Source organism: Plecotus auritus (genome assembly GCF_963455305.1).
Source record: "Plecotus auritus genome assembly, chromosome: 1".
Classification (NCBI taxonomy): domain Eukaryota; kingdom Metazoa; phylum Chordata; class Mammalia; order Chiroptera; family Vespertilionidae; genus Plecotus; species Plecotus auritus.
Window position 1 is genome coordinate 234,916,472 of NC_137770.1, and position 72,089 is coordinate 234,988,560.

The following is a 72,089-nucleotide window of genomic DNA, read 5'->3' on the forward strand; positions in this document are numbered from 1 at the left end:
TTCATCTCATGGCCCATGTAGACTAATTACTAAAATTCTGGGGCACACCTATAAAAATGTTATTGTTTTTTTTTTGCTGAATTTATGAAAACAGGTATAATTTTGAATCAGTCACACTGGACGGCTATTGTTGTGTTGGCTGTTGTCATTTTTTTAATTTGACTGTCTAAGGAAAAAAAGAGGTCAGTGCCCCTGACTAAATATTCAGGTTAACATGTTGTAAAAATTCACCAGTGTGTCTCTTCTGGCACTGCAGTTGAAAATCACTGGTCTATCTTATGGGGATATGTTAGACATGTTTTGGAGCCCACCTAATCTCCCATTTCAAGGGAAGTCCCAGGATGCACTTCAGAGCATTCTTGACCTCTTTTTATTACTATAAAAACTTGTTTCTTATACTATGTATTTCAAGGCCAGGATCTTCCTTGAGAACCCCCTAAAAGTTTTCAACCTTTTTAAAAATGAAGCTTATCAGAGAAGAGGGTGAACAAGAAGACTTTAGGTCCTGGTATGTGTTAATTATTTTTAAAGGAGAATAGATTATCATATTTTAAAACTAAAATCATAATTTTCCTTCATCTTACTTCTCTGATTGTCTGCATATATTACTAAAGAACCCGCAGTCTAAGTTCTTAGAGCCTCGTTCCTAGTTTCCTAGTCTTCACAAGAAAGCCGACTTACACAAGTACCTGCCTGGCATTTGACAATTCCCAAAGGGGTTACTTTCAAAATATGGCATTTGCATTAATTTCCTCATCTCTCAATTTACCTCAGACAGCTGTCTTCACATGGGTGCGAGTCTGTGTGTACAGATTTCATATTTAACAGTACATTGGAGCACAGGTTGAAAGCATTAATGAGCAACTAGCCTAAAATGGCATATACACCCACCTAATGCTTAGAAAATGACTTCTTTCTTCTCTACCTCCAACAACAGCTCTTCCTAGACAAATCACCTTTGTTGGTGATCTCTGACAACAGGCCTTTGTAAGTCTGACTTTGCCATTTACTTGGTAGACATGTTGACTGCAGCAAACAATCCCCTATCTTCAAGTTTTCCAGATGTTCACACAGCGGGTTCAGTGTTTTTAAACTATCTAAATGATGGTCCCAAATGACAAATGTTCATTTTCAAAATTAAAGCTTATTACGAATTACCTGCCAAGTACAATGTGTCAGGAGACATGGAATGAATTAGAAATTTTGTCCATTGAGAATGAATGAATAAGAAAAAAAAACATAAATGAGGCAAGCTATTACACATCCTGGATGTACATAGAAAAAATGTAAATAAAAGTCACTTGCTAAAAGCTGTGCATTAATATTTAAGATTTACTTTTAGCAGTCCCACCCCTCCCTATTTCCATGAGTCAGGCTTCAAGTTTGTTAATGAAAAAGAATAATGGCTATGAAAGATGAGGATAATTTCTAATATAAACCTGTTTTTTATCTTTTTAATGATAATTTACACAGGCTCAGGTGTGATATACTGGGAAGAAAAATCTATGGCCTGCTATTGTGATTAAAAGACTTAACTCAGTTCCTTCCTTGCTGCCTTCTAGCTGTGTGGTCTACTTCTTGTCACTAATACTTAAACCCCAGTTTCCTCCACTGAACTGTGGGGTAATAATACTTCCACAGGTTGTTGTGAAAATTAAATATATCAAAAATGATTTCTCAATGTGCTTTGCAAACTGTGAAGTGCCATGAATATATACTGATTTCGAAATACTGTTAACTTCCATATTTACGATGTACCAGATACTATGTAAGGTTTCACATATAATATCATATTCAACTTTTACAATAGTTTAAGGTAGGTAATATCATCTCCACTTTCTAGATGAAAATACTGAGCTTTGTATAGAGATTAAGCAACTGGCCTCAGTAACTGCTAACTTGTGTTGAACGGAATTGGAACCAGAATGTCTGACTTCAAAAGCATTCCCTCAACCTTTATGATGTGACATTGACCTTCAGTCATTAAAGCCTAGTGCTCAGTGCTGCTACTTTAGCTCAAAACATTTTGGAACTGCCATTCAAAATTGCCTGGAGATCTAAACTTATTGAGGCACACAAAAGCAAATAGCCTGATGACTCAGTAGGTAACTTTTCTTTTTGACCCCAAAGACTATCATCCAGTCAGATGATAGTTCATCCAGATGGTGATGCACATACACAGCCACAAATCCTATGTTAGAAGACTACGAGATTGAAACTCCTTGTCAAGATGGATGTGGTCCTTTCTTCACACCCCTAAAATGCTGGGTATATCATCAATTATAACTCTAACCACCTACTATTTTAACTGTTTATTTGCATATACAACTTTCTACTAGCCAGAAGTTTTAATAACTCTCTCCCAGAGCTAAGAATAAAAGTTTCATACTAGTGTTTGAAGAAATGAATGATGCACATTTTTTTTCATTTCTGCCCAGGAACACTTTTGGACCCAGACAGAGAAATAGGAAAACAGACTGACCACAGAGCTTCATAGGACAAAATAGAACATCTAGATTTTCCATCTTTAAAATTATAATCAGCAGCGGGAAGTAAAGCAATACCACTGTCCCTGTTATAGGAATCTAAAGGCTTTTTATAGAATGCACAGCAGCAAATGTTATCGCTACGCTTGAGAAAACCATTTTCATTATCAGTTGCCTTTTTTTCCCAATTGATTATGACTTTTCCTTTAAAAAATGCATTTAGGCAAAAATTTTCTATGCTTGATTTAACCCAAGGGAAAATTCTTTTGGAGGGTAAGGAGGGGGTGAGTAGTCTGAACTGAATTCCTCTGCTGCTTTAAGCTATGCACACATGGACAAAATATATCGCATTCTACTGACATTTTTTAAAATTCCTATTACTTAGAAAGAGCTTAACAATGAAAATAACCAGCTTTGTTGTGCAACAGTTCTTATTGTGTAAGACAATAAAAAGATACAAGGTTAAGATTTTTTTTTTAAGTTAAGAAGGTTTGAGTGGCAGGAGAAAGGATGCTTTTAAAGTCATTTCTTCTTGGTTTAAAGAGGTTGTGTTGGACTGACGCCTCTTAAAGATACTAAAGATGTGCCCATTGATGTTAAAAACCTCCAAGGTGCACACCATCTCTAAGTTAATGTTGGCATTTAGTTAAGACAAACTGAATTAATGGGGCTCACTCAAGGTGAACTAGGAATGTATTTATATGTCTGGTTCAGCCTCAGGCTTCTCTAACCATGGAGGGAGGGCTAGAGATGGGGATTTTTTTTTTTTGTAGCTGATCAAAGCTTTTTAGATTCTTCAGAAAAAATTACATAGATGAGGAATCTGAGGCTACCCCCTTTATGCTGAACAAACAGGTAGCATTCCCTCTGAGCAAAGCAGGCATGTCTCAGCAAAGCAGGCAATTTAGAAGTCTAGGACAAAACAGGCTTCCCATTCCATAGAAAAGACAAATAATTTTAGAATAACATTTGATTTAGTAGCTGTAAGGGGCCTCTGGATTTAAATTTCAATGTATAAATCCCAATTTTGCCATGTAAAATTAATAATGGATTTCTCTAAAGCCAAACCCTCTTCAACCTGCACTGTAATTCTCTTAAGAAAGCATTAAATGAAAGCATTTCACTTTAGTTGAAAATCAATGGCACTTCAGTGAAGCATGCATCTCCCAAGTATTATGGAGTTGAGAATCATACAGTTCTGTTAGTAAGACATAGAGTCCTGGCTTTGGTGGTAATAACTTTATACAACATAGAAGACTGAAAAAAATTAATACAAAATGAAACGATTGAAAATCCATTGTGAATGTGCTCAACTTCTTTTTGAAATGTCAACCCAAATATATCATAATATAATTAATGGTGATGATATGGTAATAATAGGAATAAAGATACTATTAAGCAGAAATAATATTTAATTACTACTTACTATAGAACAGACACTTGCTAAATACTTCACAGGCATCATCTCATTTGATTCTCTCAAGAATTTTGTGACTTGGTATTATTAGTTTTATTTTCAGAGTAGGCTTGAAGAAGGAATATCTACCTGGGAAGATACAACAAATTTTAGATAGATTAAAATAGTTCTTTATAAGGTAATCTATGACCACTTTGACAATTAATCAAAAGGTATAAATTCCATCTACTTAGAAAATTCTTTCTCCTTTTGCATACTGATAATATTGTATTCATCTTTCACTGTGGCAATTATAAAGATGAATAAGACAGACTCTGCCCTTCAGGGACTCACAGTTTGAGAAAGAAATGAAACATGCATTGAAAATCCCAATATAATTCATGGGGGTTTGTGGTAAACTCTGTAACACTAGTGTGTTGCAAGCTATGTGTTGTAATAAGAAGAATAAACAACAACTCTTAGAGCTGGGGGATGAGTTAGAGGAGAGAAGAGTCAGGAAAGTCTCCTTATAGACAGAAGCAGTTCATTTGGGTTTGGAAGGTGGGTAGAGTTTCAACAGACAGTACAGGGTCCAGAGAAATATTGATGTGCAATGCCTTCAAGCATAGGGTATAGTCAGAATTCCAATGTTGCTGGAATTTTTGACATATGAATGAGCAATAATAATGGTAAGGATCAGATTATAGAAGACCTTTACTGACCCTCATTTATAACATTTTGTTATTTTGTTTATGAATAATTATTGTCTTATTTTCATATGCTAGGACCTATGCTAGATAATCCTATGTAATAAAAGCCTAATATGCAAATTGACTGAACGGTAGAATGACCAGCAGAATGATGGGTTGCTATGATGTTCACTGATCACCAGGGAACAGATGCTCAATGCAGGAGCTGCCCCCAGCTCACAGGCCCCGACTGGTAGTGGCGGAGGCAGGGGGGTGGGGCCAGTGAGCAGGTGGCGCCAGGCCAGCCAAGGCAGGTGCCAGCAGGGGGCCCCCCTGGATCATCCTACTGGTCACCCCGCAGATTGACCCTGATTGCTGGCCAGGCCTAGGGACCCTACCTATGCATGAATTTTGTGCACTGGGCCTCTAGTAGAGATATAATCATGAATATGACTCACTATCTGCTTTCATAGAAATGATAATAAAAAAATTTAAACATAACAGAATTATTTCATCAATACTACAAGAGGGAAAGTATAGACAAACTGATAGCTATCTCTTTCTCTAGCATTGGGATAATAAGAAAAACTTCCTGTAGAAAGTGGCTTTGAATTGTATGCATGATGTGTGTGTGTAGACATGTGTAGGTTTATTGGATAAGAGAGTTAGTCTATGAAAAGGCTAACTTTTGGGGGGTAACTTGATGTAGGGTTATTTGCTTCCCAACCACATAGATTCTTAATAACCTCAATTATGTGCACAGAATTCTTGGCTATTTCATCCTACAGAGAGGGGCTGACCATCAGTCAACTTCTGGAAGAACCAATCAAGCATTATGAACAAGGACCTTATGAAAGCAAATTCTGGAGAATTGAATTGGCTCTCTTCATAGACCTTGAAATTATTGGGTCTGACTTTTTTAAAAAAATAACTACCAAATATGAATAATTCAGTGAAGCTTGAAATCAGCACCTTGATTGAGTGTGACTTTTAGTGTGCATTCAGTCACTCAGTTATTCAGAATGTATTTATTGTTTATCAGCACATTGGGACCCACTGCACTAAGCACTTGCCATATCTAATCCTTTAGTCATAATTAATCATTTTCTCAAAACACTTATCCTCATTTTTGTGTTCTTAATTATAACACTTTTTATAGTTTGATTCTGTCACTGTCAGGTGTGTATATGAGTGTCCTCAAGTAGACTGTAGCACTATGAAGGAATTGTATCTTTATCCCTGCCTTCCATTAGGCCAATGACACAGATGCAATGGAGGTTCTGTAAATCTTTGTTGGATGCATCACCCCCAGTAAATGAATGGATGGAAACAGACATGAATAAGACATTTTTTTCTGTCCTCATGAATTTATACTGTAAAGCTGATCAAGCATGCACAGTTAAATCAATATAGTTTTCACTACACAAGCCATGATGTTTTCTCTTTTCAATTTATGTTTCTGTTGTAGTGCCACAAACTTAGCATGATCCTAAAAAGACTATGAAAAAAACTCTCCCTAGGATGATTTGAGTTTGAAATTGTTCTCTTTTCTATGTTAGCAAAACCTTAATATTTAAGTATTTGAAAATAATGATTCCTCTGTTTTCTCTTTTAACTCAAAAAAGCAGCCCTCAATCCCCCATAAAACCATTTTAATATGCTGTTCCTTTCCCTCCAGTTAGGAGAAATTGAGGTGGGCAAAAACATAATCAGAACTTTAGAAAAGGTCTGCAGTCATCATTAATCCGAGAACAGAAGTATGACTTTGCCTTTGCACATAAAAGAAATAACATCATTCCCAACTCCTTCATTCAGTGTTCCTATTTTATTGTCATTTCCCCTAAAGTATTGCCATGTATTTGTCTTTTCATTCAGTCAGTCCATCTACTACTCCATGCAATAGACATTGGTTTGGTCTTTGAGGCATAAAGATTCCAACAAAACTTCAATAGGATTATCTATGTGACTTTTGTTGATCATCGACTTATTTTTGAGAAATATTAAGATTTTTCCTATTTTTGCATGCATTATTGTAGAACAATATATTTATATTTCATTAGAGTAAAATTGTTCAAACGCACAAAAGTATTTCTCCCCCTTAAAATCAAGAGATGTTAACTATGTAACACACTCTAGAAGTTAGGAAATTGCATGATATAACATGAAGGAGATGACAAAGATCAAAATTATTGTTAGAGATACTCAAGTCTGAATCCAAGATATCCCACTACTCTATTTAATCTGCGAATAATTTATTAATCTTAATAAGCTTCAAATTCATTTTTTTTGCAAATAGTAATAACATAACAATATTGTTAAGATGCCATGGTGAGAATTTTAAAAAATACGATAAATTCCAAAAATAGCAGGCATTATTCTAAGGATGTGGCAAACTGTCATTTATTGGTAATTATTTTGTAGAGATAGTATGCTAAGCCCTCTATCTGCATTTTCTTATTTATTATTTCCTGAAAATCTGTGAAGCAGATCCTGCTTTAATCATTATTTTTAAATGAGGAACTTATGCATGGCAGACCCCTTATTCAAACCCCAGTTGTTGGTGGGGTGTGGTTATTAACAGGTAATGTTGAACTTTCTGGGTCAGCCTTTTTGTGTCTTCCTTCTGCCAAATAAAAATAAATCCAGACCTAGAAAGGAGATAGTTTATTTGAACTGGGGTGGGTAAGAAAGGACTATTACAGTAAGGAAAATGCTCTGATCATAAAATCAGCAAGTGTCTCAGAGGTTAGGTAAAGAGCATTTTTCTTTTGTGTTGAGAAGGTAACAAGGTGAGAACAAATTAGTGTGAGATACAAGGGTTGTGTGATTCAATAGTAGATCAGAGAATGTTTTACTCTGAGGCCAGCCTATTCTCAGGAGGAAACTGTATGTTGTCTTAGGCTGAAGGTGGGTCAAAATTCAAGGGTCTGGAGGTAGCGGAGAAACTCAGTCAAAGTTTGATTACCACATATTTTGTCCCAATTGATCACTGGGAATAAGTACTTCAGCTAATTATTTATGAGGCAAAGAATAGGAATTTGGAGTCTATGTCAAGCCGTGTATCCATGTGGCTCGTCTATGTCATATCAGGAAGGATGATTCTTTGCAATAAGCCATTTCCCAGGACATAAAAGTTTAGGGATATTTCTTAACTTTTGCTGTTTTTTTTAGGATTACAGGACTCAGGTGAAATTCAACATTGTCACTTCCCACTGGCTAGATATGACAGAGATGTGATAGGCTTGAGAGCCCAATGTTGAGGGTGACAAGATTACTGGATGAGGTTGTGACGTCCCTGTCCTTGGAGTTTTAATTGACTCAGTATGTTTGGGGGAACTTTTGTCACACAAGCTTAGCCAGTACCCTAAATAGTAAAGTGCTCAATTTAAAAATCCATGCCCATTTTGATTTGAATTATTATTTCAACTCATGAAGCTTAGTTGCCTTATCTGCTAAATGATGGAGTTGAACTAGACAAATCCGTGTAGTGTCTCATAGCTCTCAACTTCAAAAATGTATGAAGGCATAACGATTTGTTCAAGTGCCCTGTGGTGGTTTAATGTGTGAGATTAAAGGCTGAACCACTCTTTAGTGTTCCTCCCAATACTCCGGCAGCATCACTATAAGAGCCACTTAGGAATGCTCTGGCTTTGGACCCCAGCAGTGGCTGCTTACAGCTCTTTCATCAACAATGTGGAATAATACTTTCAAGGTTGCTTTTGTTTTCCATTCTGCCAATTAATCATTTGTTCTTCCTAAACCTGTAGTACTCCCTTTGCATTACCTTGCATAAATGGTTTGATTTCTTGTCTTTCCTAGCCTTTCATATTTTCAACATTTTTCTTCCACAGGATCTCTGACGTTTTCTGTGCCATGCAAACTCAGTTTGAGTGTTGTTTCATGCCTTCCCAATGCCAGGGTCACTTTCCTATTTAATATTCTAATAGCAGTATTGAAGCTCATCTTTTCTAGAAAAAGCCCATGAAACTCACCAGTGCTCAGTGGATGCCTTATTTCCAGCTTTAGTGTTTCCATGCACTCAGATTCTTAGTCTTAAATTAGTTGAAGAAGGACGATGTGGTTCTTATTTATCATCCAGTGCCCTGGGCATAGTATTGTAATAGATGTAAAAAACTACCTAGTTTACAAATCTCTAGGAATACTTAGATTTTAAAATGTATAAGGCTACTAATAAGTGTACTTTGTATTATTAATATGGATGACAGCCTAAAGTGACTTTCAATGAAAATAAAGGTAAATTATAACTTTAATTGAGCATAGCACCCAAACATCACTATTGGTTTTGTCCAAATTGGAAAGCATTTAGTACAATTGTGGTAGAAAGTGGACAGTGACAAGGAGAGTCAAGGAGACACAGAAGGCATCTTAAAGCATTTAGGTAGAACAGGGAGGAAAAGAACTACATCCAAAGTCCTATACGTGACTTACTGCCTGTACAATCTTAAAGACGTTATTTTATCTCTCTCATCTTAGTTTTCTCAATTGTAAAGAAAGAACAATAGTAATTATCTAAAAGAACTGAATGAATGAAATAATGTGTCTCAAATACTTTTTTGTTCTGTAGGCATATGGTAGACATTCATTAATGTTGGAGTTGTTATTAATGTCATCTAGTTAATTAACATTGACTTACTCAGCTAAACTTATAAGAATCCCTGGTCAGCACTGTTGCTTATGATCCCAAAAGATAGGGGATGGAATCTTTGAGCTCTGAATGTGGACCACACTGTGGCTTTAAAAGAGAAATGTTTCCCTCTGTAGGAAGTGAAACATAGAAATATGAGCAGTAATGCTTACAACTTTCATGTTAGGCTGGTTAAAATAATCCTTGTCTTTTCACCACAGTCAATATCAACCTTTTATTTCTTTTCTTATTACCTGTCCTACTCATATCACCAAATCCTTGTCTATTCCTTGCCTCCTATTTCCCACTTACTAGACTCTCTGAAGACTGCAACATTTGGGTCATGTTTTCAGATGGAAATTCTCCTCCTTTATCTTGCTGGAGCTCTGTGGGGAGACAAAAATAAACACAGGGAAATCAAAGCCCAAAGGAGAGGAAAAATATATAGAAATAGATACAAAAAGCAAGGTTAGGGATGAAATTTGAACATATGGACTAGTTTAGTATGACAAAGAGAAAGGGAGACTGACTTTTGCTGGTTCATTTGGTCAAAGAAGATGATTTGGGTGGTTGAGTTACATGGTTTAGAGTTATACAGAGCACATATTTATTGGGTAAAAGAAATTTCTCCCCCTTACTTTGAGTTAATAGATTCAGTCCCTAAAGCTCAGTGCTGTCAAATGCTAGAGTTATATAATCAAAAGGAGAAATAATAATCTCAGGGAAAAATGATTCATTAAACAAAGTAAAAACTTTGTCCTTAGAAAGTTCTTAAGTGTACTTGGCTGGTCATTGATTATTATATGGAAACTTTCTGCATATTGGGGGCAGTAATGGGACAGAAATGAATCATTTGGGGCCAGTTTTAAGCAATGGCTTCAACCCCTAAGTGGTTTGCCAAGTTTCTGTTAAACATCTCACATTATTGAAGATACAAGTCAAAATTACGTATCAGCAGTTCTTCCAAATAGCAAGGAGCATATATTAAAGAGGCAATGAAGGAATTCCTAATGAGAAAAAAATGATCTTACTTTTTGAGAAATTAACTGCTCCAATAAATTGAAAGGATAAAGTAGAAAAAGTTATCACAATAATGTCTATTGTAATAAAACTAAACTGTACAGTTGATAACAGTTAAAATGCCAGAAGGTGAGTTAATGAAGTACCATGCTTCTAAAAGCCCCTTTGGTCCTTACTCTGAAATATAATGCTGACACTCACATATAAAGGATATGGTGGAAGCTACATGGCTACTGTATATGAACATGTTCTACAGATTCACTGCTTATGAACTTTTGAATATATATAAAGTTTAAAAAAGAAGAGTATATTAAATGAAACTTTTGGGAAGGTGAAATAAAATAATCCTAGGACCTAAAATCGATTCTTAAAGTGCAAAAGAGATGAACGTCTGTGGAGAGATAAGTCAGTCTGAATTGCTAGCTGGCATTGGAAAACTTCCCCAGCTGTAATTAATTCACCTTGGTGAAGCTGAACCAGAAACCCTGGGATCACTTCCCATCATTATCCATTGTATAACCAATAAAACAAACTGCTTTCCAAAAAAAAAAAAAAAGTCATAGGACTGTCCCTGGTCAGTTTTGCTCAGTGGTTAAAGCAGTGGCCCTTGGACCTAAGGGTCAAGAGTTTGATTCCTGATCCAGGGCACATACCACAGTTTCAAGTTCCCCAGCCCAAATAAGGGCATGTGCTAGAGGCAACCAATCCATGTGTCTCTCTCACATCACTGTTTCTCTCCCCCTCCTCTGTCCCTTCCACTCTCTCAATGGAAAAAAATATATATATCCTTGGGTGAGAATTTAAAAAAAAAAGTCATGGAAACAGGGCTAAGAGTCACTGACATCTCCCTGACACCTTCTGTGGACTCATGAAGGGAAGGGAGGCCCGAAGCTTCTGTTATGATTTTCTGCAGTCCAATTTCTAGGCAAGTTAAATATGGTAGCAATGCAGAGGAATTCATATGAATAATGAGAGAGCAGAAAAGAAAACAAGCATAAATAGCACAAATAGAAATTGGAAAGTAATCTTAAGTAGGAGAGTTTGGGGCTAATAGTTTTACTGTTCATTATTAAACTTCTCTCATACATAGTAATGATCAAAATGCCCTGAATGGGGGGAAAAAGTGTGTGTGTGTGTGTGTGTGTGTGTGTGTGTGTGTGTGTGTGTGTGTGTGTAGCAAGAGAAGGAGGAAAGAGAGAATGAAAAGGAAGGGAAGGGGAGGGAAGAGGAAGATAAAAAGAATTGGAGGGGGGGGGTAGGCTGGGAGGAAACTATCAAAGTTGGAAAAGGATTAAAAATACTGTATGTGTACATGCTCAGACATCATGCTGAAAAACTCATGACCAGCTCTTGACACTTGGTGAAAGCCGAATGGTCCAGTGCATCTTTCAAACAAACAGCAGAAGGGAAATAAACTGGGACATCGCCACTTACCATGAGTTCAATGAGAACCAGGCAAGTGCCCTATCCACATAACCACATTCTGACTAATTAAGTAAAAACAACCACAAAAGCAGTGAAACAATTGTAAAAGAAATAAAGGAAATTGAAACCCGCCAAACCCTTCTAGGAAAAGGCATGAGGAAATAGTGAGAACCCTGACAGAGACAAACCTCTCTGCTCTGAGCCATCTGTGCCACCCATCAGCTGGCAATAATGCGACTCAGAGCAGCAATAGAAATAATCAAAGGAAGAGCTTTAAGAAGGCATGGCAACACTAATAGGTTCTTTTCTGGGTTTCTGGTCTTTGTTTATGGATAATTATAATTTGGCAAAGTGTTCAGAGGCCCATCATATAAATGTGTCCCTGGTGTTTTATTTAAGCAACGGCTCACAAAGGACTTGATGCAGTTTCCCACCATGCCAACTAAATGCTGATAGAAGTAGAAAACCTCCAAATGATGTGTGAATTTACAATTATGAGTTGGTTTAATGCATGACAGCAAATCTCCAAACAGAGTTTTAGAGTTTTAGTTAAGTGCATTTAATAGTTTACCTGTCCAGTAAAGGTAATAGTAGTTATCTGACATATTTGAAAGAAATCTTTCTTTTAAGCTGTGGCCACTTATTCTCATTCTATTTTAGAGTTTGTTTTTGTATATTCCCAAAAACATCCTTACGAATCCTTGTATTTGTTGAATTCTCAAAGAAATGCAAAGTGAACAGGCATGACTTTGATGTACATAAGAACAGCCTATTCTGAGAATAAACAGGCATTTCATGGAAGGGATATGGAAAATAAGCTGGTTAAACTACTCTCATTTCTAGCAAGTCAGGTCTACCTTCAAATATGGCTTACCCTTTTGTTGGAAATGATTTCTCAGAATATCAATGTATCAATTTGCATTCTTTAGTTGCGTGTGTCAGGAACAAATTCTGGTTAATTTGACAAAAAACAGAAACTTATTAGGAAGAATATAGAATTGCTCAGTGATTCAAAGGGAGGGTTGAAGATGGGGCAGATGAGGCAGTTCCAGAAATCTAGGCAACAAAAATTAATGAGCAGTTTCTTTAAAGTGAAACCCTTAGGATGAATGAAATCTGACAATTTCAGTCACTGTGTTGCTCAGCTCAATATTCAAATTCCTTGAAGAGAACTTAGTTATGGCCTAGCTGGAATCATTTACCTACCCCTTGCCAATGGGAAGGCTGAGCTGCATGGTTGGTCAGTTTATCAAGACTAGACAATGAGGAAAATCAAGCTCCTATTACCAGAAGAAAAGGGAATAGATGCTGGGAAGTCATAAAGCAATTCTGGGCTTAAATATATTTATGATCATTGATTAATATATAAAACTAGAGGCCCGATGCATGAAATCCGTGCATGGGTAGGGTCTCTAGGCCTGGTTGACAATCAGGGCCAATCTGTGGGTGACCAGCGGGGTGATTGGGGCCCCCCACTGGCACCCAGCTTGGCTGGCCTGGGGCCTGCATGCTGGGGGCAGCTTCTGCGTTGAGCGTCTTCCCCCTGGTGGTCAGTGCACATCATAGCGACCAGTCGTTGCACAGGTGGTTCTGCTCTTCGGTTGATTTGCATATTAGGCTTTTATTATATAGGATATTATCAAAGACTCAACATGATAAACAGGTTCCAGGGTAGTTTATTCTCTAAATTTTAATTTGTAACTGATCCATTAAAAATAATGAAGAACGTGATGTTAAGTACATTCATATTGAGCCAATTTTTATTAAGGATCTACTGTGTTCGGTATGATGCTGAGAAGTTTTACATGTATTATCTCATTAAATTATCACCTGAAATTCCTGTTAGGTTTAATATCTCTATTTTGTGCTTATAAAATCTAAAGATCAGAAAGTTTTATTGAGTTATTTATTATCACTCCATAAGTAGTTGTGGTCTGTCTTTTATTTTTCTATTATTTTTCTCCTTATTTAAGTTATATTTCTATTATTTGTGCAGAGTAACTTCATTGAATAAATGGTTTCAAAGTACTAACATTGTGTCACTGCAGTAAATAAATAAGACCTGGGTAATAATGCATAAAAGACAGAACACTGTCTTTGGGTAGCCATCAGTGTTGCAACTACATCTATAAATTTAGAATCTTATCTATAGCATGATGAATTCAGCTATACATAGCAGATTGAACACACACTTACCACCACTGCTTCCCAAAATGTCACTAAAATGAGAATAAAGTAAGGGTATAAAACCACCAGGGAACCTCCAGTAAACCAGAGAGGACAATAAATTTTTGGAACATAGTAAGCATAAGAGTAGTTAAGAAGACAGAGAAAGTAGAAAACTAATATATTTTCTGAATTGAAGATGACATATATTATAAGATGCACCATTAGTTTGTTTCATTAAGAAAGAAAAATCACTGCTAAATCTAACTGTAGATTTATCATTGTACATGTCCAGTCATTTATTGTTGCATAACAAACCATCTCAAACTTAGTAGCCTAAATCAACAATAATAATTTTATTATTATCTCTCACAGTTCTGGGGGTTGACTGGGCCTGACTGGGTCCAGATCTCTCATGCAGTTGTGATTAGATATTGGCTGGGGCTAGAGCCATATCAGAACTTCTTCTGCTTCTTCTCTATTTTTCTGTTGAAAGTGTTTCAGATGTCTCCCTATTTCCCCCCTTGACCCCTTCTAGACGATCTCCTCTACTGGGCCCTCACCACATTATTGTCTGTGTCCATGGATTATGCATATATGCATATAAATTCTTTGATTAATCTCTTCCCACCCACAAACCCACATTCTCTCTGAGATTCATCAGTCTGTTCCATGCTTCTATGTCACTGAATGTGTTTTGTTTATCAGTATATTTTGCTCATTAGATTCCACATATGAGTGAGATCATGTGATACTTGTCTTTCTCTGACTGGCTTATTTCACTTTCAGAGCTTTTTTATTCAACTGGAAATTCAAGTGGGCTTACTGGCTGAAATATTTACATGTACCTATTCAGGTAGCCTGGGCTTCCTCATAGCATGGTATCTGTGTTATGAGAGCAAAGATCCCATGAGAGATAGCTGGGCAAGACATGTAACTCTTTATGACCTATAATCTCATTCACACAGCCTCACTCTCACACCACACTGTTGGTTGAGGCATTCACAGAGGTTCAATCAAGTTCAGTGACAGAATATATTCCATGTCTTGATGCAAGAATGACAAAGTCATAGGGAGAAAAGAGCACATGGGATGAGAGATATCATTACAATCATATTTGGAAAAAACAATCTTCTAGCAATTGACTGGAGTATGGTTCCAAACATTAAAAATGTTCAAATAATATAAACATTTATCTTAGAAACAATAAACATCTTAATTGTTACAGTTGAGGATATATCAAATGAGAAGCAAGCCAGTTCATGTTGCAGAATCTTAGAAAGCTTATTCAACAAAGTTTGAATAAAAAGCATTAAAATACATAGAACTCTATCTTCATCCTGTATAGCTGGGCTACTGCCCCTATCACTCTTGGCAAGAGAAAGCTTGCTATGTGAAGAAATTAATCCACATTTCCCCAGCTCTTGCAGATAAGAAGCACAGTATTGAAAATAGAGATAGTGAGAAAAGTCTACATAGTGAACATTAAGATTCTCATCCTTCTCCTTTTTAGCTCTAAGAACTTTGTCATGGAGGTTTATTCTTATCCTTTCCTCTCTACAATAGGCAGTAGATTGTAAGATCCTTCATCAGAAATATGAGGATGACCACTGAGCAAGTAATATGTCCAGAAAGTACACAGAAAGATGTGCAGAAATAGACATTTAGGTGCACTGGGGCTGAGTGCTATGATCCCAACCCAATCACTCTAAAGTGAAGCCTTATCAGATGGTTCTAATCATCTCTTTTATGCTCTAATTTTAAATATGAGTGACTAGTCAGGAATCATCAGACACGTATAGAAAGTCTCAGCATGACAGAGATATATTGAATTAAATAATAGAGAAAACTTTGCATAAACAGGTACAAACATAAAGTAGAATAGTCTTAAACAAACAAATCACCATAAAATTTTAACCTTGGAGAGGGAAGAGAAGATATTGCATTCTTAAAATAATAACAGAGTTACACTAAAAGGAAATGATTAGAGAACAAATGACTTGACAAAAGGATGTCAATTAAAAATTCAACACAAATCCTTTGCAATTATTGTAAGAATATTTAACATAAACTCTATCCTCTTGATAGATTTTAAATGTACAAAACAGCATTGTTCTCTATAGATACAGCAGATCTCTAGAACGTAGTCATAATGTAAAACTGAAATTCTATAAAGATTGATCAGCAACTCCCAGTTTCTCTCTCCCTCCACTCCCTGGTTACCACCATTCTATTCTTTGATTCTATGAGTTTGACTGTTTTAGATAACTCATAAAGTAGAGCTGTCCTTCTGCAATTGGATTATTTATTTCACTTAGCATTAATATCCTTGAGGACATCCATGCTGTTTTATATTGTAGAATTTCCTTCTTTTATAGGGCTAAGTAATAGGCCACTATATGTATATATTACATTTTTTAATCCATTCATCTATTGATAGACATTTAGTTTGTTTTCATAGCTTTATTGTGACTAGCACTAATATGGACTGGGAGTGCTAGTATGTCTTTGATATCCTGATTTTAATTATTTTGGGTAAATACTCAGAAGTGGGTTTTCTAAAGTACATGGTAGGTCCATTTTCAATTTTTTAATAAAACTTTCTTTCCATTAGTGGCTGTATCACTTTGTGTTCCCAATAACATATTTCAATAGTTCTAATTTACCCAATATTTGTTGTTTTTTTTTTTTTTAAATAATCATCCTAAAAGTGTGAGGTGATATCTCATTGTGTCTTTGACTTGCATTCCCCTGATTTACTATTGTTGAGCATCTTTCATATACCTGTTGGCCTCACCAGAAATTGTTAAGAAAGTAGAATCAAAGGGACAATATTTTTAAAGTAGATAACAAATATTTTTATCAGTGATAACCCTGGAGTTTCATTATCTAACTAAACCAAACTTCAGCAAAAAAGAACAAAAAAAATTGAAAAAAATTACCAGAAATATAAGAAAATTTCTCAGAATTAAAGATCCACTGGTGTGCAGATTAATGAGGGGAAAAAGAAAAAGGAAAACTAGAATGCCCACACTAAGGCATATCATCATAAAATTTCTGAAAATGAAATAATTTAAGATTCAAATATTCCCATGCAGAAAAAAACAACATGTCATATATTAAAGAATGAGAACCAGAATGACAATTGAGATCTTAAGTAAAACTATAAACTGAACAAAAAAGGAGTAATGCTTTCAAAATCCTGAACATATTTTTTTTATTTCAACAGAGAATTCTATAGCTAGCCAATTTGGTATCGGTCAAACATGAGGGTAGAAAAAAACAGTTTGGGATGGGTAAGCTTTCAAACTATTTATTACCAGGCAATTTTCTTAGGCAACTATATCCTAGCATTTCAGATTGTGTTCCATCAAAATATGGATGTAATTAAAAAATAAGACTTGGAGTTCAGGAAAGAGTGGGTCCACCAAGAGGGGAAGAGAAAGGTAGTCTATAATGAGAGTAGCTCCACAGTCCTGAAACACAAGATGAAAATGAAGTAGGATAATAGGAACCTTCAGGATTATGCCTCCAGGGAGAATGAAGAAACAAGCAGATAGTTCAATGTGTCTGACCATGCAAAATAGGAGGCTTTGAAAGTGGTTAGATATTTTTAAAAGAGTTTATGAAAAATTAATGATAGGGACACAGAAAGTTAAGCAAAAATTAATTCAAAAAATATTGCACAGGAAAGGTATTTGAAATAAAGTGCTTGACTTGGCTTAGGATTGAAAAATAATTACGAAGCAACCATAATCTAAACATTGAAAACTGCTTTATCTGAACAATTTTGATATAACTATATTGGGAGAATGAAAGAATGCAAAGTAGATTGGGTTTGTCTTTTACATTTTTAAATACTTTTAATTATTATTTTCTTAATTCTTTATTGTTTAAAGTATTACATATCTCCCTGTTCCCCCATTGACCTCTCCCTGGCCACACCCACCTCCCAGCACATGCCCTCACCCCCCTACTATCTGTGTCCATTTATTATGCTCGTATGCATGCATAAAAGTCCTTTGGTTGATCTCTCACCCCCTCACCCCTTGCCTTCCCTCGAGGTTGGACAGTCTTTTTGATGCTTCTGTGACTCTAGTTCTATTTTGCTCATTAGTTTATGTTGTTCATTATATTCCACAAATGAGTGTGATAATGTGATATTTGTATTTCTCTGACTGACTTATTTCACTTAGCATAATGCTCTCCAGTTCCATCCATAATGTTTGTTTTGTACTATTACTTATCTTTTACAAATGATGCACAGGTGTTATGTTGATAAAAATAATTTTTAGAAAGATAAGAGTAAAGACTTTCAAGTTAGAGAAATAGAGTCTGAATCCCCCTCTTCTACTTATGACATTTGTCTGAGACAAAATATTTTTCCTCTATAGCCTCAGTTTGGGGTACATGAAAGAAGAAAATAACAGCAGTTACTATGCATAACACTTGGACTTGGTAGACGCTTGGATACATGAATTCATTTACTCATCACGAAGTGCCCATAACTTGTCAAGCTCTTATTATCCCCATCTTACATATGGGGTAAATGAAGCACAGAAAGCTTAAATAATCTGTCCAACTTGATGCTGTAAATAAATGATGAAAATGAAATTTCAACTCAGGTAGCAAAATATATCAGAAATATCCCCGGCTCCTGCCATTACTAAGTAAATATGGAATGTAAACAAGAGCAACTAGCAATGTGCTTGGTAGAGTAAATGCACAATAAATATTTGTAAATGGATGAGTAAGTGTTCATTTAGCAACTTCATTAAATACTTAAAACACGTATTATGATCCATGTTGTAAAGCTGATGTATTTAACTTACACAATAGCTTACCATGCATTCCCAGAGTTTTAGTGCATAATTTAGACACTAGCTGAAATGTATAACCATACAGCCACCAAAGTGTCTGCAATATAACTAATTATACTATAATGGTAGTTTACTATTAATTTATACTGCTGCTTAGTCAGAAAAAGTTTGCAGATTGTGAGGGATATTTTTTATAATGAAACCTCGAGCAGGGGGAAAAAAATCCTACTGTTAATTACTACTGAGGAATTATGTTTTCAAGTCTGTGTTTCAAGTAGGAAATCCTCCACTGTCAGTTGTTCCTTCTTGTCTTTGTATCAGATCAATTTCCCTATTGATTATGCTAATGTGCATCGCATCAGACTTGCCACCCAGAAGTGGGGATGTCTAGAATTGAAAGTCTGTTAAGGGGTATGAATGGATTTCTTATCACTCTGGTTAGGATGGGCTTTTTACAATATTTTCATCAATCATTGAAGGAGAATGTTATCAAAGCCAGTTCATATCTCATTTCAGTCAACAGTTCATTATTATGTAACCACAAAAGTTGTGTCACCAGGTCTTTAAAATCTTAAATGCCTCAAAGAGATTTTAAAGAATGGCAAATCAATCAATCAATAGTTTTTAAAGATGTAAAAGCCTATGAGGAATAATTTGTTAGCCACATATAGAATTTAGAGCTCAAGAAATTTGGCTTTTTAAAAATATTTTAAAAGAAGTGCTGAGAGGCATTCTTTACTGCTGGCCATATTTAGGAAGTACAATTTGAAACAGAAAACTCTTTATTCTAAGTTCCTTTTTTTTTTCTTCTATGGCATATTGCCAGCTATTAAAAAAGACCCAGTGAATAATATTAATTGTAGAATCAAATTATTAAAGATTACTTAACTTGAATATTAAATAAAAAATAACCATCGGCTACTCTCTATGTCCCCATGATACCTTGTTCAAAAATCCCAGGAGTTTGAATCAGCAGTCTCACTTTTAACAAGGTTTTCATTACCAGAAATGCAAAATAATTTCAAATTACTGTTCATGACTACTAGACTCTGAGAAATGATTTTGTTTTCATCTGATTATTAAATGAATTAGTTTTAAATAAAGAAATCTAAATTAAAATAAATAGCCTTGATTTTTAAAGGATGGCTATTAAAAAAAAGATGGCTATTAGGAAAGCTTACTTTATTTATTTTACTGTGGGAATTACCACATGGGCTGAAATTTCTTTGGAACATATCTTGGCATTTTTTCATAAGGTTCATATTTTATTTTATTTTTTAAACATATTTATTGATTTCAGAGAGGAAAGGAGAGGGAGAGATAGAAACATCAATGATGAGAGAGAATCATTGATTGGCTGCCTCCTGCACATCCCCTACTGGGGATCCAGCCCACAACCCAAGCATGTACCCTTGACCGGAATCAAACCTAGGACCCTTCAGTCCACACGCCAACGCTCTATCCACTGAGCCAAACCAGCTAGGGCATAAGATTCATATTTTAGTGTATACTCATTCTCACCTCTCTTAGGCAAAATAAATAAAATTCTGAATTTCTGCATAATACCTTAGGGATACTGTACTTGAAGTAGTTTTTGGTTTACTTCTTGCTGGTTGCAAATGGCAACTGGATGTTAATTTAAAAAGTGGCTTATCACTCAGCAACTTTCAGATATATATCATAGGTCATTTTTTAATATATTCAACCTTTTTCCCACCCTTAGTAATGAAAATATTACCAATTATTATAAACCACCTCTAAGCAATTATTGATATTTCTTTTTAAAATATATTTTATTGATTTCAGAGAGGACGGGTGAGAGAGAGATAGAACCATCAATGATGAGAAAGAATCATTGATAGGCTGCCTTCTGCACACCCCTACTGGGTATTGAGCCCACAACCTGGGCATGTGCCCTTGACCTGAATCAAACCCGGGACCCTTTCAGACCACAGGCCAATATTCTATCCACTGATCCAAACCAGCTAGGATGTCATTGATCTTTCTATCGCTCTATCCATCTCCCAAGTTCTCTGAAATAAAAAGAAAAAAAAATAAAAAGTGTATGTGGGATGAACACCTTATTGGGATCTTATGATTAGAACATGTTCCATCACCTTGAATGACTTCAGAAAATGAACATTAATGTCTAAGCAAATGATTCTTTAGGCCAGGATCTGAGGAAAGTCCAAAAGAATGTACTTGAATTTGGTTCTGAACTCATTTAAATGTTACCATTGCTATTGGTTGAGAATATCTCCTAATGGGAGAATTCATTGATCTAATAAGTGATAGATTTAAAGTACTATTCCAACACGGAGCAGATTGCTTAGGGACTTAGCCTGTGGATTGGATTGTAGCTTATCAGCTGAGGAGACTGTTCCTCTGAGAGAGATGCTCAGATGCAGAAGCAGCCCAGAGCAGCAGGAGGATGGCATCATGGCGCTGTATAATCTGTATACAAGTTGGTGGAAGAGCACTAGATCAAGAAAACTTAATTTTGACAGGTCTGATGTATAGTCTATTTTGGTTAACCAAAAGGAACACACAGATTAGAGAAATTTCCATTATTTTTCTCTCAGCCATGAAAATCGATTTTGATGTGATTACACTCAGAGGCTGCTTGATGTGCCTCTGACAGGACAAAATGGAAAGATAGTGGGTGGTGTACAATGTGGCAAACCATGGGTAACCTGGACTCTGTGACAAACTGAAAATAGTAGGTTTCAAATGCCAATTTGGATAATTTGCATGAAAATGACATAATATAAAATAACCTTGACTAAGCTGTATTTAAATGCTAAGGGAAATATTTCAATACATCCAGTAACCAAAGGGTTTTATTATTCATTTTTGTAAGCTTTATTTAGAGAAGCACAAGGGTATCACTAATTTTAACCAATGAATATTATATTTATCTCATTAATAAAAATATTGAGACTTTATTATATGCAAAGCATTTAAGAAATCTTTGTTGCGGTTTAGAGTTGATCAAGAAAAAAGTGAGAATTAGAGACTGTGGTAGGACTAAAACTTTCACTTCTGTTCCTTTTCAAAACTCCTCTCTTATTATTTATAAAACTATCCCTGCTTTCATTAATTCAATAAATATATTTTGAGCATCCATAGGCAATGCATTTGGCTAGGTATCTGGAACACAAGAATAAACAGAGTAGACAGTATGTATTCTCATGGGATGTGTAGTGTAGTTGGGAATGCAAACAAGTAAAGAGAAATTCCAATTCAGTGTGGTAAGTGCTGTAATAAAAGACTAACTGGAACTATGAAGGGTAACGATAATTTATTCAGGAGAAGTTATCCAGCAATGGTGTCAGGGGTGAGATAGGGATAGGAATCTGTGAAGAGGGAAGATGTCTGAAAGAGGAAATAGCATTCTCAGATGTCAAGAGGGGAGAAAGTACATGGCAAGGGGAAAGCAGATGAAGTGTTGATATTGCTGGGAGTGTAGAAAGTGAGGTGAGGTGTGTGGTTATGAAAGAAGAATATCAGAGTGCATGCAGTGGTCATACATACCACAGGAGAAAACCATCACAAGAGCCATGAACTTTTGCCTGACAGAAAGAGAGGCTGTTAGATGGTATACATATATGAACTTTAGTAAGATAACTGTAATGGCAACAGAAAAAAAATGGATTGGATATAAGCCAGATTGGAAACAGAAGAAAGTTAGGGGGCTTTTCAAGCATTTCAGGCAGGAGATGGTAGTAATACTTACAGGAATATTGGCAGTGAGTGTGGTAGATGCTAAAGACTTTGGCTTTTATTTTTTTGTTTGTTTATTTCTTTGGAGGCTGAGTGGATATGAATATGTGTTGATTGGATCTGGGGCTTAAGGAAGAGTCAAAATGACTGCAGAAAAAACAACTAAAGCCTGTAATGAATATACTATTTGAAGCATCACTAGCTTTATAAGACGTAAGGATAATTCCTAAGAGCTCCATTTTTATTTATTAAAAATAAAATTGAAAGAAAGAGAGGAATCAAGGAAGGAAGGAAGGAAGGAAGGAAGGAAGGAAGGAAGGAAGGAAGGAAGGAAGGAAAGAAGGAAGGAAGGAAGGGAGGGAGGAAGAGGGGAGGGAGGAAGGAAGAAGAAAGGGGAAGTGTAAGGAAGGAAGAAGAAAGATCAGTTTATATATATTTTTTATCTTTCTTCTTCCTTCCTTCCTTCCACTTTCCCTTCCTTCTTTCTGAAGACACAATGCTAAGGCTGTAAAGCCAGGGAGAAACCAGACTTGCTGGATGGTATATGATTGTGGTCCCCTGGTGAGTCAGCAATAGCAATAAATACCATCAGGAAACTATAAAAGCATAGGAAGGGTGCCTGAATCTCTAGTGCTGAGCCTCAGAAAGAGTTGAAATGTCCCAGGTTTCTGGAATCCATTGGCTATTAGCACAAAAACTTTCCAAGCTCTTAATTTACTTTCATAGCACTGTCACTGATTAAATTCAAGCAATCAACACATAATTCAACAGAAGAAAGCAAACCCTTATGTCTGAGTATCAGTAGAAAGAAAAAATAACAAGAAATTAAACCACAAATCCTTCCAGTTGATGAAAATGTCAGACACAGAATACAGAAGTACATGTACTTGAGGCATGAGATAGAAACCACAGTATTAAAGGTCCATAATTAAGAAGTACTAATTGGTATTACAAAACAGTCATAGGGATATAAACGACAGCATAGAAAATATAGTCAATAATATTACAATAGCTATATATGGTGCCAGGTGGGTTCTAGACTTATTGGGGAAGGGCTGGTCACATCAGAAAGTACATAAATGTTTAACAATTATGCTGTACGCTGAAACAAATATAAAATATTATTGAATGCCAACTATAATTAACAAATAAAAATAAATAAAGACCTCCTATTAAAAGTTTATTAGAAAAGAATAGTACATTTTAAACTACATAACTTCTTAACCTAAATATATAGTGGTTGAAATAAAAATTCAATTGACTATATTAAATAGCAGAATGGTTATAACTGAAGAGAGGATTAGTGAACTAGAATATATTTCCCAAAGCAATTAATGGGAATCAGAGAAAAAAAGATGCAAGATATAAATGGTAATATAAATAGTTTTAGCGTATGTATCTTAGTCCTAGATGGAGAGAATAGTGAGGCAATATTTAAAGAGGAAATAGATTTTTAGTATTAATGAAAATATAGATCCATAAATTCAGGGAATCTTCCTGTTCTTCAAGCAGGATAAGTATAAAGAAATTAAAACTGAACAATATTGTAGTGAAATTGCAGTAGAATTAAGACAATGAGGAACCTTTAAAAGCAGTCTAAGAAAAATGGTAAATGTTCAATAGTGTTAGTTGAACCTTGGCAACTGTAGTAGCCCATGGGCAGTTCACAACTGGCAACCCAAGTTAAAGGAAAATAAGTACAGTTTTCTGAAGTCGGCAATTCTCTTGGTCAGTTCTCTGAACTAGGCACTGAGTTCATTGTTTCTACATGCTGTCTAATTCAGTCCTCTTAGCAACCCTCTGAGGTTGGTATTGCAGAGGGTGACAATAGGACTTTTGGATATTTTATGATATGTGCAAAGTCATCTAAGAGGTAACATAGCAGGGACATAACTCTTGGACTTCTGTCTCCAGACCCACTTTCTACTCAACATTGTCCCTGTAGTGACACATATTTTATTCCTTATTCTAGTCAGTACTATATTAGAATATCTTCCAGTTAAAAAGTAGAATATAGTTGTCTTATAATTCTAAAATGAAAATAATATAAATAATTAAAAAGCAGCCAAAGATAAAGAAGAGATGACCAACAAATGAATAAAAGAGAGCATCATTGGAAGGAAGAAGTTAGTTGTAAGATATTTTCAAAATGCCCAGAAAAATAATTGCTAACTAAAATGGTGTAACCAGCAAAATCTAACTTTGGAAAAAAGTGTAAAAAAAAATTAAAAGAAAGCTATGTGAACATGAACAAAACTGATAAGTTACCACAAAGAAAACTTAACCAAAGAAAATTCTAAATGTATTTAAGGAACTGGGAAAGACAAACTACAAAATGACATACAGCCCTATGGGAGGCAACCGCTCGATGTTTCTCTCTCACATAAATATTTCTCTCTCTCTCCCTTTCTCTCTCTCTAAGATGAATAAAAAACATTTTAAAATAATACTACTAAAAACATGGCATACATATATTATGCAAGTCAGGAGGAGAATGAGCAAATTTAAAGGGTTTCATGATTCTTAAATTGTTATGAAAGTGTACTAAGACAAATATATTTTTAATTTTGGACTTTCTAAAACTAAATTCACATGAAAAATTTCAATGTCTATTAAAATATAGAATGAGAAATAAATGTGAACTGAAATAGTAAGAAGCATGGTAAAAAGAAGACAAATCACATTTTTACAAAATATGATAGAAATAGGCCTAATATATCATAATTATATAAATGAATAAAAGTATTATACTTATCAAGATACAGAAATGATAAAATTAAATTTTAAAGTACAGCTATATGCTGTTTATAGAGACATGGCTAAAATTAAAGACATGAAAAGTTTTAGAGTAAAAAGCTGGAAAAATATATAAAACAAATACTAATAGAAAAAAGCTGACATAACTACTTTAGTAGGGGAAAGTAAGATCAAAAGCATTTCTAGGGATATAAATTGGTATCACATAATGATAAAAGACTAAATATAGGATTCTGTAATTATTCTATGCTCCTAATAAAAGTGTCTCAAGATAAATAAATAAAACTGTTGATAAAGCTACAGAGAAAAGTTAACATCCCTTTTTCCTTGTGGAAAAATTAAAATATTTTTCTCAATTCATGACAGATTAGGCTGGAAAAGTTAATAAGTAAAAATCCATAAAATTTGAACAAATTATGCATCTAGAGTTAATAGATTTATTAACTGCACCCAAAACAAAGAGAATGTGAATTCTTCCCAAATGTCTGTAATATTAACCAAAATCATGTTCTGGGTCAATATAAAGATCATCTTTTCTGACCACAAGGCCACTAATAGCAAAAAGACATTATATACAACACACACACACACACACACACATACTTCTAAATCACTTGTGTATTATTTTAAACTTATTATAACAAAATTACTACATATGAAAACTTTTAGTTAAAAGAAAATTTTCTAAGTGCTAATATTTATAAAAAAACTAAATATTTAAGAGTTAGTTATGCAATTAAGTAAGATGAGACAAAAAAAAAACAACTGGTGTGAAAAAGGACATAATTAACCTAAGGGAAGAATCATAAAATATTCTTAAAACACCTATAAGCCACTAATAAATGGACAAATCTGTGAATGGATTGAACAAAGAAAAAAAGGAGAAGCAAATATAAACAATACTAGAGGCCCAGTGCACAAAATTTGTGCACGGGGGGTGGGGGGGAGGGTCCCCTCAGCCCAGCTTGTACCCTCTCACAATCTAGGACCACTGGGTCCTAACTGCTCACCTGCCTGCCTGATCGTCCCTAAATGCCCCTCCTCAGCCTGGTCACCCTGAACTGCCCCCCCCGCTGGCCTAGTTGCCCCCAACTGGCAACCCCCCACTGGCCTGATCACCCCTAACTGCCCCCCCTGCCGGCCTGGGCACCCCAAACTGCCCTCCCACTAGCCTGGTCGCCCCTTACTGCCCCCCATGCTGGCCTGGTTGCCCCCTTTGCCAGCCTGGTCAACCCTCACTGACCCCCCTGCTGGCCTGGTCACCCCACGCAGCCTGCTGCTTGGTCATTTGGTCGCCCCTCACTGACCACCCTGCCGGCCTGGTTGCCCCACGCAGCCTGCTGTTTGGTTGTTTGGTCACCCCTCGCTAACCCCCCTGCCAGCCTAGTCACCCCACGCAGCCTGTTTGGTCGTTTGTTCGGTTGCAATGGTCGCTTAGGCTTTTATATATATAGATTAGAAATGGAAAGGTTGATATAATTACCAGTGCACAGAAATTAAAAAGATATTAAATAAGAGGGAAGGGTTGCAAATGAAGTTTTAATAGGTAACTATGCCCCTCAATGAGTTAGGAAGCACATGAAGAGAAGGAAGCTTGGATATGCAGACACTGAATTTAAGGACTGTATAGGTCAAATGGTGGAGTCATATAGCTAATCATCATACAGGCTTATAGAAGATCTATAGGTAGAGGTAATCAGCAGTAGATAAAAAATATTAAATATTGTTTATAAGTCACCACTTCTCTTAAGCAATATATAAATATTTTCTTAATTAGTATATAAAACAAATTATTTTCATTACAAAATAATCATGAGGGTACAAAGTACAGCATAGGGAATATAGTCAATAATATAGTAATAACTATGGTGTCAGGTGGTTACTATACGTATCAGGGGGATCACTGATAATTTATACAACTGTCTAACCACTATGCTATAGACTTGAAACTAATATAATACTGAATGTCAATTGTAATAAAAATTATTTAAAAACAAATTATTCTCAACATTATTTTATAAATAACTGATCAAAAGATTAGACAAGTAATTTCTCTATCACATACCTAGTAACTGGCATAGTAACAATACAAATCTTGCACATAGGTCTATTGTCTCCAGAATTCATGCTCTTAAACAATGTCCCACACTCCCTCATCTGAGCTGGAGATTTATAGATTGGGGTCCATCATGTTATAGATGGAAATTGATGCCCTGGAAACAGAAAATATTAGCCAGAGGGATTATTTAAAATAAGAAGGTAAAAGGGCTTAGGGAAGTATTCTTAAGATTGCCAATAATTAAAGGGTAGGCCAAGGAGAAAGAGAAGCTCACAAAAGAGACAAAAATGAGCTGGTCAGAGGAGTATAAGGCAAACAAGGAGAGTACGGGAACAGATAAGTCATACGAGAGGGCATTTCAAGAAAGAAGAAGCAGTCAATAGTGTCAAAGTCTGCCAAGTGTTCAGGTAGATAAGACCTGGAAATTATTTATTGGATTTAACTACAAGGCCATCATCACTGACATTGACAAGAGCAGGTTCAGCAGAGAGGGGGAAGTTGAATCCAGATTTCAGAAGGTTGTGGAGTGAAAAGAAGCATAAGTGGAGACAGAATTCAGACTTTTCTGATAGATTTAACTGTGAATAGGAAGAGAAAGATATGTTGGTTACTGAAAGAGAACATGGAGATGATATTTTTTGTCATAGAATGTATGTAAATGCTGATTAGAGGAAGTGAATATACCAGTAGAAATTAAATATATAGGAGATGATAATTTGTCAACCCCTTTTCTGCTTACTCTACCAAGGTCTTTATAAATATTAACTTTTTCAATTCTCACCACTACTCTGTGCATTAGAAGGTTTTCTAATCCCCATTTTACAGTTAAAATATAAGCAGGAAGAGGTTAGGTCAAATGCTCATGGTCACTCAACTAATTAGTGAGGAACCATAGTTCAAATCCAGGCTGTGACTGCTCCATTAGCCCAATTCTCCCATATAATAAAAGCCTAATATGCAAAATGTCCCCTCTGGTGGTTGTTTGACCAAGAGTTCCACCAGGAGGCCAGTAGTTCAACCACTCGCTATGACGTGTGCTGACCACCAGGGGGCGGCGTGGAACATGGCGGGCATCGTGATGCTGCACTGGCAGCGGGCGGCAGTGGAGGTGTTGCCAGCTCTGATGGGCCCTGACTAGAGCAGGATTGTGGCCAGATGGTGGAGCAGGTGAGCGGGCTACACCAGGCCAAGGCGGGTGCGAGTGGGGGCCCCATTCCCCTGCTGATCACCCTGCAGACGGAGACCAGGGGCCAGTAGGACCTGATTGCCCAATCAGGGCCAGGTCCCGGGCTGGGATGGGGAACTGGGGGTGGATGGCGGCGACCAAACTCCTGCAGCACCTGGGAGGGGGGCTGCGACCTCTCGCTGGCTACCTGGGGGTGGGGGTAACGGGGATGGAGGTGCAGTGAGAATGCAGGGTGTCCACCGAGCTTGTTCTTACTCCCCTTGCTACCCTCCCTTGGGACACTAGGGCTCGTGCACTGGGGAAGCCCCCCATGCTCAGTTGCCAGGCGCCCGAAAGGAGCCCGCCCCACACACGTGTGGCCTCTCCCAGGTGAGCAGGGCCACAGCCGTAGGGACCTGAGGAGCTGGTCCGGCTCCCTCTGGGTTTGCGCAGGAGCCGGTCTGTGAGGCTGGCTGTGAGAAAGCGTGTTGCCCACCTGGCTTTTGTGCAGCACTGCTGGGTGGCCCAGCAGCCCACACTGCACCCTGGTCCACTGTGTCTGGCCATGGTCACCACATATCTGCATGGGGACTTGGGCACCATGACTCAGGCAGAGGGGGGTGCACTGGGGCCCAGTGGCCCAGGTGCTGCCCAGGGCACAGAGGTCAGCTGGGGCCTGCCCTTCCATGCCAGACACTCCTGCTTTGATTTATGGCCAGGCCTAAGGACCCCACCCATGCATGAATTTTGTGCACCGAGCCTCTAGTCTATGAATAAGTAACAAAGCAAAGCCTTTGAGAAGGAGCCAAAGGGATTCAGCAAACAAAATGAGAAGTGTGCCTTGGGTAGGAGAAGGGACATTTCTAAGGTTGTAATAGGAGAAAAGACAATCTTGTGCAGAAACATGTATGTTTGAGATTATAGGAGTTCAGGAATTTTCCACAAAATGGATTCTGTTCTTACTATGAAACTGTCAACTAAGGACATCTGTGAGAGACTGGAAAGGCGATGGCCTGAGAGATTTGAATCGAATGGAGATGGTTTGACATAGGGTCATCCAGTAAAAGAAATATGAGCTTTTATGGACACAGTAGGAATGCAGGGCAGCTATGTATATTGATGACTACAAATTAGTGGCAATACCAGTGAGCAAGTTTGTGTGCTTTTCCTCTAGCAGTGTTTTGAAATTTATAACATTTGTTTTTTGTTTGTTGATTTTGTGTGTTTTCTTAATTTATCTTTATTGTTGAAAGTATTAAAGATGTCCTTATTTTGCAAAAACAAACAAACAAACAAACAAAAAAAAACAAATCAAAACAGCAGCTGCCACTTAAAAAAGTGAAATCGTCTAGGAAGAGCCAAGTTGTAGTCAAGATCCGGTGCAAAGAATAAAATCAGGCAAAAATGTTGAAGTTGTAACATAGCTTTCTAATAAAGAGAGAGAGCTAATAGTGAAATGGGGCAAATGAAGACTTGTCTTTAGAGCAAAATACAAAAAATTGAAGGGATAAGAATATCTTGTAAAGGTGAATAACTGGAGAGATATAAATATTGACTGTGAAGCATTAGCAGTGAAATCACAAATAAGACAAGAATGGACCTTTCCACTTAATCACTCTAATTATTCCAAAAGCATTTCAATTTGTTGTAACTGCTTTTCACTTGATTCTATTGCATTGTCCAGGTGAGTTATCACATCATCTACACATAATAATTATTTTGTTTCTCTGTCAATATTTGTGCCTTCATTTCTATTTATGTTGTTTTACTATTAAAATGTTTTTTGGTATAGATTTTCTTTAATATATAAGGAAGTAATCTCCATTCAAAACATTTATGAGAACTGAACACTTAATTTTATCAAATGCATTATGAGTAACGTTCAAGGTATTCATATGGTTTTTCTCTTTTGAAGAATTAATTCTATATTTATATGATAGATTAATGTAATATAAGCAATTAAATGCCTTTGAAGTGTTTGGACTCAGTCCATTTCATGAAGTTATGTTGCTTCTTTAACATAATACTAGGCACAAATTGGTAGTGTTTTTTTTTGTGTTTTTTTTTAGGATCTTCAAATCTATAGTGTTAAACACAGCTGCAATATGGTGTACTTTTATATGCTGTTTCGAACAGTTTTGGATAAATCTTTTGTCTGCTTCATAAAGACTTTTCTGTGTTCTGAAACAGTCTAAATAGCAACAGAATAATGTTGCCATACTTTTTCATAATATCACCTGAAACATCTTTCTCTGGCACCATTTTTAAGAGACATTTTTTAATGCATATATGTATAGCCCATGAATACAGACAATAGTGTGGGGGTGGTCTGGGAGGGGTGGGTGCAGAGTGGAGAGGGTCAATGGGTGTGGGGGGGGGAAGAGCTCATCTGTAATACTTCAAACAATAAAGATAAATTTTTAAAAAAGTTCAAGAAAATAAAATGCATATAGAGGAAAGGCTGAAAGGAAAGATATCAAATGTTAACCTTGGTGGTATCTGAGCAGGCTAATGATGAAGCTTCTCTTCTCTATGTTCCTAAACTTTCAATCTCTATATATAGAAGCCTAAGCAAGGTTTTGACCAATCACTCGCTATGACATGCACTGACCACCAGGGGGCAGACGCTCAATGCTTGAGCTGCTCCCAGTGGTCAGCATGCTCCCACAGCCAACCTCCTGTGGCCGGCCAACCTCCAATGGTCCCTCCCCCTGGGTGGCCAGCCCTGATAGCTTGATCACGACTGGGCCAAGATGGACCCAATTGGCCCTGCTCACTGACCAGGCTGGGGACCCCACCAGTGCACGAATTTATGCACCGGGCCTCTAATTTTTCATAATTAAGGATATATTGCTGCAACAATGGGAACACATTTAAAATTTGCTGGTTGTAAATACAATTGTTTTTAAAAGTAAAAGGAAGACATTGTTTAAAGTGTTATAATTATGTGTCTTGATATCTTGTTAATTTTGATAATGAAAATATTTTTATATTCTATGACATACATTTTCTAAAACTTAGTTAAAAGTGATGTTACATTAAAAAGTAATATTACATTATATTTTCTATAATATTAATCTAATGTTTTATTCCTACTGCTTCACAATTATGCCTTCCTCCACTTACATTCCTTTTCTCTCAGTTAACATTGCCAAGTTTGACTATTCTTTTTTTTTAATTCTGCTTTTTAAATCACCTTTGATGTTTGTTATTCTCTTTTGCTATTTTTTTGGTTTTTTAAGTTATAACTTTCAGTTTGTATTCTTATTTATTAATTATTTTATCCTGCTTTAATCATTTTATTTTTGTTTTAATTTGTTGTAAATTCTTGAACTGAATGTTTAGTTTTGTTTCCAGTATTTTTTGAATAAAATATGTGCATATAAGCTTGTAAGTATCCATCTAGGTAGAGATTTTGCTGCATTTCCTTAATGTAATCTGTGGTACTTTTATGTACATTGTATTCTATGTAGTGGTTATAATAAATTTAACTTCTTCTTTGAGCTCAGAGTTATTTATATTTTTGTTTATTTTTAAAGAATTTGTAAACAAATAGTTTTCTTATTAATATCTAGTTTTATTGTATTATTAGCAGATAATATGACCCATTAACTAATTTCTTTTTTAAATTATTGAACATTTTTGGTGGCTTACTACATGTTCAGTTTTTGTAAAAGATCTATAATGTTTAGCAATATATATTTTCTTTTTGTAGATTACAATGTTTGCTATGTGTATATAACATTATATGTAGGGTCAGGCAAAGGTAGGTTTACAGTTGTGAGTATGCAAAACATAGTTTATTCTTGTATTATTATTTATTAATTATTATATTATTTTTAATAAGAACAGCTATAAACCTACTTTTTCCCCACCCTGTACAATAAAATAGCATATAATAAAATTGTATATTTGTAGGAAAGAATGTTTGGTATGTATGTATATGTACGTATATCTAAGACATTATAAAATAGCATATAATAATTATATTATATATTTATATGATAATATATGAACTTATATGTATATAATATAATGTATAATTACATACTATCTACACTAATAAAAGAGAAACATGAAAATTAACCATCACTCTGCTACACCCACCAGCCAATCAGAAGTGAGTATGCAAATTAACCCAATAAAGATGGTAGCAGCCACTGAGCTGGAGCGAGCAGGAGACTTGGGTTGCCCCCGGCAATGGAGGAAGCCAAGCTTCCCACCCATCCTGGACAGCCCTGGCCTCCGCTCAAGGCTACAAAGTTTCAATTATAGAAGATAAATAAATCTCAGATACCTGCTTCTAGCTGGCCCTGCCCTCTGCTCAAGGAGGCACTGAAAAAAAAAAGAAAGAAAAAAGCCCCATCCCAGGCTGGCCACACCCCCATGGGGTGAGGGTCCCCGTTGGGGGGCTTGGCCAGCCTGCAAACAGCCATCAGCCCCTCAACCAGGCTGGCCAGGCACCCCAGTGAGACCCCCCCACCCTGAAGGGCTGTGGCCAGCTTGAAAACAACCCTCAGCCCCTCACTCGGGCTGTCCACGCCCCCCCCCCCAGCAGGGACCCTCACCCCATGGGGGCCTGGCCAGCCTGCAAACCACCACAGGCCCCTCGCCCAGGCTGCCCCATGCCCCAAGGGAACCCCCACCCTGATCTGGGACACCCTTCAGGGCAAACCAGCTGGCCCCCACCCATGCACTAGACCTCTATCTATACTAATAAAAGGGTAATATACTAATTAGACTGGGAGATCTTCCAGGAGATTTTCCGGATGCTCTTCTGGACAAAGCCATGGTGGCGGGGCCGAGGTAGAGGCGGTTAGAGGCCAAGAGGGGAGGGCAGTTGTGGGTGATCAGGCCAGGATGGGATGGCAATTGTGGGTGACCATGCCGGTGTGTGTGGGGGGGGCATTGGGGTTGATCAGGCTGGTTGCGGGGGGGGGCAGTTGGGGGTGAGCAGACCAGCAGGGGGCCAGTTGGGGGCGAGCAGGCAGTCACTGGGGGTCAGTTGGTGATGATCAGGACAGTGGGGGGAGGGGCAGTTTGGAGTGAGCAGGCCAGCAGGAGAGGCAGTTGGGGGCAAGCACACTAGCACGGGGCGGGGGGGGGGGGGGCAGCTGGGGGTGATCACGCTGGCAGGGGAGGCATTTGGGGTCGAGCAGGCCGGCAGGCAGAGTGGTTAGGGACAATCAGGCAGGCAAGCAGGCAGGTAAGTGGTTAGGAGCTAGCAGTCCCGGATTGCAAGAGGGATGTCTGACTGCCGGTTTAGGCCCGATCCCTGTAAACCTGCAGTAGGACATCCTTTGAGTGGTCCCAGATTGGAGAGGGTGCAGGCCAGGCTGAGGGACACCCGCCCCCGTGCATGAATTTCGTGCACCAGGCCTCTAGTATAGTAATATATGGCTTATAGAAATTTAACATTAACTGTATATAACAAAATAATATGTAGTATATTATATATTACAAATTCATGAATTTCATATCCTGATACTTCCGCTAACTAGATTTGTCAAAGATATATATGTGTGCTGTTACCTCCCATTAGTATATTTCAACTTCTTCACCTCTATAAATATTGATCCCATTTTATTTACTACCAGATATTTAATTTATTATGAGTGTATATTATTGTGGCTCATTATTTCTATAAAATAACTTTATGTTTTGCAAAATGCTTTTTGCCTTGGATTTTATTTGACTAAATATTAATATTGTGCCTCTGTTTACTGGGTAATACTTATACTTACCTAAAAATCTATTTGCTCACTTTTAAAAAATCATTTAGTTTCACTTAAATATTTTTTTAAATATATGTTTTTGTTGATTTCAGAGAGATGAAGGATAAGGGAGAGAGAGAGAGAAATATCACTGATGAGAGAATCATTGATTGGCTGCCTCCTGCATGCCTGATACTGGGGATCGACCCCACAACCCAGGCATGTGCCCTGACCCTAACCGGAAATCCAACTGTGACCTCCTGGTTGTTGGGTTGATGCTCAACTACTGAGCAACACCAGCAAGGCAAGTGTTTTTATTTTAATCAAATCACCAGGCAGGCCTTGCAGTGGCCTTCAGCCTAGGTCCTCTTTAGAGATTCCTGCAGAGGGTGAATTCCCTCACAAGATTTAGTTTTGTCTACTTTATCCTCAACTGTATTCTCTGTACTTCATATTTTTCTCAGAGAAAGTCTATTATTGCATTCATATTTTTACATATTCCTTCCCACAGTTGCTCTCTTTTCCTTGAAGATAGGAAGAAAGTTGATTATGAAATAAGCAAATCCTCTCTAATAAAGAGGGAATATGCTAATTGACCATCACTCTGTCACAAAGATGGCTGCACCCACAGCTGAGGCCAAGTTCCCTTAAGGAGTCTTAATGAGCAATCAGCAGGGACCTGAGGCTACACCCTCCCCTGCCTCCATGGGGCTTGACAGGGGACCTCAGGCCTCACCCCCTGCCCTGGCCCCAGGCCAGGGGACCCGAGGCCATGCCCCTTGCCTGGTGAAGCTTGACAGGGGACCTCAAGTTGTGCTTCCCATCCTGGTGCTGGGCTAGGGGACCTCAGGCTGAGTCCCCCGTCCCAGCGCCAGGCTGGGGGACCTCAGGCTGTGCCCTCCACCAGGTGGGGCTTGACAGAGGACTTCAGGCTGTGCCCCCCACCCTGGCACCATGCCAGGGGACCCCAGGCCACACCCCCCACCCCAGCACCAGGCCAGGGGACCAGGCCAGGGGACCTGAGGCTGTGCCCCCCTGCCTGGCGGGGCTTGACAGGAGACCTCAAGGTGCACCCCCAGTGCTGGGTCAGGGGAACTCAGGCCGCACCCCCTGCCCAGCGGGGCTTGACAAGGGTGGGACTGGCTGGGTCTGGATCTAGCCCAATGTGGGGGGGGGCGAACGGGTCTGGGTCTCACATGATTTTGAGGCACATGTGGGTGGGCGGGGACTTGACTCTGGGTCCCCCTTTTAATGTGCACGAATTTCATGCACGGGGCCACTAGTGAATAAATAAATGGATGGAAGTGTATCTAGGGAATATCAAGAATGATGCACTTTTAGCCTTTGGAGGAGGTACCCCAACAATGACTGAGTGACTAGATTCTAGATATTAAAAATGAGATACCTATATAAATTTATATATTTAGGTATCTCATTTATATTTACATGTAATATACTATCTATATATATATAAAAGCCTAAGCGACTATACAACCGTTTGACTGTTCAACTGGTAGCTATGATGCACAATGACCACCAGGGGGAGACACTCAACATAGTAGCTGCTGAGAGAGAGAGATAGAGAGAGAGAGAGAGAGAGAGAGAGAGAGAAAGTATCCCTAAAAGTATCCTATATAATAAAAGAGTAATATGAAAATTAACCATCACTCTGCTACACCCACAAGCCACGCCCACCAGCCATGCCCACCAGCCAATCAAGAGCTAATATGCAAATAAACGCAACCAAGATGGCTACCACCACAGAGAGCAGGAGGGAGGCATGGGTTTCCCCGGTGATGGAGGAAGCCAAGCTTTCTGCCTGCCCTTGCCGGCCTAGGCCTCCACTCAAGGCTACAAAGTTTCAATGCTAGAAGATACATAAATCCAAACAGAAATGGCGGGCAGCCACGGAGCTGGAAAGAGCAAGAGGCTGGGGTTGCCTGAGGCAATGGAGGAAGCCAAGCTTTCTGCACACCCTGGCCGGCCCAGGCCTCTGCTTAAGGCTACAAAGTTTAAATTATAGAAGATACATAAACCCCAACAGAAATGGCTGCCGCCATGGAGCAAGCAGAAGGTTTGGCTCTGCTCCAGGCTACAAAGTTTCAATTGTAGAAGATAAATAAACCCCAGATACCAGGGCCTCCGCTTGGGTCGCCAGGGGGCGTGGCCAGCCTGCAAACCACCACAGGCCCCTCACCCAGGCTGCCCCACCCTGCCCCAAGGGAACCCCCACCCTTATCCGGGACACCATTCAGGGCAAACCAGCTGACCCCCACCCGTGCACCAGGCCTCTATCCTATCTAATAAAAGAGTAACATGCAGATTGACTATCACTCCAACACACAAGATGGCTGCCTCCATGTGGTCAAAGATCCTGCCCCCATGTGGACACAAGATGGCCACCACAAGATGGCTAGCAGGGGAGGGAAGTTGGGAGGGACCAGGTCTCCAAGGGAGGGCAGTTGTGGGCGATCAGGCCATCAGGGGAGGGCAGTTAGGGGTGACCCGGCTGGCAGAGGAGGGAAGTTGGGGGCGACCAGGCCTGCTGGGAAAGGCAGTTGGGAGGGACCCAGGCCTGCAGGGGAGGGGAGTTAGGGGTGACCAGGCCTGCAGGGGAGGGCAGTTAGGGGCAATCAGGCTGGCAGAGGATCAGTTAGGTATCAATCAGGCTGGCAGGGGAGTGGTTAGGGGATGATCAGGCTGTCAGGCCGAAGCAGTTAGGGGCAATCAGGAAGGCAAGCAGATGAGCAGTTGGGAGCCAGCAGTCCTGGATTGTGAGAGGGATGTCCGACTTCCCATTAAACGGGCAGTCGGACATCCCTCGAGGGGTCCCAGATTGGAGAGGGTGCAGGCTGGGCTGAGGGACACCCCCCCCCTTGCACGAATTTCGTGCACCAGGCCTCTAGTAAATGTATAAATATTTATATATGTACTCTGGGTTTTCAGGCAACTTTATGTGAAGGCAGAATATTTGTATATTTGTGGAGTGAAAAGTTTTATTTTATTTCTTAGAAAAACAAATTATCAGGGGATCTCTTTTTGTTATAGTATTCCTTTAATCCTTTTATTCTTACTGTTTAGAGAAAATGATATTTTCCTTAAATATCAAGCCATGAACACTTTCTGTTTTGTTAGTTTCTATACTATTTATGGAAGCAGAAAACGTCTATCACATGGGAGAAGAAAAATGTGCCTGTATTGCCAGTTTGTTAAATTTAACTTATCAACCTAAGTCTCATGCAGAATTAGTTACCTAGTTGCACTTCAACAAGTTTCTGTAGTTTATAGTCACTTATTCAGATTTTTAATTAAAGTAAACAAAGAAAAATGCCATCTAAATCTTGCAAACATAAAATCTGAATGAAATGTTTTAATAACCAAGAGCTATTGATTTTATATTGTGTAACTATACTACTATTCTAAGTTAAAAATAATGTTGATTCTCTCTGCGATGCCCATGTGTATAGTGTCCTTTGCCAGGTACATATTAAAATTAATGGGAGCTATGTTCAGTATTAAATGAAAAAAAGGGAATTACCTCCTTAAGATTATGCTTTTCATACTGTATTACAAATCACTTCATGGTTGAATAGGAATTTGATTATCCAATTTTCTTGCATACCCTGCAAATGTATCCTTTGATATGAAGAGTAATCACATATAATGAGCCTTTTCTGTGTTAACTGACCACTTTGGGATTTTCTACCATCTACTTCATTCTGCATACTTGGGAAAATATAAATACAGCAGACAACTCTGTAATGTGTACCTCTGGTTTGATAGTAACTATAATCTAATGGATTTCCTTTAACATTTTCTGTTCTTTATATTCACCCAGATAAACATGGTTTGTCTCAGGGGATGGATAATGCACACTATTACAAACCTTGAAGCATAGGACACTACACATCATAGACTTTGTAATGCTATGCAAAGAATACTCCCTTTGTGTTCTAGTCCTAATGCTGTCAGTAATCCTGTGAACTTGCATTGTCTCTGTAGCCCCAAGTCTCAACTTCTTCAACAGCTAAAATGGGGAGTATATTGTGGAGAAATTGGAACCTCAGTGAGGTTGTGAGTTATGCATACAATGAGAAAACTAGTGATATAAATATGGAAGAGTTTTAGGCAGAGAGGGCAGAAGCAGTACTACAAGGTAGAAATTCACAGGGGATATTAACTAAAAAGTGCAGCAATGGAAAATAAAGTAGAATATATTATGTATTTTGGGCCAAATTATGGAAATGTAGAGTGTCACATATTTTTTTTTTAAATCTGGCTTATTTATATAATAATATTGGTCCTTTTGAAAAAAAATATTTATTCAATTTCCCTTTTACTTCCACCTATATATTTTTTGGCTTTTTCTTATTTCTTTTCACTTTCTTCTGCTATATTCTGTTTTTATTGTTAGATAGTTTATTTGACTTTTCTTCTTTCTCAATATTCCTTCTCCAATAATCTTATGTCTACCTTTCTTCATATACAAAAGATTTATAAAAAGTAATATATCTTTGATGTTCAAAATATGTTGTTGTTGTATATTTGTAAGTATTTTTGCCAACCATTTTTTCATGGGTTTATTCAGTACTTCTACATAATGGATATGTAAAGAAAAGTTTAATTTGCCTGGCTGGTGTTGCTCATTGGTTGAGCATCGACCTATGAACCAGGAGATCATGGTTTGATTCCTGTCAGGGCACATGCTAGGATTGTGGGCTCCATCCAGTTGGGTTCATGTGGGAGGCAGCCAATCAGTGATTCTCTCTCATCTTTGATGTCTCTGTCTCTCTCTCCCTCTCTCCTCCTCTCTAAAATAAATTTAAAAATATTTTATAAAAGAAAATAAATGTACAATTTATTGTGTTGTATTTAATAAAGACAAATCTGTCAACTGAAAAATCTGGAGGGGGTAACATTGTCTTTATTCATCCATAAACTCAACAATCCATTTGTTCATTATTCAGATATTTATTGAGCCCTTTCTGTGTGACAGTCACTTTGCTAGGGACAAGAGACATGGTCTATACCCATTAGACACAAAATCTAGTGTGAAAAACAGGAGACAAATAAATTCAGACTCAAATATAAAAGTTTACATTGTGATAAATGCTACACAAGAAAGAGTAAGCTGCTATGATGTACTATCTGGGTGAACATAATTTATATTGGGTAGTCAGTTCAGGCCTTATTAAAGAATATGTTCTTAATTACAGATCATGGCTTTAACACCAAAACAAGTAATTTTTTGGGGGGAACACTGATCCATATTTGGCAACTATAGTGACTATTATCTTTTAGGTCAACCACTAGGACATTTAAAAAATTAAGGTGATTCTTGAACTTTTTATGTCATTAATGTATTTGATTCAATTTAACTTGCTCTGGAAATGTATCTTAATTTGAAATAGAAAAGCACAACTAGTTTTTCTTTCAATAATTGTAAAATTTTTGAGTAAAGACCTTATTATTTTCCTTATGGATGGACAATTTGCAATACATTTTTATTTAATCTTATAGTTAGTTTTTTAATGCCAACAATAGTTATAAGAAAAATTTAATAGGAAATTGAGTTTCTATGTACTCCCATTTTATTTAACTTATTTTACCTCTCCAATAGTTCTGTAAAGTAGATAAGACCACCATTATATGGATAAGAAAACTGAATGTAGACATTTTAGCTCCCTTCCTAAGATCAACAATACAATAAATTGCAATGCTCAATGTGAAGTAGTTAGCTATATAAATTTCTAGCCTATGCTTTTGTTCTCTGTTTAATTACTAATTACTTCAAATATTTATGCAGACTCTAGAAATAAAAATTGTGGGTTGAATTGAAATATATATTGAATTCCTAGCTCAGTATATGACCTCATTTTCAAGTAGGGTCATTACTGATGTAATTGGTTAACATGAGGTCTTACTGAAGTAAAATGGGTTCTTAACCCAATATAACAATTTCCCTTTAAGAAGACAATATGGAAACGCAGAGCAAAAAATCTGTGATGCAGCTGCAGCCCAAGGAATCTCAAGGATTCTCAGCAAATTATCAGAAGGTAGAAGGGACCAGGAATGGTTATTTCCTATAGGTAACAGAGGGAACATGGCCCTTTCCTTCAATATCCACGCAAAGGTAGCTAGGAGGAAGGGAAAAGTAAGTAATGATAGTACAGGTCCTCTGAGCATAGACAGACATATTCAAGTCAACTGCTTCTGAGAAAATGGTCCATTTCTTCTCCAGTTGCCACTTTATACCTAGATTGAGAGGGAGGCAGCGAGACCTAATCTGGCATACATGTTTTCAATTACACCTCATTGGCAATGACAGATATAGGGAACTTCATGTTTCTGGTATCAGGCAAGACATCGATTCTTGCATGAGAACATGACTAAATTTGATTAAACAAGATATTAACTTCTCTGTTCAAATGTCATTTTCTCAAAGACTCATTCCTGACCACCTATCTCACTTTCAGCTGATGTTACTTTTTATCCCCTCTTTATGCCTTTTATAACACTATGTTTACTTACTTTTCCTTCCTTTCTCCCTCCCTCTTCTCCTTCTTCTTCCATTGCTTTATTTTTTTTATTTTCTTTAACTTTGTCTCATTCAGAACTGAATCCCTCACATCTTGACGAGTGTCTGTGCCCATAGTAATGTGCTCAAGAAACATCAGCTAAATTAGTAAATAAATACAAACATGCACATATTTGGTGGGAGGACATGAAAGCCATTATGTTTTATGTAAATCACACATTACCAGTAATACGACTTAATAGGGACTTGAAGTAATAAGACCAAAAAGAAATCTAAGCAATCAAAAAGTTGTTTGTTTACACCAGCCATGAGATATACACAGCTAAAGTAATTTTGGTTATGAGCAACATAGGCAAAGTAAAAATTTGATAAGCCAATGGTAATTAATAAAATAACATGTAATTTTAAAAAGGTTTATAAATTGGCAAGTAGATGCAACATTTAAGCAAAATGAGAAAAGTGGGTACACTTGAAAGAATGCAATAAATTTCAATATGGCTCCTACATTGGACTTCCATGTGTTTGAAACTATTCTTCTGAGGTTTCCTAAGACTGACAAAATGGTCCATTGTGGGAACCCCTTTCACGTCCCGCGTGGTTCAGGGTTCCTGTTCAGGGTTCGGGTTCTGGAGAAGGCCGCACACAAATGAAAAGAGACTCGGAAAAGTATTAATTTGGAAATATTGGGGGCCAGGCGGGAGCCCAACTCTAGTGGAAGGACTACCCTTTGCTCTGGCCTTGCAATCCCTTTTATTGAGACTATGGGATACGCCCATAACCTTTAGGCAGGAAATTCCAATAACAGAAATTTACATAGGAGAAACAGAGGTGGAGGCTGCTTCAGCTAACAATGTTTCAACTAAACAGTGAGTGATCAAAACAATTAAGGTTGTTGACCAGCCTTCCCAGTTTCCTGTCCACATCTTTCCATCAGTGGTAGAATGATTGGCCTCCGGCAGTCCATGGCACAAAACAGGTTAAAACCCCTAACCTAGAGTGATCTCTGATGATGGTGACAGGCAGTCATATAGCTGTGACTCTAGTTAACACATAAGCGTGAAGTCAGGCACTCAAAAATGTTTTGATAATTTTAAATGAAAGATGTAAAGAAATGGATAATATGCTATTATTGTCAGTTAGAAGGGTATCCTTTTGCAGCGTTTTCCCCAAATAGTCTTGGCTGAGATAGAGGTCCTCTCTGCCCTCTTTTGTCAAGTCAGACTTGATAGATATTTCCAACTGTTCATTAAATAATATCTAAATCATAAAGCAATAACCATCATATGACTCTCACATAACTATCTGTTTCTAAAAGAATTATAGCACTGATAGCTTTTAATGGCCATTTACAATGTCAGAGTACTCTTAGGTGATCTCCAGTGGAATCAGTCCAAATTGGTTACCCAGTGGATTTGATTTTTAGCTAAAGGTCAAATTCAATTTTACCTTCAAAATTGAGAAGACTTGGATGTGATGGTTGCTTCTTAATATGTCTTTAGTGTGAAATTTATTCTATATTCATTTAAAAATATTTAGGTTGAAGAAAAAGAATAATGCCATTCTTCTCCCACCCCCAAGTTTCAAATGGATTGACAGCTTGACATGGGGACTATCATATAAAAATTCAAATTATTACATTCATTCTATATAAAGCTCTATAGATAAAGGATCTATGGAACTTCAGCAGTCAAGACTTACTAACACTTCACCAAAGATTTAAGTTCACTCATATAATCAAACACAATTGCTGAACAGACATAGATGACACTTCGATTGGGGCTTGACTCTTTTAAAACTTACATTACAGAGAATGAGAAAATGTATTTTTTTCCCCTGCAAGTCGTGTGGTTTCTAAAATAAAAGACTAAAAGATCTGACTAAGCTGAGCATATCTACTTGCTTTTCCCAAACTCATCTGTTAAATAACTTATTGCTTTGGAATTATAGAGAACAGAAGTCCCTCCACATGGGAAAAAACAAAGTGGAGTGAATCTCTAATAGTCATGTCAATGTTAGTATGTCTAATACTTAGATACTAATCTTCCCACCACCCCCTTATAACATTTCCACCACCCCTCCTCCCTGTTTTTCCATATCTTCAAATGGAAAATTTGTCCTTGATTCCTCTTTTTTTCACATACCCCAACTCACAGCAGGTCTACCTGCTTCAAACCTTGATATCCAGAGTTTAGTCTCAGTACTGCAACGTGAGCATTCTTGTTTAAAACAAAGGTTAGATCTTGGCACTTCTCCACACAAAACCCTGCAATGACTTTCATTGTCCTGAATGTAAGCCAGTTCTTTACAATGGCTTACAAGGCCCTGCATAGTGTGACTTGTTACTCCTCTGGCATCCTGTCCTAATACCTGGTTCCAAATGATCTGTTTCAGCCACACCAGCCTTTCTGCAGTTCCTTAAGCTGCCAGGCATGCACCTATCCTATGGGCTTTGATCTAGCTGTTCTTTCTGACTAGAGAAATCATCCCTCAAATATCAGCTTGGCTGATTCCTTCCCTTTGCTCAATGTTTACCCAATATCACCTACTGAAGAAGGCATATACTGACCATTATTACCATAACTTAATTCTATTGACCTTTTCACACATACCTTTTTAAATTTATTCTTTCATAGGATTTAACACTATATAACATGTTATACACTTTATCTGTTTATTTTCTTCATTGTTTATTACCTGCATGTTATCATTATGTTTTAAGTTCCATAAGAGTAGGAGTATTTATTTTGTTCACTGTTTTAACTCAAGCATGTAGTCTAACATATAGTGTACAGTAAGCATTCAGTATATGCTTGTTGAATAGATGAACCTATCACATTGACACAACTTTAAAAATAAGTGTTGAATCTGATCTCTTCACACCACATCATCAACAACTCCATTACTACTAACTTGGTTTTAGCCATTATCATCATTTGACTGGATTACTGCTATTAATTTCTATTTTAAAAAGAATATGTTTTTATTGATTTTGGAGCAAGGAAGGGGGAGGGAGCGAGAGAAACATCAATGATGATAGAGAATCATTGATCGGATCCCTTCTGCACACCCCTTACTGGGAATCAAGCCCAAAACCCAGGCATCTGAACTAACTGGGAATTGGACCATGACCTCCTGGTTCATAGGTCAATGCTCAACCACTGAGCCATAGTGGCCTGGCACTATTAACTTCTTAAACAAATTATAATTATACCTTTGCTTGCCCTTCATTAGTCTGTTCTAAAACACACACACACACACACACACACATATACACACACACAGTAATAAATCAGACTGTGTCACCCCAAACCCACCAATGTCCTTTTTTCACACTGAGTAAAATCCACTGTCTTTAAAGTTATTACTTTTCAGCCGTGGGCAAACTACGGCCCACGGGCCGGATCCGGCTATTCTATCCGGTTCTCTTGCTCTCCCCTCCGCTCCTTTACTTTGAATTTATATTTGTTCACACAAACACTCCATCCATGCTTTTGTTCCGGCCCTCCGGTCCAGTTTAAGAACCCATTGTGGCCCTCGAGTCAAAAAGTTTGCCCACCCCTGCTTTATATCCTGAAGAACCTGTCCTCCTCCCCTCCTCTCCTGTCTGACTTACTCTACTCCCATCTCTCTGGCCTCCATATGGCTCCTTGAAAACAGCAGGCTCATGTTTGACGTGGGCCATTGAATTTAATATCCTCTTTTCCTGGTCTGTTCTTTTACCAGGAATCTCCATGGCTGGGTCCCTTGCCTCTTTCATTTTCAAATTGAAATTTCTCAGTAGATCTGCCCTGACCAACCCAATTGTAATTCGATCTCCTCCAACATTACTATTACCCTCCGCTGATTTATTTTTCTTCATAATACTTATTATTATGTCTTATGTAATGTTGCACATTTATTTTATTTATTGCCATCCCCAACTAGGATGTACACTTCACCTACTTTGTTCACTGGCACACAGTAGACACTCAATTAATAACTGAAGGGGGAAAACTGAAGTATATACTCTTGGCATTCAAAAATGCTCAAAGGAAATACAAGTGTATAAGTCAGTTTCCCAGCAAAAATAAATTGGACAGTTAAACAAATCTGAGCAGAATTTTTTTTTTTTAAAAAAAGACTATTTACAAAGGTGTGGTCAAGGTGTGGAGAAACAACATAGGAGAGTGTTTTATCCTTGGGACTAAAATCATTGCCATCCCACACAACCTCTCAATGGGAAGCCAGAAAATAAGATAGCCATTTGACTGATCAGCCTTCCAGACATTAAGCAACAGGGAGAATGCAGATTCGCCCTAAAAGGAAAAATAGATGATAGTAAGCACTGGTGGTTTTTAATGACATGACTGAAAAAAAATTATCCAAGTCCAAACCACTCTCCATATTTCTTCTCTATATCCTTAAATTCTATAGAAATGTACCCATGAAATATCACTATCTACCAAATTTAAAACCTAAACCTTGCTCATCTTTTAACACTGACTTGAGGTGCCATCCTATATAAGACTCCCTGGAAGCATGGGTTACTGTGGTGTCACTAAAGAGGGATTCACTTAACAGGTAATTGATGACTTTGTGAGCCATTGTATATTACTTTCACAAGTAAATAATATAAAGTTGTTGAAATATTGGGAAGGAAATAATTAAGGCAAAGTGCTAGAACCTAGAGGTGGGCCACTTTAGATCATGTGGGAGGATGTTTCAGAAAAGTAATCTCTGACCTTCGCTCTGAATGATGAATGGGAACCTTGTCAAGGGAGGGCCTGAGCAATAATATTTTAGTCAGAGAGGAGAGAGCATATAGACAAATTATGGGAGCAAATATCTCAGTGGACTCAGAGCACAATGAGGGAGGGAAACTGGGGGAGAAAGAAATGAGGTATAAAGTTTGGCAGGGATCAACCAGATGATTTGTGACTTTATAGACCATGGAAGAAGTTGCTATTTAATTCAAAATGCATCAATAAGCCATTGAAGGACTTTGAACCTAGGAATAACATAATCTAATATACATTTAAAAATATTATTTGGCCAATCTGTGAAGAATATTAAACCATTCATTTTGGTTAAAAATGTGACTGTAATATCTCTTTCCATCACTTTGCCTCCCGCATTTATGTCACTTGTTTTAGCTGTCTCTCTCTTTTTACCTCTTTTATAACAATATTTTTTACTCAATAAATCCAACATTTAATTTGAATTGTAATCCACACTAGAATGATGAATAAGGTATGTTATATCTAGATACAGGAGAAGAATTGGGTATCTACTGTTCCTGAGTAATGCTTGCCAATTATTGTATAAAAACTCAATATAGAAATAGAAGAGAAATTAAATGTAATTAAAAGAGTAGAGAGCCAATATGGCTCAGTAGTTGAGTGTCAACCCATGAAATAGGAGGTCATAGGACACATGCCCAGGTTGCAGGTTCAATCCCCATTGTGGGGCATGCATGAGGCAGCCAATCTGTGCTTCTCTCTTATCATTGATGTTTCTATCTCTCTATCCCTCTCCCTTCCTCTGTCTAAAAATTTAATAAATACACACACACACACACACACACACATACACACACACACATATATATATTAGAAGGATTAGAAAAAAATATATATATATATTAGAAGGATTAGAAAAATAAATGTGGGAGAAATTGATGTCAAAAATGAAAATACAAAAGCATGTTCCACAATCCACATAAACAAAGGAAAGAAAATTACCTTATCTTTTTCTCATCATTCCTTCGTGCATTCCTGATTTTCAATCTAGGATTATTTTCCTTTGGACTTAATAACTCAGTCTAGTATTTTTTTCCTGTTCAAGTTGGCTAACAAATATTTCACTTAAGGGTTTTCTTAAAACATATTTATTTGGGGCAATATTGCTGCTAGGTATAAAATTCTGGTTTAACATTTAAAAAAATGGTGCTCTGTTGATCACCCTTATTTTTGCTTATTTGGCCTGTGTATTCTCTAAAATCTTTTACATTAAAGTTTGGTTTTTTAGAGCATAGAGTAGCTACCTCTTAAATGACATGTTGTTGAAATTTAAAAATTTTTGTCTTCTCAAAATTTCTATATTTTACTTAAATTGATATTAGCCATCTATTTTGATTTCTTCTCCATGCTATTTCTTTTTTGGCGATGCTACCTGAATTTTTTCATCTTTTGTAGAATTGCTTATATATGCTACTTCTCTTTGTATGCAATTAATTTGAAACATTTAAATTAAAAAAAAATCATAGTGGTTTCAAGCATAAACTCAAGAGTCAAACTCATGCATTCTTACTTTAACTCTACAGCTTACTACCTGTGGGATTAATTGCTTAAACTCTTTGTGCTTCACTTTCCTTATTAGCAAGAGGGAAATAATAGCACATAGTTCATAGGATTATTGAGAAAGTTATATTGCTTAATATATATAAAGCATGCAGTGCTTAATGTATCATTAGTACTATAAGTATCTATATTAGTTTGCTTTTTAAAATAAATTTTAAGACATTGTAGAGGTTGAATTATGACCTCACAAAATACCTGTGTATACAAACTTATTTGGCAAGAGTCTTTGTAGATGGAATTTATACAACAATGTCAAGATGATATCATTCTGGTTAGGATGGGTTCTAAATCCAATGATGGGTGTCTTTACGGGAGACCAAGAAAGACACCCAGAAGGGAAACACTTATGAAGATGAAGGTAGAGATTGAAGTGATAGCCACAAGCCCAGGAACAATTATAATTGCTGGCTGCCAACAAAAGTTGGTAGGGAAGCATGGAACATGTTTTTTTCTCAGAACCTCCTAAAGGAACCAGGCCTGCTGATGCCTTAAATTTGGGCTTCTGGCCCACAAACTGTGAAAAAATAAATTTCTGTTGGTTTAAGTTATCCAATTTTTGATAACATTATGACAACCCTAGGAAAGTAATATACACTCACAGTTTTTAAAAGTATTTCAATTCTTTCCACAAACCAAGACAGAAGTCTTAGCTTTCTATTAACTCTTTTTTTAATTAAATTCTTTATTGATTAAGGTATCACATATTTCTCCTCATCCCCCCATTCCCATCCCAAACCTCTCCCCATGCATGCCCCACCCCCTGTTGTCTGTGACCACTGGTTAGGCTTATATGCATGCATACAAGTCCTTTGGTTGGTCTCTCCCCCTTACCCCCACCTTCCCCTACCTTCCCTCTGAGGTTTGACAGTCTCATTGATGCTTCCTTGTCTCCGGGTCTGTTTTTGTTCATTCCATGTTTTCAAAATCACCTGGAGAACTAGTGGTACCTCTCCCAAATTTCCAAGGCTACTACAAATTTATTCTTGCATTTATTCGATCCTTTTGATGCAATTTTGAAGAAAAAAATGCCTAAAAATGTTTTTGATCAACCATGTTGAATCACAGCAGCAGTGTATTTCTGGGATAACTTAATTACTGAAGTTTAAAATATCTGCAGCATCTTGGGTGGAAATGGTATATTGGTCTAAAACTGGGAGGGGGGCTTAAGTTAAAGGTAAAGATAGGGAGTCATCAACCAAAAAGGGTAGGCAGGGATTATGAAAGCAAATGAGATTATCAAGAGAGAGAGCAGAGGATAGCCCCCTCTCCCCCAAATACATGACTTCTATAATTTTAAAAGAAATAGGTTTTTGCAGTTTTAATACATATTGGAAGTTCACAATATGTAAGTCAACATGTAACAAATAGGCAATATGTAAAAGATAATGTGTCCAGATACTTTTCTCTTGGGATGAGTTAAAATAGAAAGCATGCAGCATGTGGACCCTCACATTTGCGTTTACAAGGTGTGATAGCAGTAAACCTCTTTTTATTACTTCTCCTGTAAAATGGGGATGCAATACCTAGTATAAACCAATATGTGGGAAATGTTATTTATATACTCTTATGATTATTATTATCATCATTTTAGGTAGCATGGCATACAGAGTTTCACACTCATCCATTGCAAGAATAACAGGTGAAAATTTAGCCCATGCTGGTGTGGCTCAGATAGTAGAGCGCCTTCCCATACACAAAAGTTGCCAGTTTGATTGCTGGTCAGGACACATGCAGCTTGATCTCTAGTCATGATGCATAAGAGAGGCAACTGATAGATGTTTCTCTCACATCTATGTTTCTCTCACTCTTTCCCCCTCTCTTCCTCTCTAAAATCAAGAAAAAACATATGTAAAGAAAAGGCAGGTTACAGAGGGATCATGTGTGTGTTTGCATATGTGTGTATAATTACTTTTTGCTTTTTACTATTTAGTCCCTTTTCTACTTAGCTCTTCCTTTCCTTAAAGACAGTCTGAGTGCTAATTATTCAGACATAAATTAAAAGAGGGGACAAATCCTCCTATCTATCATGTTTTTGATTTCCATAAAACAGGTCATTAGATCATTAAAGGAAGTACAGCCACTTTTCCTTTTCTGCTCAATTATTTACATATGTTGGAGAAAGGTGACAGAAAAATCAACACCTTTTAAAATGTGCATTAACTAATTTCCAAATAAAATTGCTTAAACTTCCCAGAAGAGTGTTTGGATCTTTCATTGGCAGCACAAGTTGGTAATACTGCCAAGGCTCTCATATTTCATTGAATTATTTAAAGTGAGTTTCTGGCCCACATTCATCTTCCCCCAGCCATTCATTCATTCAACAAAGATCTCTGAGCACCTGCCCTGTGATGGTCCTTTTATTGTCACAGGAATCCCAGAAGGAGGAAAAAAAAAAAAAAAAAAAACAGACAAAGGGCCAGTCTTCAGGAAGCTTCCATCCCAGCAGGATTTTACAGACCATCAACAAGCAAGCAAATGAAAGGTGTTAGATAATGACACATGTCAAAAAGAAACACTGTGGGAGGGGCCATGGGAACCTATGCTTTTCTGTTGATTTGATAGTATTCTGAATGTCTATGTTTTCCAGTTGGTATTTCATTTGTTATTTTAATTTTCTATTTTACTGAAGTAAACCTAGGACAGGAAAGTACCAATACACACCAAGGAAAGGCTTTGAAAAGTGGAGGGAGGAAGGGTCTCATTGAGTCAAAAGAGAGGAGCTCACAATCAGTGAATACAGTCAATGACTCAAGATGCTCAGGGAGAGTGGCATGGTGGGAACAAGTCAACCAGGTATGTGAGAATGCCATGAAGATGAGAAGAATGGTTAATGAGAAAATTTGTATTTTCTTTCATATCTTGATGACACTTGTATAATCACTGTATAGGAACAATTCCAGATATGAAGATAATTTCTCCATTTGCCTGAAATATGTATAATTTTAAGAACTAGTCAGTTATTCGTGCAAAATTGATGTGGCTACTGAAGTTGTCCTGAAGAGAATGGAACTGAGAAAAGATGGGGGAAAAACAGAAGTAGAAGGTTTTTAGCTAAGTCCATTATTAGCTTAGTCATCTATGACTATTTCATCAGCATAAATAAATAAATATATAGTTATACATATATTCTGATTTATATATTATATAAATATATGTAATATGCTTAATATTTTAGAACTTTATTTATTCTTCTTATTAATGCAGTTTATCAGAAAAAAATGTTATGATTTTTGAAATTCTTATATTTCCTATATTATTTAATTTCTCCAGAGAAAATTCACTTGAATTTAAGCTTTCTGAATTGCCTATTGCTTTAGTCAAACTCCCAAGTCATTACTTAAATTAAGAAACAGATATTAAAAAAAATAAGTGAGAATTAAAGAAAGTAGGGCATGCTGGGATGCAGAATCAATTTCAGCAATCAAGGAGCTCCATTAGGCAGTCAGGGTCCAAGATCCTGATTCTGTGAGGGCCCCAACAGAAGAAACATAGTATAGATGAAGTTCACTTTCTGGAGTTACCAAGCCTATCCTCTTCTGGAGAAGGCTACCACACCCTTCTACAGTTTAGTCGTCCATCTCTTATACCTTAGTGCTCATTGTTAGTTTTTAAATAAGTCCAGAGGTTTCAGTGATACCTTTCATGATACTGGCTTTATTTTTGCTGTTTAAAATACGCACTAAGCAGATAAGACCACTTTTAACTACATAGCTATCTGGGATGTAAAGTGGAGGTGAAAAGGCCAGATCACAGAGAATGTTACAATGGCCCTAATAATATTATATTACTTCAGCCAGAATTACATTATGACTTGTTATCACTATTTATCTATCTATAGATGATAGATAGATAGATAGATAGATAGATAGATAGATAGATAGATAGATATTAACTAAAAAATACTGTTACTAGCCATTAAGACAAGCCTACTTCATCATTCAGGAGTTCTCCAGTTACAAGGGAAATAAAACACAACTCAAAATTGACCCAAGCAGAAAATGAACACATTGGCAATTGAAATTGCAGACTGAAAATAATGTTCCTAAGACTTAATCTCATTGCTGTTTCATGCTCTCTCCCACTACTGGCTTCATTTGCAGTCTTTTTGTGGTCCTAAGGTAGCTGCAGTAGCTCCAATTTTATAATCTCTCAGGTTCAAATCCAATAGGAAAAGAATAACCTCTTTTTATGATCTCACAAACAAAATCTCTGGGATTAGTTCTGACTGAGTTTGACTCTCTTGGATTGAGCCATATGGCTGTCCATTCATGAACCACTGACTCTGGTGACCAGAGCAGGTAATGCTCTCACGTGCTAGGTGTGTGCCACATGTTCCATGAGTCAGTGACAGTAGGAACTCCTCAGTTTTATTTTAAGCTCTATGTTCCATGGCCTTGAAAAGCCAGGGGTTAGGGTGGAAATGGAGAAGGACCTTGGAGACTAAACAACCAATGCGGACAAAGACTTCTTTACCTAACCCATGAAGGTTAAGATCCTGTGGAAGCCTGAGTGTGGAAACCTTTATCCAATGTAACATCTGGAACACATATAAATCTGCCTGTTCCCATCCTACTATTCTATTCTTAGGAATAAAATAATCACAGGAATTGAGTATGCCCATTCTCTTCTATCACCACCCTTCTCTTCCTGGCTTCATTGTCCCTGATTACAACTCAGGAATTCTGAGACTTCCAAGGGATGATTCTACCATGATACCTAAATGTAGGTACAGCAGTATGCATTTAATCCTTTAATCCTTCGCCTTGCATTTCAGTATTGTTTCACTTTCTTATTCCCTCTTCCTCCAGAGGAAGATATTGGAATAGCCGGAGTAACAGTGAATTGTTGGGGACAGATCAGCTGACTTTGGGTAGTGAGAGCCTAACTTTCATAAAACTCCACTCTTACTAGTGAGTGTGGGTGCTCTGCAGCCCATCACTGTTCATGCTGGGCATGGGCTCTTGCTCTTTTGAAACCACTTACATTTAGGGGGAGGGCACTTTCCTCCTCTGTCCTCTGTTCCCACGAGATAAGTGCCCTGAAAGAGACCTGCCATTTCTCCTCTCGCACTCTCCGGTAACCATGTGTGAGCAGACCCAAAGTTCCGTATCATTGGAGCCTGTTTTGCTGACCCAGCTCTCCCAATAGGTCTTATTTTGGAATGAAAATAAAAAGGTTTTATTGGCTTTATTTATAAGCTATTTTCTCTAACGGATTTATCGAGAGCCCTGTAGTAGAAGGACAATTGGGCACCTGATTAGCCATTAGCAAAGTTAATTACCTTGTCGCATTTAGCTAGTGAACCTTGTGTCTTCTCCCTCTTTTTGTGACATGGCAGGGAAGAGAAATGATGAGTTTTAAATCCTGTAATCTCCAAAATCAGATTTTCAGGGATTTTTCTCTATGTCATGCTCTATCTTTTCTTACTTAGATAGTGCAGAGAGGCAAAGGTACAAAGGGATAATATTCTTTGGCAGATAAAAGTGGCCCAAAACCTTTGTGCAAGAGCCCATGATAACCAAAGATCACCCCACAATATAAACTGCACTGAGACTAAGAGGAAGACATTGGAACAGAAGGAATAACTGATTTGTTGGGGCAATTTTCTCTAAAACACCTGCTATTTTTTTCCTTCTCTGATTAATTCCTTGGAGCTATTTATACATGAGGGACATATAGAAAGTTAGGAAACCATCAATTGGGCATATCTTTTACATATATATATATATATTTCAGAGAGGAATGGAGAAGGAGAGAGAGACAGAAACATCAATGATGAGAATCATTGATTCGCTGCCTCCTGCAACCCTGACACTGGAGATTGAGCCCGCAACCCAGGCATGTGCCCTGGACCGGAATTGAACCTGAGAGCCTTCAGTCTACAAGCAGATGCTCTTCCCACTGAGCCAAACTGGCTAGAGCAGGGAATTATCTTTTTGACCAAGAAAATAAAAAAAAAAAGCTATAATAACTTAAATAAAAATCCCTAATCTTTAACCTATTAAACCCAGAACACACCAATATAAATACTGGTATTGCCTGGCTGGCATGGCTCAATGGTTGAGTGTCAACCTATGAACCAGAAGGTCACAATTCAATTCCCAGTCAGAGAACATGTCCAGGTTGCAGGCTTGATCCCCAGTGTAGGGCATGCAGAAGGCACCTGGCTAATTATTCTCTCTCATCATTGATGTTTCTAGCTCTCTCTCTCCCTCTCCCTTCCTCTCTGAAATCAAGAAAAATATATTTAAAAAATAAATAAATAAATAAATAAATAAATAAATAAATAAATACTGGTGTTATTACTGCTCTTAGAAAATTTGTATTTTCTATCATATCTTAACCACACTTGTATAATCGTTGGTAGGAACAATTCCAGATATGAAGATAGTTTATACATTTGCCTGAAATATGTCTAATTTTAAGAACTAATCAGTTATTTGTGCAAAATTGATGTGGCTACTGAAGTCGTCCTGCAAAGAATGGAACTGAAAATTGATGAAAATGCTTTGACACCTACATCTTATAAAGCCACAGTTTACTCCTATAAATGCCAAATATATGTTTTTGGTAAACATGGCCCTCAAGGTGAAGATATTCAGTGAATATAGCTTCTCAAATATCCACAATCAAGGATTGGAAGGAAGAACGAATGGGACAGAGGGAGGGTAAGAGGCCTTTTATGGTTTATTTTAGCCTTCATTGTTTCTTTCTGCATTTCCCTAAAGGATATATATATATATATATATATATATATATATATATATATATGTAATATGCAAATTAGCCAGGATGCCATAATAGTCATGATTTCCCAGGGGGAGCGGGCCTAAGCCATCAGTAGGACATCCCCTGAGGGCTCACAGATGGTGAGAGGGGGCAGGGTGGTCTGAGGGACCCCCTACCCCAGTGCACAAATTTTGTGCACCAGGCCTCAAGTAAATATATATAAACCTAACATTCAAGAAGCAGATTTTAGACACTGACAGTGTTGTGTTCCAATTACACCTTTGCAATACTAGCTGAATATCCCTAGGATTTAGCTTCCTGTTCTTTAAAATATATATTATCTATTTCACTAGTGGCCCAGTGCACAAAATTTGTGCACTGGGGGGGTGTCCCTCATGTGTAGCGGGCCTAAGCCGTAGTCTGGCCTCGCTCTGCAGGAGATGACTGGGCTGATCAGGGGAAGGCGCCAGCCCCATCACCCCATTGCTGCAGCCACTGCCAGCCACCACAGCCACCAAGGTGTTTTCATCAACACAGACTACAGTCCCTTCACCATGAAAAAATGACAACTTTCTTCAGGCATTTTCAAGATGTGTCTTTCATAAGCTATGACATTTCTTCCTTTCTTTTTTTTTTTTTTTTTTATCCTCAACTGAGAATATGTTTCCATTGATTTTTATAGAGTGTGGAAGAGAGAGGGAGAGACAGAGAGAAACATCAATGTGAGAGGGACACTTTGATTGGTTGCCTCCTGCATGAGCCCTGGACCTGGGCCCCAGCCAGGGAGGATCCTGTAACCTAGGTACATGCCCTTGATCAGAATCAAACCCAGACCCTGCGGTTGGCAGGCTGAGGCTTTATCCACTGAGCCAAACCGGCTAAGGCAGGATATGACATTTCTTAGCCCCTCCAGCAGTGGAACTTTGTTTCTTCCTCCAGGAGTGTGGTAGAAAAACCATAGATCACCTTCTTGGATTCTTATTACCCAAGTTACCAAGAACACTGCAAGTGGCAGCATGCAGGGAGCTTAGCCAATGAGCGGTCAGAAAAGGTTTTTAAGCTCGAACTGGTTTGGCTCAGTGGATAGAGCAACGGTCTGCAGACTGAAGGGTCACAGGTTTGATTCCTGTTAAGGGTATGTACCTTGGTTGGGGGCACATCACCAGTGGGGAGTGTGCAGGAGGCAGCTAATTGATGTTTCTCTCTCAATGTTTCCGACTGTCTATCCCTCTCCCCTCTTCTCTGTAAAAAATCAATAAAATATATTTTTTAAAAAAAGAAAAGAAAAGGTGTTTCCTCTGCAGCTCATGCGCAGAGGACCCCCTGTGTGTGTCCACTGAACTAGGGGCGTGTCCCCACGGCCCGGGATCCCGCCCCACCCCCAGACGCTTGGCGCCTGCAGGCCCAGAATGGCCAGGGGCATTCTGGGACCCTGGCCGCTCAGGGCCTATGCGCAGGCCTACAGGCTAGGAATGGCCTGGGTCCCAAGGATGTTCCCAGGACCCAGGCTGCTTGGTGTCTGCATATGCAAATTAACCCATCTTTGTTGAGTTAATTTGCATACTCACTCCTGATTGGCTGGTGGGTGTCGCAGAGGTATGGTCAATTTGCATCTTTCTCTTTTATTAGTGTAGATAAGATGGTTTCTAGGATTAAACAAATTGACAAAGTCCCTGGTGCATAACAGGCATATAACAGTTTTATCTCCCTCCTTTTAATCTTACCCTCCTTAAATAGTCCACTGGACCACAAAATCCTTAAGGAGTAGACTTGCAGAATAAATTTTGTGATTTGCACAAAGCAGTTGTTCAAGAAATGTTTATTGATCTTATTAATGTCTAGCTTAAGCCTCAATTGATCTTACTAATATAAAACTTTTTAGCATGAGCAAGTATTTTTTTTTCAAGTGGTAATGTTGACCACTTGTAGAAATCTAGTTGTAGAGGAAACAAGAGTCTCCTAAGAGAAAACAGAAATAAAGACCCTTACCTGGGGGCAAGTGCAAGGTCATAAGATAAACTTGGCATAAAATACTGAGAGATCATTTTATTTGGACATTTTTTAGGGTGGTGATCACTTCATACTCTTCTAGGAAGAAACATCCATGCTTATTTAACTAAGGGATATTTGGGTACAAATGTCTAAGAAATAAGGATCTAAGTCAGACATTATATACTAGGTACTTAGGAACCAAATTGTGATGCAATGTGTTTGTCCATGATTTTCAGTAGTTTTCAAATTAGGTGCCACATTTCAAAAATCAAGAGAGTTCACATAAAAGTCTGGATTTGGGCTTTATCAGAAAAATTTAGATATGCTATTTGGCCAACTTCCTAGTATGACATTTGGCTCAAGCTGAAGGATACTTCCTTTAAATAGAGAACATAATTTCTCTCTTTGCTAGAGTCCCCTTCCAGTCTGATTCATAATTTATCCACTCTCAGCTTTGTAGGTCCATTCACCTCTTAGTCCATGGAAAGAGATCATCAAGTAAACAAGCTTTGCTCAGTTGGAAGGCATTTTCTAAAAGTAAATGATGGGTGTTGCGTGGATTTTTACTTGAATGTGTCTCCTGGTTCATTTTATCATGCTCCTATCAGAGACTCATGGAGAAGCAAGGATTGAAACTAAAACTAAACATGTTAGGGTCAATTCTGAATCATCCTGTGGAGACAGAGAGCTCTAATGGATGCCCAAGTACCAACATTTACCTTTAATTATAGGGGTGTGGGAGTTATCTCCCCACTACTGCCTGGAACACAGCTTCTGTTTATAAGTTTGCCAGAAGAATCCACAAGTTGTCCAACATGTTGCAAAAGTACCTGAGCAGTGCCCCTGAAGATATGATATAACAGGGAGAGTGGCCAGAATATGTGAATCAGTGCCTAAGAGAAGATGCCAGACTTAGCTTTGAGAAAGAAGCTATAGAAACCAGAACATATGACCTGAATATAAGCACATATATGAGCATCCCCTACCTCCACCTAATAAACCTCTGAAATGCATCCTAAGTAGAACTAGCTGCAGAGCCTGGAGTCTCTGTTGAAGCCCATGGGAGTGACAGCTAAGGAAATGCAGGATACAAGAAATGAATGGTAATTTACAGGCAAGCTACTAGAGTCGAATATTATTTTTGGACCTCTCTGCACCATTACTTTTAGATAAAATGGAGAGGAATGAGTGTTAATACAAGTGTAGAATTACACGACAAGTTCTATTTGTGTGTAGCCCTGCCATTCAGGCAAAAGAGGTAATAATCACTTGGAGATCAGATTGGCTCACTGGAGCACAGCAATAGCAAAGAAAAGCCCCAAATGTTTTACACAGAATAAAGAAAAGGAAGGCAAGATTGGCCTTTTTATATTCAGCCACATTTCCTTCACTTAGTCTTACTAGCAGCTATTAAAAAAAATTCTATTCAAAAATATTTGATCCATGAATTAATTCATGAGGGATAAATGAAGACATTTTTAATTTCTTGTGAAACTGAGAATGTGAATTATTACTTTTCATTTTGTAGGATATTCATCACAATTACTTTAAAGAAGGGTTTCGTATTTCAAGGAGGTCAATGATCTCCACTCTACTTTCCAGTCCTCAGCAGTCCATAGACCTGGCCACCACAGTAATCCAGAGTACATTCCTCATCACTGGTATATGTGAGGATGTATAAACATTTGTACGTGTGCTTATTTCAACATCAAATGTATCTCACTGATTCATCCTCTTTGCTTCTGTAAATAATTTCAATTAATTTTATAGAATCTACAATTCCCTTTTCCTCTTACATTTAACGAGTTCACCTATAATTGAGTCAGATAATTACATTAAAAAGCACACTGTTTGGCCTACATATACACACACATATAGAAAGAAACAAATATGATCGCTCTTCATTATCCCATACTTCAACTAGATGGAAGCAGTGATAAGTACTTACTGGGCTGCAAGAAGCAGTCTATGATTAGAGGCAAATGCAATGGTTGGTTAATCTGACAGGTTGGAGGTTGAGGCAGGTTTGAAAGAGTCTTTCTGTATTACCTAATCTTATGTGCAGATGTAATAAAAAGCTATGTGAAGATGCAGAGGCCACTAGAATTCCTTGTTCACTAGTAAAACCCAGTGCCTAGAAGCATATGAGTTATAATAACATCCTAATTATTGTTTGTTGAATGAATAGATGATATACATGTACATTTTCATGGAAATATAATATGTAGGTATCCTTACTAAGTACCTACCATTGTTTCCTTCACTGTTAAAAATCTTTGTCATTTTATAAATGGCTTTGCTAATTGAAAAATTCTGGAGTTTTTGAACATTTCAAATTCCAATAATCTAGCACCTAATGGACAGAAAAAAATTAAATTCTATTCTCCCAAACATGAATAAACTTTTTAATGGGGTTATTGTCAAGTTTGTCCTCCTCCATGCTGTTGTTGCTACTGTCTGGTTGTCACAATTCATCCTTCTAAACAACATATGAGAGTATGAATAAGAGAGAGAACAGGGAAAGTGTCTATCACCCTGCGTCTAGCACCAGTTGGCAAAAAGAAAAAAAAATCTATTGAATGAATGAATGAATGAACTGGTCTAGGATCTGAGGGATAAAGTACAGAGTACAAGCATGTTTCCTTCAATGTCATATTGGCAACACTGACTAGAGAGCCTTGGAACACAGGCCTATGTTCCTATTTAGATAAAAAAAAGAAAGAAAAGACCTTTGATTTTAAGAAAAAAGATTCATACAATTCCATGATGGAAAAGAGTGATTTGAGAGTGTTTGCCATGGTTCTCGGTTATAAAAAAACAAACCTTCAAGTGGTTTCATGGGGATATGATGTAAAAGGTGTATGGAACTGGGTGCAAAAGTCATGGAACTCTCATAGCAAAGGGCCTTGGTGGTCTCTGGATTAGCACATCTGGCCTTGACACCCAAACTCCTAAGGCATCTTCAGAAACAAATCTGCTAATAGGAGCCAGTATGCTTGATTTGTGAGGAGGGTAAGAGCATCTCCATTGCCTGCTGCCCTCTGCATCTCCCTCACATCCAACCCATACTTTCCCATCAGGAGTGTGAGCATTTGGCCACACGATCAAGATGCCGATCCTTTACTTATAGGACTGGGATCGCTCTTCAGGCCAGGAGTGGCATGGTGAACACTCAAGGGTAATAACCTGCATGCAGATTGTACAATATCCTGGGCAAATCTGACTTCATTATAAAATCTTTGGGACCCACATTGAATGAATCAGACCATTGCCATCCTACCCAGGATCTCCGTGTTTGGCAGATCAAAAGCTGTTAGAGGGGAGGCCTGGCTGGTGTTGCTCAGTGGTTGAACATCAATCTATAAACCAGGAGGTCACGGTTCAATTCCAGGTCAAGGAACATGCCAGGTTTCAGGCTTGATCCCCAGTAGGGGGTGTACAAAAGATAGCCAATCAATGATTCTCATTATTGATGTTTCTCTCCCTCTTCTTTCTGAAATCAATATATATATATATATATATATATATATATATATATATATATATATATATTTTTTTTTTTTTTTTAAAGCTATTGGAGGGTAATTTTAAAACAATGAAAATTTTCAAAGTGAAATGAGTGAGTCAGTGAGTTTATGGAAAGAAAAAAGAGTTGTGTTGAGCTGGAAATAAGGCTGGGAGGTCAGGCAGCCCATTTCCAGCATGAACAGGCACAAGTTCACCAAGGTGACTTTTAAAATCCATTGCTTTGTGGTGTGTTTTCATTATTTAATGTGAACTAGAGTGAATTTCTAGATGATCAGGGATATCTGTTTTTACAAATTAGTAGAAACATATCTCCATATAAAATAAAGCCTATAAAATGATTATTAGGTGTTAATATTTATTTCAGATTCTCTAGAGATTCTCCTCACACCGATAAAAGCTATCACCCCTTATGAGCATTTAAAATCTGCTGGACACCCTGCTGAGCCCTCTATACACATTCTTTTGTAATCCTCCCAACAACCCCTATTAGTGTAGGTATTATTCTCATTGTACTGATGAGGAAACCAAGGCTTAGGTTTAATAACTTGCCCAAGTCACACACACAGCTAAGACTTGACAGAACCAGTGATGAAACCCAGCTTTGTTTGACACGACACCAAAGCATATGTTTTTCCTTTCTACTCTGCTGCTTCAGCACAGATGCTCTCCAAGAATTCATTGCAGGCATTTGTGTGATGTTCTGAAACATGCCGGGCATAGATGAAAGAGGAGTAAGTATCGCACAAATATGGGGGCAGTATAAGATGATTTGACTTTTAAGGCAGCTGTGCTGTGCTACAGAGAGCTCATACTTGCTAACGTTTCTATATCATCCATAACACCACTCTGTTGAGGCAGATAAAAGGGGCCCCTTTTTGTGTCTGTGGAATAAAATAAAATGCCTTGCAGGTGAATTGACAAAACATAGAAAGGCATGAAACCCTGCTAGACACTGGACTTGGTGATTAAACATGAGTCTTTTGTTTCTCTTCCTTTACAAACCAGTATGCAGACTGGCAACCTGATAAACTGAAACCCCCACTCTCCATCCTCTCTCTTTTAAAGCAGGAAAACAAACAATCTTTATAAATAAATTAAAATTCTAACTAAAAAGCTAATTATAAGTGTATTTGTTTTGTTGGAGGTAAGGCACATCTGTTATCACAAAGATAATTAACTCAGTCTGACAGATCTAATAAAAGGACAAGTTTAGCACTGGCTTAGCCGGAAGCCAAAGGCAAGCAATTCTTATAATTACTAGTTATTGTAACTGGGCTCACAGAAAACGACCTGTGATATTTAAATAGTAATGTTAATTTGCATTTAGACCTGTCCATTTTTCCCATGAAAGAATAAGTAAAAGACTTACGAAAGCACCCAGAATAAAAATCTATTCATTGATAAACTTCAGAATTTCTCGAACAGATAATGAGTGTCCTTACAACATAAATGTTTTAACTATCATGAAGCAATAAATGATTTCACCCAACTTTGCAGTGCATCTGAGGAAGGTAGCCAATCTACAATGATGGGTAAAACCGTTCTAGCATGGCCCTGTTTCATGCTCTCATTTATAGACATGCATGGATGTACCTATCATCCCCTAGCCCTTGAAAGGAGGGGATTAAAAGTAATAATTAAATCAAGAGCATTGCAAATAGACAAGCGAGGATACTGACTTTCTAGCCAATTACTTGCAGCGTTAGAAAGATGAGGAAATTTTAAAAATCAAACACTGTTCCCTGGCAGCTGCCCTTAAATAAAGCTTGTCTCAACATTTCACACCAGACTCCTTCCTGGAGCAAAACAAATCAACCTTTTTAAGAGTGGAAGTTGCTCTTTAACTGCTCTTGTAATAAAGGCTGTAGAACTGAGTAATAACCTGTGTCAGAAAATACATTCATAATACACTAAGAAAAGCACTTTAAGGTAAAATACCTGATAGTCAAGCACATATTTTATTAAGTTCTACAAATACGGTGATAGAATCAGCCCATTGCATTTGGTGAATACGTTGTATAATTTCTGCACATAATTCCCTGTCCATTCTCCTGTTCTGAAGGTGAATATTTAACCCATCAGCCTAACTAATTGTATTACAAATACTTGTGTAAATATGCTAACAAATTTTATGGCAAATAGTCCTTCTCCTTGCACTTTTCAGGGAAGAGTGCCTTCTGGTTTATTTTTTTTTTGTGGGGTTTTTTTTTTGTGTGTGTGTGTGTGTTTTTTTTCACCTTTCCCTTGGCTTTTCTTCATTTTAAAACTTGTGTTTTTTTTGTTTTCTGGGATATAATTGGGAAAACAAGTTTGACAAAATCTCTTATTTTCAGCTTTGCACTGAAGAATTATACTCTTTAATGAGGAAAAGAATAGAAAGGCAATCAATCCTGTGAAGGATGACACCTCTTCTAATATTCTTTTTTTTTTCTCCATTGGCTCCCACCTAACGCTTAATGGTCTAGCCTCATATATTCACCATCTTATGGTCCTGTTATATGCATTCATGATGCACTTTCAACTAATGCTCATTCATGTATCAGATTTTAAGATAGATGCTCACAAAAGGGAAATAGAAAAAGTAAAGAAAATAGAGCTTCTCCCCTCGAGGTTCTCAGGTCTGTAGTTGGAAACCAACATAGACTTAGGCACTCACAGTACAACGTAAGAAGGGTAACTAGGAGTAAGCACAGGTTGCTGTGGGGAATAGTGGGGCAACTAAACCAAACTTACAAAATAAGTTGACCTAGAAGGAGTCCTAAGAGAAAAAAGGACCCAAGAAACTTCCTGGCAGATGAGTAGAGGCAAAGGTGAGGACATAATAGACATGCTAAGCCAGTGAGCCTAGAGAGAGTGCAACTATTAATACGAACCTGAAAACCATCTATTCGTTCTGTAAGATTCAGCTCCGTCCAGCTCTCTCTGACTCACGTTAAGATTAGATAACCTGAGGTATTTTATGTATTTGTATATTTCTATATTTATCTTTTGATTCAAAGCTCTTAAAAATCAAGGACTACATCCATTACTTCATTTACGGAATAAAAATCTACAAAGTGCCAATAAGCTGTTGAATGCCTGTTACAAAGATATCAGGGTGAAAGAATTTTAAAATATTGAAACACTCCAAAGCACAGATAGGGTACTTCTTAATTCTTATTCTCATCAGCCTCCATACTGCCCCAGTGAGGAGATTTAAGCATAAAAATGAAGCCTTCATCTTTTATGGTAATACTAGAGGCCCAGCACACGATTGAAATCGTGAGAGGTGGTGCCCCGCCTTCCACCGTGTGAGGAGGCACCCTGCGGGGGGCCGGGACATACACCTGACTTACGCAGCACTGGCTTCATCGGGAGTCAGGCCGGACCAGCACTGTGGGGGGCCAGACCTGCGTCGTGGGGGGCTAGGACCTGTGCCTGATTTGCAGCGTCCCCCGGCCACCCTGCCCTGCCTGTGTCTGCTCCAGGGCTGCCCCAGCTGCTGTGCTGGCTCGGGCAGACTCCCCTGTCTCAGTCTCTATCTCCAATCTGGGCCTCATCTGTGCGTGCAACCTCCTCCTGTCTGGTCATGACCCCTTATAGCGTCTCAGCCTAATTTGCATATTCTCTCTCTCTCTCTCTCTCTCTCTCTCTCTCTCTATATATATATATATATATATATATATATGGTAGTAGGTGTTTAAAGTAAGAGTTTTCAGATAATTTATCTTTATCCAGATGTCTGTGAATTAGACAAACTGGAATTGATTCTATATTTTTTCAAGGTCCCATTCCAGGTCATTGCCAGAAATGTACCAGTGGCAGTGGAGCTTGAAAGATGGGGGAAAACTGATGAAATAGGAGTCTTCAACCTTTTCCCACATCTGGGTGGGCAGAGTACATGCTTCATTTCTTATGATTGCTAGGGGTCACTGTGTAAAGGCAAGATTCATCTGCCTGAAACTGAAACCAAATTGACTATTATTTATATAGTCTCAGGTAGGGTTGCATAGCTTTGTATAGGGGGGAGTTTTTCAGAGATGAGGGCTGAAAAGTAAGCACTAAGTCCACACCCTAGTCTTGGAAGTACAGCATCATAAAGAAAAAACGAAATCAGAGGACATAGAATAGGTAGGAAGTCCCTGTAGGTAGACCAGTTCACTGAAGAGGTATGGCCATGACCTTCATATTGCAAAATATGACAACAGTAGAGTTGGGCTATTGGATTGTCAATTGATTTCTGGCATGGTGTGGCATTTGGAGAAGGTTCTGTCTCTTTAACTAAGAGTAGAAAGATCAGTAAATAAGGAGTATGGAAGATGCAAGGGTCAGAGAGAAAGGAAGAGAGAAGACAGAAATTGCACACAGTTCCTGGTTTTGCTTCCGCCCCACAATGTTGTTGTGGTTTTTTTGGTCATTGAATGAAGAGTATAAATAATTGAAAAAGGCAGTTGCACTCTCTCTAGGCTCACTGGCTTAGAGGAAAAAAAGACTTAAATGAGTATGTTTTCTTATAGTTTCCTCTTAGAAACACATTTGTGAATGTATTGGTTAAAAGAAGGAACCTGGGAGAGCAGACCTCACTGAAATTTTACTGAAGCCATTTCATCCTCATTTTCATAGCAGTATAATGAGTGAGACTCCCAGGGAAGAGGTTTGCTCATTTTAACTGTGATTCATGAATAGAATCAGTCCCAGAGGTGAGGTCACACTGTTACTCTCAGTGTTAAACAAAGGCTGTGCATTTTTATTATTATTCATATTTCTCAGACAACATGCCTGCTACCCAAAACTGCTCAGAATTAGTGTGCAATTCCTTCTCAGCTTTTAATGCCAGTTAACTTGGGGGGATGGGAAGTTCCAGAGATGGACTATGGCCCTTTAAAAACATTCTTCGAATTTTGGTGCATAATTAATCACAGCAACATAAGAAAAATATATTGTTTCCTTGCTGAGAATAGCATGTTTTCTTTGCTTATGAATTGATCCCTTCAACATTCCTCAGGGGAATGTATTTTTCCCTTCTCATGCAAACTGGCTTTATACCACAGCTGTGCTAATCTATCCATAGGAAGTTGCAGGGCTCATTGATTGTGGGATGCATAGGTATTCATCTACTTTAGATAAAAAACTGAAAGAAGGCAATTAATTAAGTCATCCTGTGGTTATTTTTCAAAACTGTAACATAGCAGTGACAGAAAAACCTCCAAGGCTTTAGAGTTTGTATTTGGTTTAGATAAGCATCTGAACTTTTGCAAATTGGGTTGATTTGAGGAAAAATAAAATATGTTGCATTTTGCGTTGGAGAATGGTCACAGTATACCTCTCATGTAAGAGCTTATCTCATTCAGCCTTTAGTTTGAGGTGCATGTGTGATGGTATGAATCATTTTGTGTGTTTGTGGTATGTGATCTCCCTTATTTGATTTCAAAGGTCTTAGAAGAAGTTTGTGCCATGCCCAGTTCTACATGTTGCTCAGTGCTTAGCCAATACTTTCCATTACGTGCGAGTCATCCATACCTTACATCTTTAATAAAACACTCATCCAGTTCATCACTTATACCAAACACTAATTGAGCATCTACTAAGCATCATCTCTAGGCTCAGAGAGCTCACAATAAATCATAATCATTATTTAGGGATACTTTTTAAAGCCACTCTTGCAATTTTATGAAATGAGTTTTTGAGAAGAAATATTCTCATAAATACATTATTTGCACTACGCCCCAAATCCTTTTGGAAATAGACAGGATATAACTATAAAATAGAAAAGATTGTTAGTATAATTACCCACAGTAGAAATTCAACTAAGCAATATTGAGCATCTACAAAATGCAAAGGGAAAAGCTAAGTCTGTTGGTAGCGTGTCTATTAGAGACTTCAAAGAAAGCAGCAAGAAAGATTCTTCAAAAATATACTTTTAATTAGTCCAGTGACCACTATAGAAACATTTAATGAAGCACCAACTCCTCACCTTAGCTGATGTGGCCTCCACATATGGACCCTTTCCTATGGTCTCCCCTGACTTCATTGTTCCTGTGTCATATGACTCGAGGCATTCTGATGGTCCCCCAGTTCCTTGGAGGTGCCAAGTTGTCTCTCACCACCGGAACTTGACATATACTGTTGGTTTTGCCTGAAATCTCCTCCTCTGCTATTATATTCTCTATTCTTCTGGGTTCCACTTAACCTTCATTCTCTTCTTTCTCTAAACCTTTCTTTATTTCTAGTCCTGAGTTTATGTGTGGAGGCCAGAACACCCTGTGCTTCTACTACCTTAATATCCAATGTATATATGAATTTTGGTTTAGGGTCTGCCTTCTCTGATTAATTGTGAGCTCCATGGAGACAGGATCATATCCCTAGTAAATAGCATAGAACCTGGTACTTAATATGCACTTAGTGATTATTTGTTATGTGAATGAGTAGGGAATTACACATTCTATGACCAAATTTCAACAGAATTATTGTATAAGAAAATCTACTTAACTTTACATATACAATAAGCACATCTGAATGTTCCTATTAATCAGAAAAATAAAATGCTTTGGGATTTCTTGGTGACTGTGGTCAATATTTTGAATGGAAAGAGTAATTTCCACTGCATATATTAGAATTAAAGTATCAAAACAGTTTGAATAATGCTTTCTTTCTTTTTGTAGCCCAATTTAAAATATGGAGTGAACATCTTTAACATGCCTTGACAAACAAAGTATATGTAACTTTCTAAGTTTGTTTCACTTTCCAAATTTTTATCTTTTGCTATTTCAATGTCATGAAAAAAAAATATTTGATTTTCTCTAATGTGCAGTTTTTTATGGCATTACTTCCACTAGGATATGGCCATTTTTTCATCATCACCACTTTCTTCATATGTGTTGATAAATTCACCTCACTAATATCCACTGGCTTCTTAGCTAGAATCTTTCAAATAGTGACAGGGATCTACCACAACTTTGGAAACCATTGATATAGAAGATATGGACTGAAATATTGGAAGTGAGGATACAATGAGGAAAAACCCCTTATTTTCAAGTTAAAATGAATTTGCAGAAGGGTTTTTTAAAGATTCTGTGAGTCATCATTGCCTCTAGACATAGTTGCTACTTAAATAGTCTTTTTCAGTTTTATAATAACTAGAAATACAAATTCATGGGAGAGACCACCGTAACCCTCTCAAATCTACATTGTTTAGACCCTTGAAGATCATGATTAATAAGGAACATTATTTGAGAGGCCACAAAAGTTACACTGGGAATAATTGGCAAATAAAATTTTAAATTTGGGTCTTTTTGCCTTGAAATTTCATGCTCTTTAACTAATATCACACTGGTTATTCATGGCTTCAGACAAACCTACTATAATCAATATCTTATTCATGGACTCAAATTCAAATTTCATCATTTAATGTTTGTGTGGTTGGGGGATGATAATAACATACTTCTAGTGGGTTTTGAAAGGATTAAAAGAGTTGGATAATGTAGATAAAATTTCAAGTCAGATTAGTTATACTTAAAAGAACTCCTATTTGTATTGCAATCTTCTATTTCTTAATATCAATTTTATGGAAATATTAAACCTATAAGTATTACAAATCTTAATCATTTAGGATGACAGAGATCTTTGGTTTATTCCATATTTTGTATTCTAAGGTTCTAAAATTGTGCCCCAAACAAAATAAGTGCTTAATTAAATTCTGTTGAATAAATTAATGACTCCTCCCACTGATCCTCATTCAAAGTTCTCATTTTCCATGAAAACAACTGAGAAATTTTAAGGCAATAGAATGACTATGTGAGAATGAACAAGATATTTTCATGTTGTGTGATGATGCCTAGCTTTTTGTCTCAATCTTGTTTAAAGAGGTGGGATGAACTCCATGGAAGAATTCTTAATAGAGAATATGGCCACCTAAAAAAGCTGACGAGTTCAGCATCATATATTATGGGATAAAGACAGCATAGGCATGGGGAAATGTAAATCACATTCAAGAAAAGAAGCAAAGGCTGTAACTAGAAAAGTGTGAGAGTGAACACATCAAAAGATCAGAAGTTAGAAGAATGAAGTGCAAATTAGGGAATGGAGAGTGAGATGGATCAGGGCAAGTGGTACAGGAATAATGCTATAAAAATTTGATGCCCTACGGTGTTCTCTGCATGGTGCTAAGCCTTGCAGGATTGAAAATTTTTTCTTGCGTGAATTTTAAATGCTTTGATTTGTACTTAATGATAGGGAACTTGTATGTGCCACTCAGTAAAGATGGATTTGTCCGAGGCCCTGCTAAATCAATGCATATTCACTGAAATCTCTTGTCATTGTTCTGTCAGAGAAAGCTCTGCATCCATTCTGCCACATGGAGATCTGGCTAGTCTGTATCTGTGTTTGTAACCAGCTGGGACTTTTACTGTCTTCATTATGCCATTTATTATATCAGTAGACAGTTTTCCTCCAGTCTTTGTTTTTCTTGGTGGAAGTTATGCTCCTTTTGTTTGTGTTATAATAGAGAACAAGCCATTTCCTTTTCAACATCAACAAGCCCATCAGTCATGTACTTTGACTTATAAATTTTGAGTGCCTTTCAGCACTTTTAGGACCAAGAAAAGATGACTTTACTCTGAGCCACAACATTATGAGGGCAAGAAATTCCCTCAAGAGGTCATATAATCTAATCCTCTGACTCCAATTGAACATTAGCTTTTGAAGAGCTCATCACTTACAGATAAAATCTTCCTCTTTGCTTTATATTCATATGACATTGAAGGGGGCTACGTTTTCTGTGAGCCTAGAGGAAGAGAAAATGGCTTTCTTCAGGCCAAAGAATTTTGCCTCTTTTACTAAGATTTACAACCTGGCAAAGAAACCTGTAAATGGATCATCACTGTAAGACACAGTTCTACCTATATGTAGTAGTTGAAGGGCCAGTTTGGTACATTTGTTTCCTCCTGCTCCATAACAAATTACCACAAATTTACCCAAAACAATACAAATTATTGTCTCAGAGTTCCCATGAGACAGAAGTCCAGGAATATGGGTGCTTTGCTCAGAGTCTCATCAGGTTAAAATGCAGGGGCTGACCAGGGCTGGGATCTTCTCCGCAGCTCAGGATCCTCTTCCAAGTTACTGATGATGAAAGTTTTCAGTGGAGGACTAAGATCTCATAAGATCTCATTTCCCTGACAACAGTCACCTGGGGGCTATTCTTATCTTGGAAACTGCCCCATTACACGTCAGCTCTACAGCATTTCAGATTCTTTGTTCAAGGCCAAAGGCAGACTATTTACTTCTGCTTCCAGGCCCTCTGATCTCTTTGGTGGCCAAAGCTTATTAGTCAGGCCTACCCAGGATAATATGCCCTTGGATTAGTTTAAAATCAGAGACCTTAATTACATCTTAAATCTCTTCACCTTTGCCTAGATTAATCAAGGTATACAGAGGTCAAGAATCTCGGGGAACAATTTAGAATTCAGCCTATCACAGTGGAGATGCAGTAACCCATCATGGTAGTATTTGTTGTTGTTGTTGTTGTTGTTTTGTCAATTCTCACCCAAGGATATTTTTTCCATTGATTTTTAGAAGAGTGAAAGGGAGAGGGAAAGACAGAGAGAGAAACATCAGTGTGAGAGAGACACATTCATTGACCAACTCCTACATATGTCCCAACTGGGGCCGAGGAAGGAGCCTGCAACAGAGGTACATGCCCTTGACTGGAATAGAATCTGCGACTCTTTGGTTCACTGAGCCAAACCTGGTAGGGATATGTTAGTTTTCGATGCTTATAAGTTGCCTTCCAATTTAGTGGCTTAAAAACAATAGTAATTGATTATAAGCTTATGATTCTATGAGTTTGCAATTTGAGCTAAGCTCAGCTGGAAAGTTCTGGCCATCTCAGATGGATTTACTAATAAAATTGCAATGAGCTATTGGGTTGACTTGGGGCTTCTTGGTCCTAGATGCTCTCACATTCCTGGTGAATGACAATAAGCCTACCTTTCTCCAGAATGTAGAAAGTGATCTCGGCAGTTTTCATAAGTAGCTGAGTTCCAGAAGAAGCAAGAGGAATGGAAAGCACCTTTCAAATCTTGCCTTCTCTCATGTTTCCTAATGTCATTTTGGCCAAAAAAAAAAAAAAAAAAAAAAGTCAAATGTCTAAGCCTAACCTCCTAAAATAGAGAAATATAGTCTCAAAGGTAGGAGCTGAAAAATTATGAAGCCAATTTTTAAAATATGGCACACCCATATTGTATTAGTGTCGAATCCAGTGGCCTTTTCCCCTTGTTTGCCTAACTTGAAATTTAAATTTCAAGTCAGGCAAACAAGGGGAAAAGGCCACTGGATTCGACACTAATACAACACACATATACTCGACTTCTGTAAAGAAAAAAATAAAATCATTCTATAATTTATTTGAAAAAACTCTTTATGTTCACCTTTTGAAATTAGGCTATTTTTTTTGAGCTTTCATTTTTTATATTTATTTCAATTTCTATTTTTCTTCTGGTTTCTTTTTAAAGTAACTTTTTCCCCCTAGAAAATATATTGAAAGCTATGAGTCACCATTTCTCCATTACCTCATGAAATATTTTGTAACTACATGCACCCTTATGACCCCTTCTCATTTCTGCTTCATTAAAAATTAGGATGTACAATTAGAATACGTAATTTGACTCAAATCTATTCAAAACTAACCAGACTTGGACCTTAGCTGTAATGACATTGAAGCCCTTAGCATTCAAAGAAAATTACAAATGAATCAGCAAATTTAATGATACTGCAGGCAGCTCTTTTTTCCTGATCAAAGACTACAAGGAAGAATGAAAATCAAGCAAAAGAAAAGATAACAGGAGGACAATATATGTATTGGATTTTGTCTTGTCAATAAAAATAAACCAAAGTCAGGAAGCTCTCCAGAGTAGTTTCTGGGAAAGCAGAAGGACAGGGGAATGCTGAATTAAACAAAGAAGGGAGTACTGTGACATGGGATTCTGGAAAAAAAATGTTTAAGGTGAAAATATGAGCAAGAAAGAGAGGGGAAGCAAGAGTAGAGAAAAGAGGCTGGATAGCATTTCTGTAGCAAAAGCAAATACTTTACTTACATGTGCTTAAGATGTTTAATTATGTACCACATTACTCCACTTAGGTTCTCAAAAAACGATGTTAGCATGAGAAGGACTTTATAGAAACACGCCTTTCCTTAATACTAGCAGCAGAATTACATTTTAAAACACAGTTGTGTTTATATTACTCACTTGTTTTAAGGAAAAACCAAAAGCATTGATGGTTCTGTATCATCCATAGGATAAAGTTCAAATTCCCTAACTTTGCAAACAACCTGGCTATGACCTATGCATACCGTAAGCAACGTTCACAGCTGTACCTAGTATACCTAAGAGAAATTGTTTAATATTTCTATGTTTTTGCTTTATTTTTTTTCCACCTTCACCTGGAGGATTCATTATTGTAGTCTTTGTCAATTTTCCAGGAAATGGTACATTTTTTCCCTATCCTTTGCACTTCACAAAGCAGAGTTTATTTCTCTAATCGCATTTATACTTCTGCACAGTAAATATTGGTTTATTAGTCTTTCTTTAATGAATTGTGAATGACTCTGGTGCAAGGACAATACCTGGTTCACTGCTGAACTTGAAGAACAGTACCTGAAATGCAGCAGGTGCTCATTTGGTGGGAATAAATGAATCAATCATTCAAGAGTAAATAAATGAAGTTTGCAGAGAGGTATAAGGGATCAGAGTCTAACTACTCTAGCCTTCAAAAGAACTGACTACCAGTAGTCTATGGGACACCCTTAAAAATTTGCCTTCACATGTCACCTATCACATATGTATTTTTTAAACTGGGAAAAGTGATACCAACAAGTAAAGTGAGCCAGGTACTGTGCTCTATAGACACTCTAATCAGTATTTTTTGGTCACATATTAAGTTGTACCTTGATTTCAGTATCTGTACACCACCTGGACTAAATCTGGTTTAAGCTTATTGTCCTGAAGTAAATTTTATTTGTGTCCTTTTTTACTATCAAAGGTATTATTTGTTGTAAGATGAATTATATTATCATCCTGAAGTTGCACTTATTTTTATTTCATTTAAAGTGTCTAATCCATGAGAATATTTAGAAAGTAGTAGGAGGAAAGATGGCGACTGGCAGAAAGGTAGGGAGGGAGAGTGTATGAGAGAGTGAGGGAGCGATAGAGGTGTGTGTGGACGTGTGTGGGTGTGTGTGTGAGTGAAATAGGGACAGTTAGACCCTGCAGTTATTCCAGGGGGCTGCCAATCTGGGCAGTCTTAGACGGCAAAACCCTGCTGCCGCTGCAAACACTCCAGGGAGGACACCGGCGGCACAGAGACCATGCCATCTTGAAGAACAGAACTACTTGAGACTAGAATCCTAGCCTTGCCAACACCCAGTCTGGTCTCAGAAGCAAACCAGGACCCTATAGCCACTTAGGTAAAAGACCTGCGATCACTACTGCAGACCCAGGGACACCAAGACTCCAGGCACCACAGCAGCAGATTTCTGTGGGTCACAAAGCCAACCCCCCTCCCCCACCACCCCCATGGCAGCAACATAGAAATTACCAGACCCCAGCCACACAATAAGGCTTTCTGCACACACAAAGCAGTGGCGACTCTGTCTGACTTTGAGCCTTGGTGTCGGACATGGGAAGTTTGTTTCCCGTGACTCGTCTTCACGCCCAGGCAGGGAAACTGAGCTAAATTTGAGCCTAGCTGCTCATCCCTAGGGAGGTAGTTTTCTGTGACCAGATCCTGCACCCAGGCAGGGCAGTGAGACAGCACTGAACTTGAGCCCGGACTTGCGAACTCTGGGAATTTGTTTCCCGCGACTAGTCTCTGCACCCAGGCAGGGAGGTAGTCCTGAATTTGAGCATAGGCGCATGACCTTG